This window comes from Oncorhynchus masou, chromosome 17, assembly GCF_036934945.1.
Source record: "Oncorhynchus masou masou isolate Uvic2021 chromosome 17, UVic_Omas_1.1, whole genome shotgun sequence".
Taxonomy (NCBI): domain Eukaryota; kingdom Metazoa; phylum Chordata; class Actinopteri; order Salmoniformes; family Salmonidae; genus Oncorhynchus; species Oncorhynchus masou.
In genome coordinates this window covers 25,468,262-25,540,350 of record NC_088228.1, presented here as the reverse complement: position 1 = coordinate 25,540,350, position 72,089 = coordinate 25,468,262, and the positions used below count along the sequence as shown (strand labels likewise).

General features: G+C 42.4%; 3 protein-coding genes across 4 annotated transcripts in view; 1 reads left to right on the top strand and 2 right to left on the bottom strand.

Moving 5' to 3' along the window:
- LOC135558766 (pre-B-cell leukemia transcription factor 1-like) overlaps positions 1-179 on the bottom strand; it is a 73,078-nt gene extending 72,899 nt beyond the window's left edge. Inside the window, exon 1 of one of the 2 annotated variants that reach the window (XM_064992869.1) lies at positions 1-179. This exon is cut by the window's left edge and continues 495 nt beyond it. The gene's annotated coding sequence lies outside the window, so the exon portion shown is untranslated. The other variant, XM_064992870.1, reaches the window with a different exon arrangement.
- Positions 180-34,409: 34,230 nt separating this feature from the next.
- On the bottom strand, positions 34,410-45,344 carry LOC135558244 (regulator of G-protein signaling protein-like). The gene is made up of 16 exons (XM_064991971.1): positions 44,220-45,344; positions 44,003-44,065; positions 43,709-43,922; positions 43,491-43,598; positions 43,113-43,403; positions 41,014-41,131; positions 40,416-40,500; positions 40,109-40,238; positions 36,676-36,832; positions 36,372-36,510; positions 35,996-36,120; positions 35,745-35,881; positions 35,523-35,594; positions 35,011-35,086; positions 34,818-34,874; positions 34,410-34,718 (listed from the first exon to the last, which is right to left on the bottom strand). Exons 1-16 carry the CDS (start codon positions 45,342-45,344, stop codon positions 34,640-34,642), a joined length of 2,976 nt encoding a protein of 991 aa, XP_064848043.1. The 3' UTR covers positions 34,410-34,639.
- A 5,722-nt stretch (positions 45,345-51,066) lies between these two features.
- On the top strand, positions 51,067-54,433 carry LOC135558765 (glutamine synthetase-like). Its single transcript, XM_064992868.1, has 7 exons — positions 51,067-51,174; positions 51,951-52,135; positions 52,262-52,423; positions 52,516-52,662; positions 52,776-52,903; positions 53,010-53,209; positions 53,407-54,433. The coding sequence occupies exons 1-7, from the start codon at positions 51,095-51,097 to the stop codon at positions 53,717-53,719; spliced, it is 1,215 nt and encodes a 404-aa protein (XP_064848940.1). The 5' UTR covers positions 51,067-51,094; the 3' UTR covers positions 53,720-54,433.
- Positions 54,434-72,089: the final 17,656 nt, after the last annotated feature.

Genomic DNA, 72,089 nt, shown 5'->3' with positions numbered 1-72,089 from the left:
TAAAGGGTTTCAAATCGTGTCAAACCTGACGTGCACAGAGCACGTTATATGCCTTTCCCAATTTCCTTAAAAGCTTGATGGACGGAACATGTAACAGTCACTCTCTCAGAGGGTTAGTGAAAGTAACACCAATTGTTATTGTTTCGCTTATGTCTGTAGCAACTGACACACAACCAGAGTATGGAATAAAAGCCTCCGCCCCCTGAGCCACGATTGGAGAAGAAGCGGGCGTAAGTCCCACCTCCGTCTCCTCAAGAAAAGTCAATCATCTTTTTCGGGACGCGGCAATAAACATAAAATGTGAGCGTTAACACTGGATCTGGACCTTCTTTAACAGCTCAGTGGTCTGGACGTGGTGACAATACAATGATGGATATAGACTGAATATGTAATAAATAATTGTGCTTGGCACCAAAGCTCTGTACCTGATGTCACAAGGAACAGGCACCCCATCTGAAATAAATGAATTGTCTTCTTTCAGTACAGATTCACCTGGCTATTGCTTATTAAAACAAGGCAACTCTAAATATGTCTCCCCCCACAAATTATACAGCGCCCCCCATGGGCCAACCAGTGCAATTTTGTAAACAACAGATCTCTATAGCACCACATATCATTCACCCAAGTTTGGCAAATTCGGGCAAGTGGAGTCTGAGATATCCCGTGGGTTAGCTAGACTCTTATCCATGAGCATGTGTACCAAATTTCATCACTCTGAGTCAAACAGATCGAGAGATATGAACATGTTCCCATTATAGCGCCACTGTTAGGTTGATATGAATGTTCTTGTATATGTTAAGTCTTGACAGTATTTGCAACATGTGTACCAAATGTTGTTACGATAGAAATATCTTTGACTGATTCATATGAATGTATGTGCCAGACCACACCCACTTGAATGTTTATTGGTCAATCACGGTCTAGCTGTTTTAGGTAGTAGTGTGTAAAATATTGCATTGAGAGACCTTTGTCTTTAACGTAGATTTGGCTATAACGTTGATCAGTTATCTACAGATATTCGCTACAAAACGATTTATTTAAGTCTATACAGATATAGACTGAGCTGTTATGATGTTATATCACCATGTTATAAAGACTACTGAAATAACTTGGTTATAATCTTGGAAACAGTATTTGTTTTAACACAGGTTGCTGGTGTTTTAGATGTCTTGGATACCTCACAGCAGCACAATTGATCTATGCTATCACCGTACTGGCCTCCTCTCGTGTTATGGCTGGAGTTAAATCGATCAGTCCGTTTTCTCATTAAGTCCTGAATAGAAGGTGAGGCAGTAATTGTCCCAGGGGGCAGGGGGAAGTGGTGTGTGTGTGTGTGTGTAACTGTGTGTGTGTGTGTGTGTGTGTAACTGTGTATGTGTGTGTGTGTGTGTGTGTGTGTGTGTGTGTGTGTGTGTGTGTGTGTGTGTGTGTGTGTGTGTGTGTGTGTGTGTGTGTGTGTGTGTGTGTGTGTGTGTGTGTGTGTGTGTGTGTGTGTGTGTGTGTATGCGTGTGGGTCTGGTCTCTATACTGCAGGACCACACACCCAGTTTAGACTCATGCTCTAACCTTGCACCCTGACACTATACTCAGGAGTTTGCCCTCTCTTTACACATATGCCCCTTTATGTGAACAAAACTGTGATGGATTTCAGCCATATGAACATAACGCACCTTTGGAATCTCTTCCTAAAGAGCCTTGAGGTGGAGTGATAGTGTTGTATAAATCTATTATGTAATATTGTGCGTAATAGCCTTTCAATTTAAATGGAATTTGATCCCATAATGGTGAACCATGTATGTCACTCAATCACTCACAGGTTCCACTCAAATTTATACAACGGGTGGGTCTAAACCTGAATGCTGATTGGTTAAAAGCGCATTCCAGCCGGTGTCTATTCCACAAATTACCACCGGCTAAATCTATGACAATAAAATGCCTTTTTACTCTTTTCCATCTGATTGCAGAATCCACTGTCTCATCAGCAGAGGCAGAGAAGTTATAAACTTGATCTTCACTATAAAAAGCATCTAGACATTATCTCACATTTCTTTTAGACTAACATTTAGTTTTCAACAGCAGAGATTCGTATAAACCTTGCTGTCTGTCTCTCCGACATTTGCAAGATTGTTTCAATATTCAAATTCGATCTCCAACTGTCCAATAGTAATGAACGTGTAGGGGTTGGGAGTCAGGACGAGAGAGAGGCAGGCAGAATGTCTCAGCTAGTCAAAATCAAATCAAATCAAATGTTATTAGTCACATGCTGTCACACCCTGACCTGAGATATCTCTGTTTTCTTTATATTTTGGTTAGGTCAGGGTGTGACCAGGGTGGGTACGCTAGTTTTGTATTGTCTAGGGTTTTTGTATTGTCTATGATTTTTGTATGTCTAGGGTTTTGTAGGTCTACGGGTTTTTGTAATTCTATGTTGCCTGATATGGTTTCCAATCAGAGACAGCTGTTTATCATTGTCTCTGATTGGGGATCATATTTAGGTAGCCATTTCCCTTTGGTGTTTGTGGGATCTTGATCTATGTTTCATTGCCTGTCTGCACTATTCGTAGAGCTTCACGTTTCGTTTTTTTGTTTTGTCTTGCTGAGTTTCGGTTTTATTAAAACATGTGGAACTCTACTCACGCTGCGCCTTGGTCCGATCTTTATAACGAACGTGACAGAAGATCCCACCACAAAAAGACCAAACAGCGTGTTCAGGAGGAGTGGACATCCTGGGCTCGGAAGAAAGATGAGTGGAGAACATCCTGGACCTGGGAGGAGGTAATGGCAGGGGACAAGTCCCTGCCTTGGAAGCAGGTGGAGATGGTATGATACGAGGGGACACGGCTAGCACGGAAGAGGCAGCTCCTTTTTGGGGGAGGCACATGGGGAGATTGGCAGAGTCAGGGGTTAGACCTGTGCCAACTCCCCATGCTTACCGTGGGGAGCGTGTGACTGGTCAGACACCTTGTTATGCAGTGATGCGCACGGTGTCTCCAGTTCGCATTCATAGCCCGGTGCACTCTATTCCAGCTCCTCGCATTTGCCGGGCTAGAATGGGCATCCAACCAGGACGGATGGTGCCGGCTCAGCGCTCCTGGTCTCCAGCACACATCCTTGGACCAGGATATCCTGCGCCGGCTCTGCGTACTGTGTCTCCAGTGCGTCTGCACAGCCCAGTGCGTCCTGTGCTAGCACCCCGCACTTGCCGGGCTCAAGTGAGCATCCAGCCAGGACGCTTTGCGCCAGCTCTACGCTCCAGATCTCCAGTACGCCTCCACAGTCCAGTACGTCCTGTGCCTCCTCCCCGCACTCGCCCTGAGGTGCATTTCTTCAGCCTGGCACCACCAGCGCCGGCACCAAGCATCAGGTCTCCAGTGCGCCTCCACAGTCCAGAGCTTCCGGCGACAGTTCCCAGTCCAGAGCTTCCGGCGACGGGCCACAGTCCGGAAACTCCAATGATGGGCCACAGTCTGGAACCTCCAACTACGGGCCATAGTCCGGAACCTCCAATGAGCGTCCACAGTCCGGAACCTCCAAAGACGGTCCACAGTCCAGAACCTCCAACGACGGGCCATAGTCCGGAACCTCCAATGACGGTCCACAGTCTGGAACCTCCAACGACGGTCCATAGTCCGGAACCTCCAACGACGGTCCATAGTCCGGAACCTCCAACGACGGTCCATAGTCTGGAACCTCCAACGACGGGCCATAGTCCGGAACCTCCAACGACGGTCCATAGTCCGGAACCTCCAACGACGGGCCATAGTCCGGAACCTCCAACGACGGTCCATAGTCCGGAATTTCCAATGACGGGCCATAGTCCGGAACCTCCAATGACGGTCCACAGTCCGGAACCTCCAACGACGGTCCATAGTCTGGAACCTCCAACGACGGGCCATAGTCTGGAACCTCCAACGACGGGCCATAGTCCGGAACCTCCAACGACGGTCCATAGTCCGGAATTTCCAAAGACGGCCCACAGTCCGGAACCTCCACCGACGGTCCACAGTCCGGAACCTCCAACGATGGGCCACAGTCCGGAACCTCCAACGAGGGTCCACAGTCCGGAACCTCCAGCGACGGTCCCCCACCCGGACCCTCCCATATAGGTTTAGGTTTGCAGCCGGGAGTCCTCACCTTTAGGGGAGGGAGGGGGGGAGGGGGTACTGTCACGCCCTGACCTGAGATATCTCTGTTTTCTTTTTTGGTTAGGTCAGGTTGTGACTAGGGTGGGTACGCTAGTTTTGTATTGTCAAGGGTTTTTGTATTGTCTAGGGTTTTGTAGGTCTAGGGGTTTTGTAATTCTATGTTGGCCTGATATGGTTCCCAATCAGAGACAGCTGTTTATCGTTGTCTCTGATTGGGGATCATATTTATGTAGCCATTTCCCTTTGGTGTTTGTGGGATCTTGTTCTATGTTTAGTTGCCTATCTGCACTATTCATATAGCTCCACATTTCATTTGTGCTTGTTTGTTTTGTTTTGCTGAGTTTCGGTTTTATTAAAAACATGTGGAACTTTACTCACGCTGCACCTTGGTCCGATCTTTATAACGAACGTGACACATGCGTTGAATACAACAGGTTCCTTACAGTGAAATGCTTACCTACAAGCTCCTAACCAACAATGGCGTTTAAAAAAATATGAGTAAGAATAAAAGTAACAAAGTCATGAAGAGCAGCAGTAAAATAATAATTGCGACAATAGCAGTCAAAATTATGAATCAGCTGGCATCATTTTGATGGATATTCACAAAGAAATGTCAATTGACAAAAAGCTAGTTTGCAGTCTTTCCAGCTTGAGTTTGAAGGTATTGTGTTCGCTGTGTTGTTGGCTAGCTCATCTGAACAACAGTGTCCTGAGGAGTGAGCACATTTTCTATGCCAGGCAAAATTGTGCCTCATTAGCTCATTGTTATGGATGTATCCAAATAAATGTCACTAGAAAACAGCTTAAACAAATGCATCTACTGTTGTTATCCTGTCTGTGCTGTTTGATGTGACTAAGTTAGCTGTAGTTGGCAAGCTAGAAAGCAAGGGATAAGAATGTTGCCAGCCAGTATGGCAATGGAACATTTAGAATAAACAACTGGGTTGCATCACGTAGATACAGAACAAAAAGACTGAACGACTAGGTCACGTCTCTGGCAACCGAACCAATAGAACAAACGACCAGCCGGCTTGGGTAGCAACCCTAGATTTGTTTTGGGGCTATATCTTGTGGATTAAATTAAAGGATTAAATAGTATGAATAAACTCATCAAAATAATGTTTTTTATGAAAATATGTCAATCATTATTTAAATATGTTGGTAAGTGATAATCCCCTCAAAGTCGGTGTTTGGAGGATATATTGGCACGGTTTGCCGGCCCTCTACAAACCTGTGCCAATATATCCTCCAAACCTTGGCTTTGAGGGCATTATCACTTAATCAGAATTCTCAATTGACCCAGACTTTTGGGCAACCAATCGAAGCGCTTCAATTGATAGCAGATGTCATTGAGGCCAACACCTCTGTCAAGCTCAGTTTGAAACACATGAAAGTCAGTGAGACCATGGGAAAAACTGAGTTTTCTTCAGAAAATACATTGTTTAAATGGCTAAATAATTGAACAGTGCACCAGGGGTACTTGCTACTGTGATTATTGAAATACAGAGTGTGGACTGTGGAGGCGTACTGTTGGAGTATTTTTCAAATCCGAAATTATACTTTTGTTATATTATTTGATAGCTCAGCTGGTTAGCTAGCTCCTAGTCTTATTGACCACCAAACGTTGCCAATGCTAGCTATCTAGCTAGCAACTTAATATAACTTGTTTTCTCAAAATGTATATTAGCTAGCAAAGTTATTAATGTTACTAATACAACTCCCATCTGCTGTCAACATCAGGATAGGATTTGAGGGCACTAGTTTGCTCCAAAAGTGGTTGTAGCTTTGACTGCATCCTGACAGTGAATTCAGAGCCATTCCGTGGTTAGCCACACTACAAACATAATTTTACCAGGTTACCATGAAGCAATTGTAATGAGAGTCCACCACAGCATACCTGATAGTTTCCTGATTAGGAAAGGGTTTTCTGTGTTTAATTTCATTGTGTATTAAAAACACCATTTGAGATAACTGTGAGGGGATTTTGGCAGTGGTTAGAAGGGGGAATTGGGCTTCCTGGGAAAATGTTGTCTGAGGTTGCAACAGTAATCTAGAGGGGTAGTGCTTATTGAAGGGTCTATTCTCAGTATTTACTAATGTACAACAGAAAATAATGCATTTCAGTTATGTGTATCACCTCCCTCCTGTCAGGTCTCCTTCATAAAAGAGGTCTCCTGACATCAATGGCACTTCCTGGATAAAGAAAGGTTAAAAATGTATGTTTTAAGTAAGTCAGTAGGATACATTTTCAAAAGATAATAACTTCAATGTTTTCAGAATAAATCAGACAGAATGACTGGAGCTATTGGCCAGTTGTAGAGTTCGTTAGCTACAATAAATATCTCTCTGAAAAGCATCTTATCCACATACAGTATACTGTAACAATGATCTTAAAACAGGAACTGAATAAACAAGACCTTGTTTGTGGCACTACCCTACTTACAAATTCAGGAAAACAGCAGTGGAGCCGTAATTATTTTTTTTTACTGACATTGCGCATTCCCCGCTATTAAAACCTAATGTGCTGCTGCAGCGTTCATAAGCTCACCAAAAATATTCAGCCGGATTTGATTAGAATTGCAAATGAAGCTCACTGAAAATAACATTCTTATAAATATTAGATATTTCCTTCCTACATAACTGGGGAGAGTTGTTTTTGTAATACAACTTTTTTTCTTTATATTCAAGCAGTTCTATATTCCCAACAGTAATAGGATCTAGTTTAATATACTATTAGTATACAAAATCATCTCCAGCCAAATAATGTGATTATGTTCGGAAAAAAAGACCATAAAGATTCTGATAGTTGGTTGGTATTGAATCATCCTGAACAAAATCCCTATGATTTTGAGCTACACAACCAAATGGATGCTGACTCTACATATACTCACCTAACATTACCACGGTCAAACAACTCACTGCACAGAACTGCAGGTCAGGACAGTACTAGACAAGTTATAAGCATGATTATGTAGAAAGCCATGACTGTAAAGTACATAACAATACATCTCTCCAGGAAGTAACATTGATGAAAAAATATGTTGTTTGCAGCTTCCAGCATTCCTCAGGCATGAATAAAGTGGGGCCCATAGAGGGAGAGAGAAAGAAAGAGACCTGGGCTCAGTTTGAAACGACCCACCGACCCAGCAATGAAGAACACAGCCACACCTTAATGTACACAAGACACAAATTCTAAGCTTTAATTCTAAGTTTTCAAATGGAATTACAAAAAGGTTAAATATACTACATGACCAAAAGTATTCTCATCGAACATCTCATTTCAAAATCATGTCCATTAATATGGAGTTGGTCCCCCCTTTGTTGCTAAAACATCCTCCACTCTTCTGCGAAGGCTTTCCACTAGATGTTGGAACATTGCTGCAGGGACTTGCTTCCATTCAGCCACAAGAGCAGTAGTGAGGTTGGGCACTGATGTTGGCCGATTAAGCTTCGCTCGCAGTCGGCGTTACAATTCATCCCTAAGGCGTTTGATGGAGATGAGGTCAGGGTTTCTTGCAGGCCAGTCAAGTTCTTCCACACCGACAAACCATTTCTGTATTGACCTTGCTTTGTGCATGGGGGCACTGTCATGCTGAAACAGTGAAGGGCCTTCCCCAAACTATTGCCACAAAGTTGAAAGCACAGAATTGTTTAGAATGACATTATTCTGTAGCATTGAGATTTCCCTTCACTGGAACTAAGGGGCCTAGCCTGAACCATGAAAAACAACCACAGACCATTATTTATCCTCCACCAAACTTTACAGTTGGCACTATGCATTGGGGCAGGTAGAGTTCTCCTGGCATACGCCAAACCCAGATTAGTCCGTCAGACTGCCAGATGGTGAAGCGTGATTCATCACACCAGAGAATGCGTTTCCACTGCTCCAGAGTCCAATGGCGGCGAGCTTTACACCACTCCAGCCGACGCTTGGCATTGCGCATGGTGATCTTAGGCTTGTATGTGGCTGCTTGGCCATGGAAACCCATTTCATGAAGCTCCCGACGAAAAGTTATTGTGGTGATGTTGCTTCCAGAGGCAGTTTGGAACTCAGTAATGAGTGTTGCAACCAAAAAAAGACGCGCTTCAGCACTCGGGGGTCCCGTTCTGTGAGCTTGTGTGGCCTACCATCTAGGAGCCTTTGTTGCTCCTAGATGTTTCCACTTCACAATAACAGCACTTACAGTTGACCGGGGCAGCTCTAGCATGGCAGAAATTTGATGAACTTACTTGTTTGAAAGGTGGCATCCTATGATGGTGCCACATTGAAAGTCAAAGAGCTTTTCAGTAAAGCAATTTTACTGCCAATGTCTATGGAGATTGCATTGCTATGTGCTCGATTTTTTACACCTGTCAGCAACCGGTGTGGTTGAAGGAGCTAAAACCATGAATTTGAAGGGGTGTTCACATACTTTTGTATATATAGTGTATCTAGGGGTAAACCTAACACAGGATATTTCAAAGCTGTATATACATAAACCAATTATTCTACATATTCATAAAGATATACAGAGATGGTCCATTCTCCCTTTAGATTTCAGCTCTGAAATAGAGAGTGTTAAAATGAATATCCTCCCCAGATTGCTTTACCTATTCCAGTCTCTACCAGTTGAGGTCCCCCTGAAACAATTCAATCTGTTGGACAAGTCAATATCATGGTTAATTTGGAATGGCAGGAAACCAAGGATTAGATATTCAACTCTACAGTTACCTAAAGACAAACGGGGGATGGCACTACCATCCATCGGAGTGGCGCAGTGGTCTAAGGCACTGCATCTCAGTGCAAGAGGCGTCACTACAGATCCTGGTTTGAATCCAGGCTGTATCACATCCGGTCGTGACTGGGAGTCCCATAGGGTGGTGCACAATTGGCCCAGCTTCGTCCGGGGTAGGCAGTCATTGTAAATAACAATTTGTTCTTAACCGACTTGCCTAGTTAATCAAAAATCTTAGGGAATATTACTTAGCTGCACAATTTAGGCCACTAGAGTGTTGGTGTGACTCACAATCCAGTGCTACATGGAAAGATATTGAGGCTGCAGTTCAAGGTCACCCAATCCAGTCTGTACTGTAGCTGGGGTTAAAGCCACATTTGGGACATTAACAGGAATACTTAACCCTATATCATTATTTACATTAGACCTCTGGTTTCAGATGGTGAAACAACACAAGAAGGAATAAGAAATAGGAATGTTGAAATGGTTTGTGTTTGATCCAACATTTTAACCAGATATCTATGATAAAGCATGTAGGGAATGGGCTAAGAGAGGCATGACAGCATTTTGTACCATTGTAGAGGAAGCAGCAGTCTTAAGTTTTCAGAATTTAAAGGATAAATATGGTATGAAAAACCAAGATTTCTTAAAGATACTTAGAGTTAAGGGACTATTTTGAGAAATAGTTCAAAATTACAGAACCTTCTTCAATACCAATGACTATCCATGCAAAACGAAATGCATATTAAAAGAAAATGTCCACGACAATCTCTTCACTCTGTCATAGCCTGATAGCCTCTAGACAAGACTTAACTCTTTATGTTAAAATGGGGAAAAGAAACTGAATATAGACATTTCAGAGGAAGACTGTGACAATGTATATGCAGTACTCAACATGGAACATGGAGAGAGTTTGGTTGGAAAAATATGACCAGTTTTTTTTTGTATGACTCCTAGAATGAAAAGTCAAAAGCTAGGCGTACAACAGCAGATCCTGGCGGCTGTGTGGCCATGTAGATGTCAAACGCACCAATTGTTTTTTGAAACGTCAGAAGATGCCACTGTTTTGGGATAATGTATGTTTGCTGTTAAAAGATGTCCTAGGATATGAAATCCCTAGAAATGGCCCTGTAATGTGCCTTGGTAATGTTCCAGAGAATGTGAGGGGCAGTGGCAGATACCTGATAAACGCTCTCCTTGATGCAAGAACAAAAGCCATTACCAGAAACTGGTATAAAGTAGATGTTCCAAAATTGGAAGAATGAAAAAGTATAATCCAATCAAACTTTAATATGGAAAGCTTGACATCAGCCTAAAGACTCCAAAAACCTGAATTTGAAAGTAACTGGAAGAAATGGATATCATTCACAAACCAGAAAGACTTGATGAACTAATATCTTGTTAACAAATCAACATCCCCACTCTATGTATTAGTGTGTACCTATTGAATGGCAACTTCTGTTCGCTTTAATTTATTCTTTTAATTTCATTGTTTCTTTTGTTGCTTTTTCCTGTTTTTGTTGCATTGTTTTGATAAAGACTAAACACACACGGCCATTGATAATAGGTTGCAGTGGGCAGGAATTACATTTTAATCAAGTTGACTCAGCCTTGCATAGGGTCGAAACTGCATTGACCCTCTCCTCCAGTACAAGAGAAGCAAAATACAGAATACCGGATATGGCAATGTTATATGGCTGCTAATGCCAGTCATGGGCCTTTACTTCCCATTTTAAAAGTAGAAAGGGATTATTATCATTTTGTGAAACAGTCCAGAGAAGCAGACACCAGTGATATATACACAGTAATTGTCAGCCAACCAGCCACCAGACTTCCATGCCTGTTTACATTAGCTATAGGCTCTTTAGCTGTAAGGCTGTAAGCACCCCAACCTCATAGAGCTCTGTGCTTTCATTTTGCCTGCTGGGGAGAGGGAGACTGATGAGCCCACTAGCTGCTCCTTGAATTTTCACAAATGAATTTGCATTCATAAAAAGACAACTCCTCTCCTTGTCACGAGATTGTTTTCCTTTTTTTTCATGTCTGCCTCCCTCCAAAAAATCCCTGGGTGGGAGTGCGCTGGGAAAATCTGACTGTCAGGGACGACAAGACAAATGAACGCCAGATTCAGACGTGTGTGGCTTCAACAATGACAGATGGAGAAGAGCTGTCCCTCTGTCAACAGGCATGCTTCATTTTTGAATGAATACATCTGAATCTTCCCCTTCATAACAAGTGGTACCTTATTTGACAGATTTACTTCATGTTTTTGTGAGTGGGTGTGTGTGATGGGTGGGTGACTAGCAGGGTGGACAAGGGGGGACAGCTTGTTCCAATTCTACCTGGGTGTATCTCAGCTGCTTACCATGTGTGTGTCTGTCTGTGTGTGTATCCTTCCCCTTTATCATGCCAATACTAATCTACACAAGGTCCACCTGTGATCGTTTAACCAGTGAGGACCAGAGCACAGTAAAAAAATGCTACCACAATAATGTGGTTGGTAACCCGTTGTACCCTGCCGTTGCACCCAGAAAGATCACATCAAATAAAGAATACTATAGGACGAGATACTGTAGGCAGGCCTCACATGACAGGTAGGCTGATTAAAACAGAAATAGTCAGATATATTTATTTAACCTATTTTTATCATGACATTGTCAATTACTATTATTCCATTAAAAAAATGAAGTCTCTTATGAATTGTAGGCGATAGCAATTTCTTGTTCTCCAAAGCAAGACTACAATGAAAAGAAAAAGCGCAGGTTGTATATGAGCAGCCAGCGGGATGCTCTTAACACAGCACAACTGTCCCCTGAAACATGTAGCGCTGGAGGACCATGATAAAACAGGGGAACATCTGGTGAGCCAAGCATGGTGCCAGGACAAGACAAAGCCATGTGTCTAGGCATGGATGAGCACGTACCACCTAGCTGCACACACACACACACACACACATACACACAAGTACGTACCATCTAGCTGCACACACGCACGCACACACACACACACATTCATTGTACAAAAGGGTGCACACAAAAGCACACACGCAAACAAAAACCAGCGGGACATGGTAAAAGAGTCCACTTTGGAGACATGACTAATCTGCAAGCTCAGAGGCTTATGTTAATAAGTGAATATGCAGTGATCTGCCTTGGAACAGGCAACCAGTTCTTTTAGGATTACTTTCCCTCCAAGCATTCTATCTGTTGGCAGTTAGCAAGCAACACGACACAAGCAGGCTGATTTCTATAGGCTGATGAGATACAGTAATGCTAAAGGAATATTAATCTGTAAAAAAAACTGTTTGGCCAAAAAGTCTGTTCTAATCATGGTACAGACAGACATGCAGTACGATGCAATAGGATGGACGTCAGTCATGAGAAGTTCCTTGAAGCTCTCTTTAGAAGGATATTCTAAGTTGACCATGTACACTTTACCCATCCCACAGACGGTATTTTGTTATTGAGGCTGTTTATGTAAGGTGTTGCTTTGTGCACTTAGATTGAAAATACTCAGACATAGAGGTCTTCATGGGTCCAGCCGAACCTGATTATCCAGTGCCGACCTAGGATCCGAGTGGGTGGGTTGGGTCCAAAATTCTGTAGTGTACCTTCGGATCCGGGTCAGATCTGATTTGATTGTCACGGGTCTCCGGTATGTGTTATTATAACTGTTTGGCCCCGAGAAAGAGAGACAATTGTCTCCTTTATGCTCAGGCTTTTCACGAGATAGGCACGTCTGTGTAGCTTGTTGTTGTTGTTGGCCAATCATCAAAGCAGCGATAGGTTCTGGCTCTATGGGTGCAATGGCAAGCAAGTTATGAGCTCAATGGAGGATGGAATTAAAATGACGGGCCAAGAGCCAACAGGTAGGCTGCTACTTCATACTCTGAATAGAGTTTTTGTTGTAATTGTGTAGGATGGGGGAAAGTGTGGCTTATATAGCCTTAATTAGCATACCCAGACTAGCTATTCTTCTCAGTTTGAAGTCAAGGTACTATGTAATCAGATTGGATGATAAATAACCTAGCTTTAGCAGCTAAAAGTTAGTAACTAGTCCTTCCTAACTGGCAGGGATAAGACAGAAGTGTTGGGTGCTGCTGACTCCTAACCATAAGGCTCCCTCATAAAGCAGAAGCTAGATTACCAAGAACAGGGGTGGTGTTACGTAACGAGCCCCATAACTTCATCCCTTCTCCACCACTGCAGTATTTTCTCTTCACTAAGCAGGGAATCACAGAGACAGAATAGAGAAACAGAACAGAGAGAGAGAGAGAGAGAGAGAGAGAGAGAGAGAGAGAGAGATGAGATGTATTTGGTGAGGAAAGAGTTAAAGCCATAAAGACATACAGTGCCTCAGCCCTGACCTCTTGGCCTCCTAGGTATCCCCTTGCACAGAATTTTTATTCCCCACCAAACTGACAAAGTGTTTTTAATCTTTTCTTTCCCTCTCTACTGGAGGTTGGGGAAACAAAAATCAATAGCTGCTGGCAGGCGATTTAGCAGCAGGGTGAATTACAGGCCTGGGCCGCGCTGCAGCCATAGCATCGGTGCATCAGAAAGGCCTTGGAACCAGGAACCTTGGGAGAGGCGTTGGAGACACGGAGGTTGCAGGGTCACATCAGGTCCGTGGTCTGAGGAGCATGGTATTTACTGCCCAGCCTCGCCGAGACGAAAAATAACTACTGCACAACACACCCAGAGAGAGTGGAAGACAGGGAGGGAGAGAGAGGGGAAGAGGTGGCTCTTATTTCAGATATCTTTTCTCTGTGTCACAATCCATTGGTTTAGGCTTTTCTCTCTTATTCCAGAGGCTGAAAGTGAACAAGAAGGCATCTAGACGACAAAACATGTGGAGAGAACACTACTGTAAGCAACCATTATAGTGTATACAAACCATACATGTACTGAAAATTACATTGTCACAAAATATACATATGGTACGTCAAAACTAGTCTGGCGTGAGATTTGGTTCTGGATTCCAAGAACAGTCCAAACAAACACAAACAGGAACATCAGGACTAAGTTCAGCTGTTTAGATGCTTCGTTGTCACTATGAAACATCATCGGTGTGTGTACAGCCAGGTATGGTGTCAAACAAAATAAAAATATAATGTAGTTCTCCCAACAGGAAAATTATTCATTAGTGCTTGGTGATTTGGAACCTGGCAGTGCTTGGCTCTGCAATCAATATGCATGCGGTCACCTTTCAATATTTGATTTCTTGTATAATTAGCTTATGTGCACCAGCGGTTCTGTTGTGAGCAGGGCCTGGTTACGGAGAGTCCTTCTATTTCTGACATCACTGTTAGACTGTTAAATTAAAAAGAAAGATTCAAACAGTAGGCAATTCAAAAAGTTATGTTACAATACATGAAAGTGCAAAATCAATATGATAGTTTCAGCATCATAGTCAAATAATCTAGGATTGAAACGTTCCCCTTTAGTGATATCATGAAGCAAACAAGGCTGTTTCTCTCCCTCCACAAGCTAGACTCAAACTGAAATGATAACAGTGAATGACAGATTTGAGTAAATGTCTTAAAAACCAACTATGTGAATCACAGCTTTCTAAATTGTGCCTTTCTGTAAATAAGAGCTCACTGGTGATGGGGAGTCTGTTTCGGGAAAGCTGTTGTAAAAATGTGTCAAATCACTCAATTATCACAACTCTAGACAGCTGGCAGGCAAACAATTTGGAATGTGAGGATGATAATGAACAAAATTCTTAATTGCCAGACATACCTTTGTTGACTCTTCTGATGCACTTCTCACTCTCCTGAGTTGGTCAGAATCAATTAGTATGTTGAGGATATTTTCCCAGCCATCCGTAACCCTTTCCTCAAACTGAACCCACTGAAATCAATTTAAATGTCCATCACCCTTCCTTATGTTATCTTTCTTCCTTCTTGATGCACCTCTGTGCTAAGCTCAATTAAACCCAAAACACAACAAATGATCTGAAACTGCTCCAAAACCTCATGCAGAAGGGCACCTATCTGTCTCTTCTCTGGTTTGTGTTTGCATTTTAGAGTATTTTCTGGGGGAAAATGAGCTGTAGAAATTAATTCAGGATTAATTGGTGCCTTCATCTCATTAGGACAATCTAATTTAGGGGATGATGGAATTGTTTAGGCTCCTTTTGCATAATTGGATTGCGTTGAATGGCTTGTCATTAGCGTCTTTTTAGCGTCGTCTGAGGGCCCTCTCTCTCTTCCTGGCCCCAGACTCATAAAGAGCGATCATGTGTTACGCCACTGTTTTGCTAACCTCTGGAACACATCGCCGTGATGATGTAGCAATAGACGAGCATGTGGCAAACAGCGCAGCAGTGATTAACGCTTTTTTAACTTCATTAGCATAAAGCTAACAGCATGCCATTGAGGAGCTCTCATATGATATAAACACATTAGCATGTGGCTAACAACACAGCAATGATCGACCGTTAGGGGAAGCCATTAGCATGTAGTCAAAGCTGCATTCATGCACTCTGTTGTTTCGTGACGACAGACTGACAGTTTTGTACGACTTTCATTGGATGAGATGACACCTTGTCATTCTGCCAATCCTAAATTCAACAACAAGTCAAGTGCAGTATGCTTCTTTATGAAATTATGTATTGGAATTAGTTTAAAAACACAATACAACTACACATGTGGATACAATATGTTTAAAAACCATTTAGGAAAGCGTAAAAAAAGTTTTGACATTTATTTAAATTATGGTCCTCTTGTTAACAAAAAACATCATTCTTCAATGAACAAGAAATGAAAGATGGAAAACTAATGGTGTTGAGGCAGTTTGGAAAAGTCAGTATGGTGTTAGCGGAGGGCGCATCATTGATACAGTACAGCGAGGGAGAAAGACAGCCTGCCAGACAAGCCAGGAGCTCTTCATCAGGGCCCATCGCCTTGACCGACGTTCACAGATCCTCCATAGTATCCACACCTCCGTAGGTAGTGGATCCTCCATTACCGACAGTGTAGCACCCACCTGGGTGATGTTTAAGCTGCTGTAAAGCACCAGAAAATCATCCACTCATCAACAGTGGTCAGGAGCAGCAGTGGTCCGGAAAATAAAAAGAGGAAGTGACATGTAGAAGTCCATGTAACGCTCACATAACACCTATTTTAAAGTCCCTGCATTGTTTGCCTGTAAGTTTCAGAATTGATTTTAAAATCACTTTATTGATCTTTAAAGCACCACATGGCCTTGCACCCAAATACATGTCTGATATGCTTTGAAGATATGTGCTCTCAGCTGTTCCTCAGATGCTCTGGCACTGATATTTTGGTTGTTCTAAAGGTCAGAACCAAAACGTTTGCTGAGGCTGCTTTCAGCCACAATGGTACTGGCCATTGGAACAGCCTGCAGGAGGATCTGAGGGCCTCAGAAACTGTAGCCATTTTTAAGAAAAATCTTAAGACACACCTTTTTAGCCGTGCTTTTACTTAGGGTGCTTTTAATCATATTATCTATTTGGTGATTTTATTCCATTCTATATACAGTACCAGTCAAAGTTTGGACACACCTGCTCATTCAAGGGTTTTACTTTATTTTGACTATTTTCTACATTGTAGAATAATAGTGAAGAAATCAAAACGATGAAATAACACATATGGAATCTCATAGTAACCAAAAAAAGTGTAAAACAAATCAAAATACATTTGATATTTGAGATTCTTCAAAGTAGCCACCCTTTGCCTTGATGACAGCTTTTCACACTCTTGGAAATCTCTCAACCAGCTTCATGAGGTAGTCACCTGGAATACATTTCAAGTAACAGGTGTGCCTTGTTAAAAGTTAATTTGTGGAATTTCTTTCCTTCTTAATACGTTTGAGCAATGTAGGGGTGGTGTACAGAAGATAGCCCTATTTGGTAAAATATCAAGTCCATATTATGCAAGAACAGCTCAAATAAGCAAAGAGAAATGACAGCCCATCATTACTTTAAGACATGAAGATCAATATGGAACATTTCAAGAACTTTGAAAGTTCCTTCAATTGAAGTCGCAAAAACCATCAAGCGCTATGATGAAACTGGCTCTAATGAGGACCGCCATAAGAAAGGAAGACCCAGAGTTTCCCCTGCTGCAGAGGATAAATTCATTAGCGTTAACTGCACCTTAAATTGCAGCCCAAATAAATGCTCAGAGTTCAAGTAACAGACACATCTCAACATCAACTGTTCAGAGGAGACCACGTGAATCAGGCCTTCATGGTTGAATTGCTGCAAAGAAACCACTACTAAAGGACACCAATAAGAAGAATAGACTTGATTGGGGCAAAAAACACGAGCAATTGACATTAGAGCTGTGGAAATCTGTCCTTTGGTCGGATGAGTCCAAATTTGAGAATTTTGGTTCCAACCGCTGTGTCTTTCTGAGAGACGCAGAGTAGGTGAACATATGATATCCGCATGTGTGGTTCCCACTGTGAAGCATGAAGGAAGAGGTGTGATGGAGTGGGGGTGCTTAGTGGGACTATCATTTGATTTTCAACAGGACAATGACCCAACACACATCCAGGCCTTGTAAGGGCTATTTGACCAAGAAGGAGAGTGATGGAGTGCTGCATCAGACGACCTGGCCTCCACAATCACCAGACCTCAACCCAATTGACATGGTTTGGGATGAGTTGCACGGCAGAGTGAAGGAAAAGCAGCCAACAAGTGCTCAACATATGTGGGAACTCCTTCAAGACTGTTGGAAAAGCATTCCAGGGGAAGCTGGTTGAGAGAATGCCAAGAGTGTGCAAGGCAGTCATCAAGGCAATCTTAAATATAAAATACATGTTGATTTGTTTGACACTTTTTTGGTTACTACATGATTCCATATGTGTTGCTTCATAGTTTTGATGTCTTCACGACTATTCTACAACGTTGAAAATAGTAAAAATAAAGAAAAACCCTTGAATGAGTAGGTGTGTTCAAACCTTTGACTGGTACTGTATAATGTTATATTTATTAGTCTCTCATGTCCACAGTTTTTTAAATTATTGTTTTATTATTCTAATTAATCTAATTTAGAAAACGTATTGTTCTTATCTTTCTCTCCTTTTATTATTTTATTTGTTAAGCACTTTGAAATCATTTCAGTGTAACAAATGTGCTAAATAAAAAAAAGTTTGATTTGAAAAGTCCATCAGCCACATGATCTGGTTCCCACCAGTTCAAAAGCACTTATGTAACCATGGAGACAAGATCACAACTTTCCCCAGTGTACAGTAGAGGAATGTAGGTATAAACCCTACTACGACAAAAGGTTGACTTTCTACTTCTTCAAGCCCCTACAGACATTATCACTTAGCCAGACGCAGGAGCAAATCTTTTTGTGTGGCATTTGACAAAAAATCAGACAGGCATACTTCACATACAGAAATAACATTTCCTTCAATAAACAGACTGAGCAAACTTGCACAAACAAAGAAGAAATAAAATAACATAATAATAACTCAACTTTTTATTTTAAAGCAGGAGTAGGTCTATCTTTATTGTTCTGCACTACGATAACATCATCACTTTTCTCTAACACAAATTGTAAAGATATTATTCTACGAACCACTCTTCTCTGGTAAACAACGCACACTGAAATCTAATCTCTGATGGTAATACTCAGGCTGTGCCCAGTTAATTGAGTTGATGTAGGCTTTGTGTGTCCCTAGAGGACCTCTGCATACAGTGAAGAGAGGGAGGAGATCAGTTAAGTCATATACAGAACATATAGGCTACTGTATGGGTCACTTTTCTGAACACGTTTAAGCCTATAGACTACGTAAGAATCATGTTCAATGCAAAACCGGGAAACAGGCCCAAGATGTTATGGATACAGTACAGGACCAGGAGTTTTTCCTCAGCACGTGACCGAACCAGATTAAAACGTTATTAATAAAACTAGAGATAGTTCACGGCTTGTGTTAAGACGACAATATAATGCCAATATGGGCATGACATGATGACACCAAATTCCCAGGTATGAAGAATATAGGGCTCTTTGTAGAACGACCTTCTCTCCTTGCTCCTACATATTATATTTATAGTGCTTACTTATTGATCCAGTCAACAGGCCTTCTCTTGACGCAGTAAGTTCTGAATTTCTTACTGTTTCACATACATTTTCAATGCACTTGTTTTCTGTGCATTTCAAACCACCCTGCTCCACATCAAATGCCATTTCCATTATTTGCATACTTGCAGTATTAAAACATTAACTATTCATGACTTTTGGGAAGGGAGGAAGGGACAGGCTGTCCTTAAGGGTGAGTGTCAGCCAGCGTTCGCTGCAGAGAGAATGCTCCTGGGAGAAGAACATTAGGAACCATCAGGCTGACAGACAAATCATTCTCTCATGTAAACATAAATATGAGAGTATGTTTCCAACAGCCATCACGGTATCTGTTGCTAGGCTACGTTGCATTAAGCAGTGTAGCTGTCCCTGTTCATTTGGCTCCTGGGATTTCAGGCTGTACCATATAACCTGCTGACTCTTAATATGACTCCCCTGATTATATGGCTGCTGGTTATAAGTATGGTGGCACCTCTGCCTTTAACATAAAGGTACCTACAGGATAATGACCCCTAAATATGAATAATTGTTTCACAAGAAAATGGGTTTTTCAAGGTTATTTGACTCTAATGTCTTCACACCTGGTACTGAGGAGGACTGTATTTTCCTAGGTAGGATTGTGCACGCACACGCACGCACGCACACACACACACACACGCACACGCACACGCACACGCACACACACACACCCACAAAACAATATGATGCACAGAGCTCCATAAAGGTCATTCATTGCTGACAGAACAGTGATCCCAAAACGCCTCAACAAAAAAGTCAATTATCTATTCTCACAAAGGAAGAAAGAAACCCATCTCGAACAAAAAAAGAGCCCCAAATGATGTCCAAAACCAACACAATTGCAACAAGCAGTCTTCCCTAGATAATTATGTGAGGCATGGATGAGGAGAGAAAGATGGTGGAAGGTGGTGGTCACTGAGAAGAAAAGAGAGAGGTAAATTAGGAGAGGGAGAGAGGAGAGCCGCCAACAGCTGGTTTCAATAGATTGCGTGTGGGATGAATTAAAAAGTTGAACCTTTCCCGGTTCGTATTCAGATGTCTGCCGCTGGGTGATTAATCATGGCCGTCAGGATCTGTAATCCTTTTCAATGGGAAACAAATGCTGCGGCCAGCTAGTGACTATCTGTCTGTTCCCTCAGCACCCAGGGCCTATGGGCTTCAAGGCAAGCCAGTTACCTTTTTCACACTACTCAGCCGAACCAAGCAGAGTCTAACTGTATTGTGCCGGCCTGGTTACGCAACCACCATAGTTGCTGGAACTGTGCTGGAATGGAACTGTGCTGTGAAAGGAAAATAACCAAGCCAGCACAGTACAGTTTGGTCTGATAGTGTGAAAAGGGTATGTTTGCCTGCCTGGCCAGGACACAATACCTGAACCACAGAGAAGACAGAGCCAGGGGAGGAGGGGCTGTGGACAGATACCCTGTAATCTGCTCCAAACATGATGGGACATACACACAATACAAACATGCTGAATATCAACAAAACTGTTTAGCTCTGTGTCAGTGGTGCAGGCAGGTATTGCCGTGTGGCTGGACCTAAATAAAAGTGACTGGGCCAACATCTTTCAGCAGAAATACAGCAGAAATACCTCAACATATTTAAGTGAAAATTAGTTTCAATCACATTGGATCATGTAACATATAACACATGATAAATGTGACCAAGAAACAACACAAATTCCCCTTGGAAAACAAGCCCGTTATTAGGCCTTATCAGGTGCTAAATAGGCAGCGCAACTACACAAGTTACAACCACTTACAACAACACCGCTGACAAAACAGGCCGTCTGTCCGAGTCCGACAGTAAACAAACAATGAAATACACAACTTCATAGGCGGAGTGTGAGGTTCATGTTTGAGGGATTAGCTCAGCTTCATCTAGAATCTATATTTTTTATGAACACATTATGTAAAGTGTCGTAGAAATGTGTCGGAGACATGATCAGACTCTTTGATAGGCTACTACAAAAATGACAGGGTGGGCTTCGGCTACTCCACTGACACTGACAAACTGAGGTCAATAAAAGCGACCTCGTTTTGAACGTAACCATCTAATCTAGGCCTGCACAAAGGGGAGGCGCGTTGTACCTTATGACGTCCATCTTGACTGGAGGAGGAAATTACTGTCCTAAACTTTCCAGTGGCACTGACTCACCCAATAATGAAGACATTGAATACGTGCACTCACAGAGGATATGGCCGGCACTCTCCGATAGTGCCAAGAGATTAGTCCTGGTGTAGACTAGGCCTAGAAAAAAAAAATCAACAACACTACACTTCACGCTTAAATAATTATACTGCAATTGGATTTTGAAATATTGCAATAGGTCGGCTTTCCCAACTGTAGACTATCCGCTTGCGATTTGCCATATGATTGAGATATAGCCAATTAGATCCCATGATCTTCCTACTGCATTTTCTAAATGTCTAATTAGCCAGGAGACAATACAACAAACAATTTTTCATATATTTTAAACCAGCCTGATTGGGTAGGCCGTGACTTCGATTCTGCTCTGTGTTTTGGTTTTGTGTATCCTTCGTGTCATTTATCAATAGAGCTAATCAAGCCACACACAGGACTATAAAGAGTCAAATCAATAGGGCTAATCAAGCCACACATAGGACTGTAAAGAGTCAAATCAATAGGGATAATCAAGCCTCACACAGGACTACAAGGAGTCAAATCAATAGGGCTAATTAAGCCTCACACAGGACTATAAAGAGTCAAATCAAAAGGGCTAATCAAGCCACACACAGGACTATAAATAGTCAAATCAATAGGGCTAATCAAGCCACACACAGGACTGTAAAGAGTCAAATCAATAGGGCTAATAAAGCCTCACACAAGACTATAAAGAGTCAAATCAATAGGCTAATCAAGCCACACACAGAACTACAAGGAGTCAAATCAAAAGGGCTTATCAAGCCACACACAGGACTATAAAGAGTCAAATCAATAGGGCTAATCAAGCCACACACAGAACTATAAAGAGTCAAATCAATAGAGCTAATCAAGCCACACACGGGACTATAAAGAGTCAAATCAATAGGGCTAATCAAGCCACACACAGAACTACAAGGAGTCAAATCAATAGGGCTAATCAAGCCTCACACAGGACTATAAAGAGTCAAATCAATAGGGCTAATCAAGCCTCACACAGGTCTATAAAGAGTCAAATCAATAGGGGTAATCAAGCCTCACACAGGACTATAAAGAGACAAATCAAAAGGGGTAATCAAGCCACACACAGGACAATAAAGAGTCAAATCTAAATTATATCTGTAGGTGGTTTGTAGCTGTTTCTTATTTTAAAAATTCAAGCTCATGAATGAAGTCAACATGTGTGACCAGACTAGATGAAAGAAAGTGCCTTTTTCTTTCTTCTCCTTTCTCCATTTCCTCAGTTCTACTGGTGTCACTCTGCACCTCTGTGTACTTTGAGTCAGTGGACTTCATGTCACGTTTCAACATGGTGGTAAAGAGCTGATCTAGTTTTAGAAAGACGGTGAGAAAGTCAAGAGCCAGCAACATCGGGAGCCCGGGAGGAGAAAGTGTGTCATCAGCATAAAAATAGAAGCCTGCTAACGAATTCCTAATCATATCCCCCATTTCCTCAAGGGGCTGCGCTAAGGAGGTTAGAACACCGGGTCTTAGATGAGAATTTGTGGCACATTAGCCTCAGATATTATTTCTTGCTATTTTAAAGGGCTTTCAGTATTATTGATTGTTAAATCCATGCACCATCGTCCCCCTAAACTACAATACATGGCTTTTCTCAGCAAGAATTAGATTCACATTTCTTTGCAGGAAAATGGTAAAACCATATAATGGAGGAGAAGCATTATCCATGATTTCTGACGGAAAACGTGTAGAGCTACATGACAGGAATACTTTGATCTGGCACTGTCAATCAAACAATTGGAAATAATCTTAAATCATTACAATTACATTTATCTACATTCACAATACAGGCCTATAGTGTTTACCACTGACACAGATAAAAACAAATAGCTATTTCTTATGGGAAGTAAATTGCTTAATTAAAATGTTGACATTTTGTTGTCATTTGAAGGAAAGTGTCACAAATAATCCGATAGTATGATATACTTATTTTTAATGGTTTTCTTTTTATTCAATGAATAACTTAATTCAGTTGTATAGATTATTAGACACCTGCTCTTTGAACATCTCATTCCAAAATCATAGGCGTTAATATGGAGTTGGTCCCCCCTTTGCTGCTATAACAGCCTCCACTCTTCTGGTAAAGCGTTCAACTAGATGTTGGAACATTGCTGCGGGGACTTGCTTCCATTCAGCCACAAGAGCATTCGTGAGGTCGGCCACTGATGTTGGGCAATTAGGCCTGGCTCGCAGTAGGCGTTCCAATTTATCCCAAAGGTGTTCGATGCGGTTGTGGTCAGGGCTCTGTGCAAGCCAAACAAGTTCTTCCACACTGATCTCGGCAAACTATTTCCATATAGACCTTACTTTGTGCACGGGGGCATTGTCATGCTGAAACAGTAAAAGGCCTTCCCCAAACTGTTGCCACAAAGTTGGAATCACAGAATCGTCTAGAATGTCAATGTATGCTGCAGCGTTAAGATTCCCCTTCACTGGAACTAAGGGACCAAGCCTGAACCATGAAAAACAGCCCCAGAAACTTATTCCTCCTCCACCAAACTTTACAGTTGACACTTTGCATTGGGGCAGGTAGTGTTCTCCTGGCATCTGCCAAACCCAGATTCGTCCTTGTGCTGAAGTTGCTTCCTGTGGCAGTTTGGAACTTGGTAGTGAGTGTCGCTACGTGCTTCAGCACTCAGTGGTCCCGTTCTGGGAGCTTGTGTGGCCTACCACTTCGCAACTGAGCCGTTGTTGCTCCTAGACGTCTCCAGTTCACAATAAACAGCACTTACAGTTGACCGGGGCAGCTCGAGCATCCTTTGACGGTGCCATTTCGAAAGTCACTGAGTTCTTCTGTCAGGCCATTCTACTGCCAATATTTGGTCTTTGGAGATTGCATGGCTGTATGCTCGATTTTATACACCTTTCAGCAACGGGTGTGGCTGAAAAAGCTGAATCCACTAATTTGAAGGGATGTCCACATACTTATGTATATAGTGTATGTTTTCACACTGTTGTCATGCAGTGTAATCACCTACAAAATGTATTCCAAATACTTTCTATTCAGCACTAGGCAAAATGTCACTGTGCCCGCTGCCTGCTGAGTGAAAGGACCCTTTGATACAGTATGTGGGTAACGGTTGGGAGGGCAGTACTTTAGCTTGGGCACAGAACGTACTGTATGGCATGCTGGTAGACTGTGGGAAATGGGCAATGCAGATGCAGAGAGGTTCCCAAAGCTTTTGTGTTGCTGTGGCTTCTGTTTGACCATACGTCTCCAAAATGTTCCCAATTGGCTGTCCCACAGACAGGAATACATCGAACAGAGTCACAAAGCAAACAAGCACCGTAGGCAGGCACTGCTCTCTCCCCATCTGACCCCCACCCACCCTATATAGTGCCTTACTTTTAACCAGAGCCCTATGAATTAATGGCAAACAGTGTAATTAAAAGGCTTTAGAGGCTAAGATGGGGCCTCAAAGACAAAGCTGCGCTGGGGGTGATCAAACACGAAGGCAACACCTTAGCAGTGGACAAACTAACATCAACACAATGGCATGCACTGGTGGTTGCCTTGGAGATGGAGAAAAACTGAGCACAGCACCAGTAAGGACAAAAGAGGACAGGGTCAGAAACTGTGGGTTGCTGGCAACACAACAGGCTCTGTAAACCTGCCTGAGTTTACCATCTGAGCCCAGTACAAACATACTCTGCCTATACAAATGAAAATAATTGAAGACATTGGAATTCGTAGGGAGCAAATTACACCTAAAGTTATTCCCTCAAGGACATAACTACTGTCCTTCAATTACCATCAAGATAACTATGTCATCATTTAGGATGTTGAGATGTAATACACAAAAAGGCTATTTGATGCTTGATACTGATGTGTTTGATTTACAAACCTGCACTGAAGAACCCTTTAAGAAGCGCTGCTCTGTTGCCTAATTGTTTGGCACAACAGAGATCCTATAAATCGCTGTTCATTGTTCTATACAGTGCCTTGCAAAAGTATTCGGCCCCCTTGAACTTTGCGACCTTTTGCCACATTTCAGGCTTCAAACATAAAGATATAAAACTGTATTTTTTTGTGAAGAATCAACAACAAGTGGGACACAATCATGAAGTGGAACGACATTTATTGGATATTTCAAACTTTTTTAACAAATCAAAAACTGAAAAATTGGGCGTGCAAAATTATTCAGCCCCTTTACTTTCAGTGCAGCAAACTCTCTCCAGAAGTTCAGTGAGGATCTCTGAATGATCCAATGTTGACCTAAATAACTAATGATGATAAATACCATCCACCTGTGTGTAATCAAGTCTCCGTATAAATGCACCTGCACTGTGATAGTCTCAGAGGTCTGTTAAAAGCGCAGAGAGCATCATGAAGAACAAGGAACACACCAGGCAGGTCCGAGATACTGTTGTGAAGAAGTTTAAAGCCGGATTTGGATACAAAAAGATTTCCCAAGCTTTAAACATCCCAAGGAGCACTGTGCAAGCGATAATATTGAAATGGAAGGAGTATCAGACCACTGCAAGTCTACCAAGACCTGGCCGTCCCTCTAAACTTTCAGCTCATACAAGGAGAAGACTGATCAGAGATGCAGCCAAGAGGCCCATAATCACTCTGGATGAACTGCAGAGATCTACAGCTGAGGTGGGAGACTCTGTTCATAGGACAACAATCAGTCGTATATTGCACAAATCTGGCCTTTATGGAAGAGTGGCAAGAAGAAAGCCATTTCTTAAAGATATCCATAAAAAGTGTTGTTTAAAGTTTGCCACAAGCCACCTGGGAGACACACCAAACATGTGGAAGAAGGTGCTCTGGTCAGATGAAACCAAAATTGAACTTTTTGGCAACAATGCAAAACGTTATGTTTGGCGTAAAAGCAACACAGCTCATCACCCTGAACACACTATCCCCACTGTCAAACATGGTGGTGGCAGCATCATGGTTTGGGCCTGCTTTTCTTCAGCAAGGACAGGGAAGATGGTTAAAATTGATGGGAAGATGGATGGAGCCAAATACAGGACCATTCTGGAAGAAAACCTGATGGAGTCTGCAAAAGACCTGAGACTGGGACGGAGATTTGTCTTCCAACAAGACAATGATCCAAAACATAAAGCAAAATCTACAATGGAATGGTTCAAAAATAAACATATCCAGGTGTTAGAATGGCCAAGTCAAAGTCCAGACCTGAATCCAATCGAGAATCTGTGGAAAGAACTGAAAACTGCTGTTCACAAATGCTCTCCATCCAACCTCACTGAGCTCGAGCTGTTTTGCAAGGAGGAATGGGAAAAAATTTCAGTCTCTCGATGTGCAAAACTGATAGAGACATACCCCAAGCGACTTACAGCTGTAATCGCAGCAAAAGGTGGCGCTACAAAGTATTAACTTAAGGGGGCTGAATAATTTTGCACGCCCAATCTTTCAGTTTTTGATTTGTTAAAAAAGTTTGAAATATCCAATAAATGTCGTTCCACTTCATGATTGTGTCCCACTTGTTGTTGATTCTTCACAAAAAAATACAGTTTTATATCTTTATGTTTGAAGCCTGAAATGTGGCAAAAGGTCGCAAAGTTCAAGGGGGCCGAATACTTTCGCAAGGCACTGTATGTAATTCTAGGCATAACACTGACTGAATTGATGTCTCAACTGAGTCTTTACAGTACAACACATGCTGGATACAGACAGAGTAATGCATACCAGGTTCTTATCTCATAGAAAAGAAACATTGGGGCCTCCCGGGTGGCACAGTGGTCTAGGGCTGGCCTGGGTTCGCGCCCAGGCTCTGTCGCAGCCGGCCGCGAAGCACAATTGGCCTAGCGTTGTCCGGGTTAGGGAGGGTTTGACCTGTAGGGATATCCTTGTCTCGTCGCACACCAGCGACTACTGTGGCGGGCCGGGCACAGTGCACGCTAACCAGGTCGCCAGGTGCATGGTGTTTCCTCCGACACATTGGTGCAGCTGGCTTCCGGGTTGGATGTGCGCTGTGTTAAGAAGCAGTGCGGCTTGGTTGGGTTGTGTTTCGGAGGACGCATGACCTTCGTCTCTCCCGAGCCCGTATGGGAGTTATAGCGATGAGATGAGATAGTAACTACTAACAATTGGATACCACGAAATTTGGGAGAAAAGGGAGTAAAATTAAATAAAATAAAAATGAGAAAATAAAAAAATGTTTTTATCTCAATATCAAATCATTTTTGGGCAACATATAATACCGTTAGTGTTATTGTTTTCAATTATAATTTTCAAAAATAAACAGAAATAGTTTCTTATCAAAGATACATTTTTCAAGCAAGAATTTTGCTTGGACTGTCTGGGAGTGGTCTGAGTGGGGAGGGAAAACTGAAAATGAGCTGTTATTGGCAGAGAAGTTTGGAACTGTCTTTCAAATTGGTCTATTAACCAATTTACTGCCTGATGATGTCACCAGGGGGTCCAAAATTCCATCCCACCAAAACAGCCTGAAATGTAAAGCAGTCTTTTCAAACAACTCTTACACTAAAAGGGCATTATCAAAATTTTCACAACTTCTTTTTTAAAACGTATACTACCGTTCGAAACCTTTAGAACACCTACTCATTCAAGGGTTTTTATTTTTTTACTATTTTCTATCATGTAGAATAATAGTGAAGAAATCAAAACTATGAAATTACACATATGGAATCACGTAGTAACCAAAAAAGTGTTAAACAAATCCAAATATATTTTATATTTGAGATTCTTCTATGTGGCCACCCTTTCCCTTGATGACAGCTTTGCTGAGAATTCCAAAGAGTGTGCAAAGCTGTGGAGGCTAAGGGTGAATACTTTGAAGAATCTCCAATATGTTTGTTTAACACTTTTTTGGTTACTACATGATTCCGTATGTGTTATAGTTTTGATGTCTTCACTATTATTCTACAATGTAGAAAATAGTAAAAAATAAAGAAATACCCTTGAATGAGTAGGTGTTCAAATACTTTTGACCGGTAGTGTATATATCAAACACAGGAAATCACGTTTTCGACTGCACCTGGCCTTTAAATGATCCAGTGGATGTATTTGAGTTAGCAATGACCAAGAGGTTAGACCAAAACCATTATGTGAAGTTCACGTCTTGCAAATCGTAAAAATCCAAGATAATTGTAGTGTATCTACAAATGTATCTATTTCACATTTGTCTAACTGTCTAATTAGAGCAGAAATAGCAAGCGGGGACGTTGATAATTAGATACTGATCCATATGGATGTGTGACGTGAAGAAGGAGAATCTCTGGTGACGTCGTCTTGAACCGGCCGTTTCTCCCTCTCCGAGAAAGCTAACACGCTGTGAACTGATAGGCTAGCGGGTGTACCAGGACCTCAAGTTCTTCTCTACTACAAAATGTCCAACAGAGCGGGGGGATATGACCCTTTGAGGGCAAAAAAAAGAAGCATTCAATGTGCACTGATCATAACTAACATAGAGATAAGGCGCTTAACAGTACATTGTGTATCAGATGAGAGCAAAGCATAAGGTATTTCATTGTACATGATACTAAGCGTTATATCAATGTCAGGATCCTATTAAATTAATATGGCTTGTCACATGGCCTAATTAATTAAGCAGAGAGTTACAAGGGTTCAGAATATCACATTTCATAAATTCTCTAATTATCTTAATACTAGGGGAGAACACTTTATGTATTGCGTTTTTAGCAATAACAAAATGTCCAAGGGAAAAATGCATGGCAAGACTTGATTTGGAATTAGAATTTATCAAGGCTGTTTTTTTTTCACCTATTCTTTGTATACTTGCTGGTATAAATCATATTCAAATGTAATTGAAACTGTGGGGAATTAATTAAATTGAGTAAGCGAGCTGAGAGAGCAGAAATATTTTGGAATTTATCGAGGGTATGTGTTTGATGGGTTGGTAGCTGCATGGCCTTTTAATTTATTTTTCTCTCCCTTTCCTATTTGTGTTTTTGTTATTCAGTGGGTATACTGTAGTGCTACAATAGTCTTTCCAGACTCGTGTTGTTCTTTTATTCACTAGCTGTCTCTTTTTCACTCTTTATTCATGATGCAATACCAAAAACACAAAGGAGGTATTGGTTTTGTTCAGTCTTGGAGAGACATCTCTCTCTCTCCCCCTCTTTCCCTCTCCCTCTTCATCTCCTCTCTCTCCATCCCCCTCTTTCCCTCTCCCTCTTTCCCCTCTCTTTCTCCCTCTCACTCTCTCCTGCCTGCACAGCACTCCTCTCCACCTACCCAAGCTGCTGTGGCCTTGTCTGAATGCTGCAAATTCCCAGTCCACTGCAGCGTATCCACATGGAAACACCACAGATGCCAGCATTCACAAAGGTGCAGAAACAAGGAAAGTGATAGGATGAAGATGTCAGTTGTGGCAAATAGAACTCTGTCTCTCTGTCACTTCATTGGAACATCTCTGTCTGTGATTGTTGTTAGGCGCTACTCACACTGTCTAAAAAATGGCAAAAAAAACACATAGGGCTTATCCCAAAGAGTTCAGCTGTAGGCAAATACACAATCATAACATTTGAAAAGACGGATGTTGAAGACATGATGCATAGGAGGTCCTAAATCCAGCATATAAAGCATTACCTCACAGCATGTGATTTGTTTCTGTCCCCCCATTGAATGTTCACTGACCTACGGCCTTGAGATATCAAATCCTCTCCACATCCAATTGAATTCCTAGCAGAGAGGAGACGGGGAGTTTGGAAGTGACTAAAAGCGTTTTAGTAGTTGGAAGGTGATTAGGAGAAGGCTAGAGATGTTGATAGGCTAGCTGCTCTCTGGTTGTTTTCTCTTGGTCCTCTGGGGCCGGAGGGAAGGATCAGGGGGTGAGAAGTCAAAGGGAGGACAAGGTGACTGATTGGGCCCAGGCAGCAGGTCAGTACTGGGCAGCTGAATCAAACTCAAGTCAAGGATTTTCCCCCCAACTACTATCAGACATATAATCTGGCTCTGTCAACACTTCTGTCCAGCTGGATGCAGTACACTTATTATTTACACATGTGCACATGAAGAGGGACATACACAGTCACAGAAGTACACTCTCACACACTCTCACATATGGAGGCCATATTAGTAGTCGTGGAAAATGAACAATAAACCTAGGCAATCAACGGCTCATTTGAAAATGAAAGGGTACAAATCTGTATTAGTTGAAGTACAATGCCAGTTGTATAACCCTGACAATTCTAGCAAATGAAATAATTTGCACAGGGACAAAATTATAATTGAACACCACCTCTAACATTTGAAATATGACAGGCGATTAATTTTTTTTGCTTTTAATAAACTATGCTCCTCTAACATCAACTAAGCACGGTGATAATCAAAATGAAAACCCATGGGGAATACGAACTACCATCAATTAAAGTGGACTCCCACAAATAGACCAATTCCACTATGGACTTTACAAAAAAAATAATTATATTCCACATGATTATGTAAAATACATTAGCCAGACAATTAGGCGACTATAATTGCATCTAAATTACACATTGATTGAAGATAGAAATGAATCCACAAATCTAGAGAGGTTTGATTGGTCCCTTTCTAATAAACCTCAGATACACAATTCTTCCTTTTAATAATCCTTTAGCCATTTTATTCACTGGATTGTCATTACAAAATTCAATTACATGGAACACCTGAACTAACAATATCTCATAGCCAATTATGCAGTGTCTGGGAAACCGTAAGCAAACAAATTACCAACGTTAATGTGAGAGATTGACTTGATATTCTTGGCGTTGTATGCAGAGTTTGCACACAAAGGCAGCCCAGCCTCACACCTCCCCTGTTATTGCCTATTGTTGACTTGTGAATGAAACAGCTTGGCCTCGATTTGAGAATAAAATGGAAATCAGGTCTGTGAGGCTGTTCTGTAGAAATAGATGAGTAATTCTATAGAATAGTTTTTCCATTTCTATGGGCCGAACAAGGAAGAGACAGCCACAATTTCAGTTTAACCTTCTCTTTCTCCTCTTATACTCTCTCATCTTTCTTTACCATTTTAGCCTGACTTGAAAATATTTAACAATGAAAAGTAATCATAAGAGATCTTGGCAGTACTATAGCCCTGAGTATTGATTGGGCAGTGGCCCAACATCCCCTCACTAAAGAAAGATTAAAATAACAGACTCATCAAATACATTTATGGAGTCAGTGACCTCAGCCAATCCTGGAGTGGGGAGTCCATAAATCATAGTCCATCTCTGTTACACACAGTGAGTCTGTCTCAGGCTCAGTACAGGGAGTCCTGTAGAGGATGGGAGACACTACCGTTACAGTACATAAATCTACAGCAACCCCATGTGGCAATGTTACGGGGAATTAAGGATCCACTAGCTACATGATGGGTGTGGGACGACGAGATGTCATTACATATTAAGACCAAATTTAAATACTGGAATACAGGTTTTTCAAAGGTATTGTGAAGCATACATGGTACACAACACATTTGTGTCCCCATCGCCTGGAAATGTGTGTTTGCATGGGTCTGTCTGTGGATATGTACTTGAATGTGTGTGTGTGTGTGCATTTGCGTGTGTGTGAGAAACACACAGAGAGAGATGTATGTGTTCAGTCACAGCTCTGGCTGTCCCTCTTTTTCAAACCAAAGCACCACCTGTCAACATATTTTCATTACATTTTCCCATACTCCAAGACCTAGCCTATCCACCTGTGGTGGATGGAGCTCCGTCGCTCCCCCCATCAGATTGAGACACTCTCAATGCCGGGAAAGACGTTCCTATCTCTCTGATCCTGCTCTCTACGCCTGACTCCAGCCTGTGAGGCGAGGAAAGGAAAGGCGGAAGAGGCCAGGCAGAAAGGAAGGGAATCTTGGTTTGCTATCAACAGCTCAGGAGAGTAGCGTTGGCAGCAAGATTGATGACACCCTCCCCGCAAAGTAACAAAGGAACTCCTGCACATAAGAGCCTGCTTATGGGGTCTGATAGACTTGTCATCCTCTTAATAAACATAGCAGATATGTCAGCAGCAGCAGGAGGGACTGAACCAGACCCAGCAGACCCACCCAGCCACAGGCAGGACCACCGGCTGGCCTGGCACATCGGGCCCTGGGCAGCTCGTTCCATAAGGGGGCCCCTGGAAGAACTGGAGGGACGCGCCAGAAGATGATCAAAACATAAACAGACAGGATATGAAGTATAAATCAATATTTCACAGACACTAAAACCTATACCTGTCTGTTGTCAGAATGGTTTTGCCTGGCAATTGTTCAATGCAACCAAGCTAAGGCGGTAGTTCCAGTATGCTACTGTTGGTATCTCTGCTGAGATGGGGATGTTATTAATGTTGGAACTAGGGCCAAAGCATTTGGTGGAGAATATTTATTTCAGGGTTGGTGTGGTTGTAAGAGGTTTCGGTGATGTGCTTTATGAAAACAGCACAAACACTCACAAGAATAAACATTTCCAAAACCTTCCGTTGAGAAGTTTGATTGCTAACTTTTATTACAGTATGTCATCTCTTTAACCATGTCATGTTTGTGTGTCCAAGAGGACAACAGCTGTGTCCCTAGCCAAAGCAACTCCAAAACTCTAGCAGTCCCTTTCCAAAACACCCTAATCACAGTCATGCTTAGAGGACATTAGTCTCGCTACTCACTAAGACACTGGGAGATGCAGAATATGTCAGTATATCATTTGACTTTGGCCAGTGGCTGGGTTTTTATTGAAGGACTCATATCAGACAACATTAAAGGGAAATGGACACACCAGAGAGGATTTAAAATCTTAATCAAATAAATGTCTCGTTAACTGTGCATTTCTAATATTATAAATAATAAAAAGTAATCCAATCGACAAACATCACATCAGCCCTTCTGATTTTAGCTTCAGTGGTTACATTTTTTTTTTTTAAATAAACAAATATCACAAGCTTGAGATTCAAAAACAAACATTGTGATTAATGGTTTCTACTGCTTTGGAGATCACCAAAATGTACAGTGTATGCTAAAATCCAACAATAACGGCAGACAAAATGAGGGGCAATGCCTTTTGAACAAGAAATATTTTATCAAGTCTTGACAACCAACAAGGATATAAGGGACTAGAACAGAAAACACCCCAAACATTATGGGGAGAAAAAAACAAACATTTGATATAGTCTGCCATTTACAACATTTACTTATTTTTTCACAGGAAGAGACACGGTCTCTGTCACGATTCAATCTACAGCCCTCTCCCCAAACGCTGTATAATACCTAGCGAAAGCCAGCAGGGTGTGAAATGGTGTTTTGAAATAAATGAAACTGACTATGAAACAGTGCAGTTGGGAGATATTGCTATGTCAAGCTGACAGGCAAGGCCCGGGAATGAAGCAACAAAGTTATTATCCCAAAGAAGAGCAAAGCTGGATTAAATAAAACCCATGATGCCTATAGCACTGAGTCTCTTTCTCCGTCAGCGGCTCCATTATTGACATAGAAGAGGAGGGCAAAGCATCATGGGAAATCAATCTCAGTGTCTTCATTCAAAACTCACATCTTAAAACTCAGTTCCGAGTATGTACCATACAAATGATATGTTTTATATTGAGTGTACCACAATATAAAACAAAATGTTATGCTAAAAATCTTCTACTTTGTGATCTGAGTTACGGCACTGAATGAAGTACAATTTATAGTATTTAATGATGCCATATTAATTCATGTATGCAAGTCTTTGGTTATTGATGATCCAAATAAAGTGTTTAAGGAAGCAGAATCCCAAAAGACTCATTTAGCTTTACGGCTCTAGTGGTGACATGTCACAGGAGAAGACTTTGGGTCATTGGCATTGTGATATAATGCATATGACATTTAAAGCTAAGAGACACAGTGTAAGCCTTGTACATTTTTAAGGTGGACTCCTATCCTGGGGTTAGACAGGTCCTGAGGACGGCGAGACAATGATATGTGAGAGACACGGGACAACGGGGGGTTGAGGTGGTAGAGGTAGAGAGAGGGGGATGGAGGGTTGATAGAAGAGAGGGGATAGGTGTTTTGAGAGGGAGGAGAGGACCTAGTCTGTGCAGTTGGCGAGGTTGGGGGAAGGGTGAGTGTCATGGATGAAAGACCTGTATGGAAAGTGAACCTCTCTTAATGCTTTGTCCCTACTCATTGTAGCCTCAGACAAACCTCTGGATCTCCTGGGACAAAGAGGACTGAGCTCCGTAGGGCGATTATTGTCATGGATGAGACAACACACAGTCAGCCAAAAACGTTTGACTAAAGTTGATGTATTTTCTTCCTAATGGAATGGGAGGCATTACTACCAAAACCATTTTGAGACTTTTTCATAACATGTTACAAATCTATATGGCAAGTAATCTATGTCATCGCCATAATAGAGCTGATAGCAGTGTTCCGTATTGGTCAGTGGTTCCCCCTTCTGGTGAATGATCAGACATGTTTAAAAAAGGCTTTCCACATTCACATCTGTACTGTGGCTGTTTGTGCTGACTTGTCCTGACTATCCATTTGAAGGAAATACACTTGATGCAACTTTTACATAGAAAATATATGGTCTTTATTTTGTATTATCAAAAGATAAGACTAGTCCTCCTTGATTTTTGAGAGCAAGGATCCTGAAGATGAGTGGGTAAGGTCAGAAGGAGGCAGAGACGTTTGAGGACTACAACGACATAAAACAAAATGGATTTAGTTCTTAGTTCTTGCAATACTGTAATATATATGTACCACTAAGGTCTATGAGGTGCATTAATAGGCTTACCCGAGAAAGGGACCAATAGACCTTCTGCGTTGGTTGGACACCTCCAGTTGTGGAAATCTAAGATAATTTATTAGAGATGCACAGTAAGTACAGGTAAGTACTTCAGACAATAAAAACCCAGAGAGACAACTGAACTGTAAACAGCATGGGTCAACACTGCCTTATGACAGTTGGTTGGGAACTTAGAACTTACTCGGAGGAAGCAGGCGTAGAGACAGATCTCCGCCTAGCCATGGAGCCCTTGGCAGGGCTGAGAACACTGGCACACACTGCAGAATAAACATCACAGACAGGTCAGTGTATTGTATGACACTTAAGGCCGGCTCCAAGCATTAGCGGTCGCTTAGCGCCCCCGGCCGCTAGGGAGCGCACAACCCCAAAAATGTATAAATACATTTTAAAAAACACTATGTTTTTTGGAACTCAGTAGGGGTCTCAACTTAGTGCTGAGAGTTAGAATAGAAGAATACGCAAGTTTGAAATTTAGTTGTGTATGAGCAGTTTTTCTCTTATTTTGTCAGCCATTGACAGTCACTCAATTAGCCATGTCAGCTTTAAAAAACTGGATTGGTAAGTTAGTCTAGCCAGTCATGGAAAAATGAATAGAATTGCAGGAAATAAACCCTCAAAAGGCTAGAACCGCCCATCACAATGCAAAAAATAACCCACAGTATTGCACAATTATGGGCTGACGAAGTTTCTTACATTCTAGTCTGGTTTGAGGCAGGACCAGATTGAGACCATCATGCACAGTAAACCTAAGGGTGGTGTAATCGTCTGTGGACAGAGATAGAGGAACATCTCATTGAACTTTGATTTTGAAAAAACACACACCACTGCATACTTTCCACTGCTTTACATAAGCCTAGCTCTATAAGGGTTCATCATATGAAGAACCGTCTTGAAATAACATCCCTCAGGACTCACCCATCATGGACATGGTAGTTTGTACCTTCCGGTACCAGTCAGAGTTGAAGGGATGGAGGTAGTCATGAAGCTCGGTGGAGTCTTCTTTCTTAGAATTATCTCCGACTATCCCTTTTTTCACCTTTTGGCTACAGAATCTGCAAGGCAAGCAGGGTCATCATCGGATAGTTCAAGATCCTCTGGGCAAAAGGTTGGGAGAGTTTCAGAAGGTGCTGGGCACACTTGGGATGAGGTGTTGCCCACGCACTCACTTTTTCCAGCAGAAGATGAGGTTAGGGAAGACAGCCATGATGGCTTCATGGAAGAGCCCTCGGTCCACCTTGCCCATGGCAAAGGCCTGCTGGATGGAATCCCTGGCAGTTTCTGCTATGTTAACCTGTAAAATAAGACAATGAGGACACACTATCAGATACCAGTAGATCAGAATCATGAGATAGATGAGATAGATAAAGTATTTAAAATGACTAAATTATAAAAATATCCAACTGGAGTCTGTGTTCTCATGAGTTTTGAATTTAATACCAGCCACCTTGAAATGTAATGTAAAGAGCAAGCTTAATATTTCACACGTTATCACTCAGCTCTAATATACAGTCAGTCAGTGGATGAGTTACTTAGAAACCATACCCTCAGTTTGGGAGAGATCTCTGACTTGAGAAAGAGCTTGATGATCATCTCTGCTTTCTGGTGTAGCAGAGCATTGTCATTCTCCCCATACATGCCCGCAGACGCCATCATAGTGCCCGAGTCTGCCATGTTCCTGAAACTAATACAGCACCACAGCAAACACACAAATATAGTTCCTTCGGCAGTTATTGATGATGCATTTCAGGTGAGTAGGCAAACCAGAAATACTTCCCATCCAGTAACTAAATCACAAATGCTTTCAATATTCAGTTTAGGAAGTTATAATAGATGAATCAAAAGTCACCTCTCTGTCTCCAGGTAGAACGACAGATCGTTAACAAGGAACTCCACTGTTATCAGTTTGTGGTTGATGACTCGCCTCTTCAAGTGGGACGAGTCTACCTCCTCCGAGGACAGGTCAACGGATTCAATTTGCCGGCTCCCCATTGATGGCATGTACCCTGAGAAACGTAAAGTTATGAATGAATATAACTACTGTATCCTGAAAGATCCAGTACCATCATCTGAGAACCCAATGGGAGGCTGCTGTAAACTGGGTTCTTGAGAGCTAACTGTCAACTGCAGAGTAAATAGTGGCATCCAAGCTATAAAACCTCACCAATGTGTGGGGTAATGCCCATCTCACCTCCGCACAGATATCACTAACAGTCAATCCCTAAAATGACGCCCACTACACCGTATACCACTAGAAAACTCCTGCTTCTTGCTGCTATATGCCAGCGAGATAGCCTCCATACTCCTGTGGAAGAGATGACGCAAAAAAAGCTTTCCCACGGACTGGACAAACAAAAAAGCTGGTCACACTAGCGCAGGATCGTCACGCAGCCCAATAATCTGAGGGAGTACAAAATGAGTGAGGATGGCTAGTAGGTGGTCCGGAGGGGGGCGAGTAAATTAGAGAAGTTCGAATTTTTTAAACACCTGAAACAGCTTTTTCCTGCAATCTATAATCATTATGCTTCATCCTTGCTTTTCTAAAGTCTACCAACCTAGCCAGCAGGCATGCCAGCTAAGATAGCTTGTCTAACCATCTACTCTAACTTGATTGATAGCCTGAAATATCTTTTTGGTAGCTAGTTATGAGGTTGGGAGATTGGGAACCTACTGTATCTGGGCTAGCTAAAGCCAACTTCATAAAAATGTGGCTAGTAGTATTACAGAAATAAATAAATAAAAATGAACAGGACAAATCTGAGGGGGCACGTGCCCCTGTGGCCCTTATAGGCATGACGCCACTGCACTAGCAGTGTTTTTTATGTTTATTTTTTTTATTTAACCTTTATTTAACTAGGCATCAGGAACCCATGTGGGGTCACCTGATTTCAAAACGGAGTAGCACAAGAGAAACTCTGATTTTTTTAAGTACTCAGGCTGATCTGTTATAGACTGCCATAGCCCCAATAAAAAATTGTAACAATGGCCATTGATAACATAATTATTATTTTTACATGGTGGTGTCGCGGTCCAAATAAGTTTGGGAAAAAGGGAGAAGCTAGAAGGGGATAGCTAGCTGAGTACGTAAAGAGTCACGGATAATTCGTGGGAAAACACAATGCGCTTAGCCGAAGCTAAAGCCATGAGCAGGGAAGCATCTACACTTTCAGAGTGGAGAATGAACTTCCCTGAACAAAAAAGGTCCTGTGGAAACATACAAAAATGCCCACAATAGAACAACAATAGAATAGAGTTAAAATGCACACCATTTAAATGCACACAATCCTTCCATGGAGCATGTCTGGGCAGAGGAAGAATGCGCTCTAAGAAAAACGAATGGGGGCAAGAAAAGTGAATGGTTTTGTTCTCCAGAAAAGGCCACCAATGAAAGAAGTGATAACTGGGGTAGCAGTAGATATAAATGTTGACCAGCTGAGGGCAAAGATTCCCGGTGTATGTGATGCTCGTCGTTTGAAGCGACGCAGACAGGGTGGCGAGAGTGGGGAAAGAGAAGAGTCATTGCCTGTTCTTTTGAGTTTTGAAGTTGAGTGTTTGCCTGACAAAGTGAAGGATATAGGATATATAAGATATCCCGTAGCAGTGTATTTCCCGAATACATTACGGTGTTACAGGTGTAAAGCTTATGGGCATATGGCAGCAGTGTGTAGGAGGGAGGGTCCAATGTGTGAGAAATGTGCAGAAGGGCATGAGACAAAAGAAAGTGTAGTATTGGGAAAAGTAGTAGAATGTGTTAATTGTAGGGGTGCCCATGGAGCTGGGGATCAGAAATGTCCCGTGCGATAGAGGCAGGTTGAGGTTTCCAGGGTTAGAGTAGTGCAGAAGTTGTCATATGCTGAGGCAGCGAAGAAAGTAGTGGATGATGGGTTAAGGAGGAGGAGTGGTGAGAGTAATAGAGATTTACCAGTACAGAGGGATAGGCCAAAAAGTGAATTAAGTTTCAGTAAAATTGGATTTTTAGCATTTATAGCAATGGTTATTAATTGTACTGCAGGGATGGATCGGAAGTCTCAGAAAATGGAGGTTGTGGTGGCATCTGCAGAGGTCTGCAGAGGTATTTGGGTGCAAGTCTTGACAGCAGAAGAGTTACTGGATGTGTTAAGTGGTGATGTCCCATCCTTTGGCATGAGGTAGGAAAAAAAACAATTTAATTAGTGGAGTAGGGGGGGTGTTAATTGTATTGTATATCATTTTGAAATGAGTGAGTATAGTGTTAGATGGTAGGGTATTTATTTCGTAATGTTTTCTTTTTCAAGTAAAGTATAAGGGAGTTGTACTCCAGTCTAGTAGATGGCGATAAAGCAAAAAATGGGATGCCAACCGCCTTTAAACCTCATAGAAGACGCCTCATGCTGAATAATAGCAATACATTTGGAGGTAAAGCTCTGGCCACCCAGACCCCTAGTTTCCAACTCTCTCAACCTGGTCTCAGGGAATTTTATAATATTCTGTACCTAAATCCGAGAACTCCACTTAGTATGCTATGTTACATTTGGTATTGTTACTTAAGATAGATATTTACTTAAGGCAATAAACGAAACGAGGGTGGTTGGTTGGGGTGAGCATTTAACGTTAACGCAAATGTCTAACAACCCAAAGGTTGCGAGTTTGAATCTCATCACGGACAATTTTATCTGATGTGCTACTTTTCACCTACTTTTTATCTACTCTGCGTGCTAGCTAACCCTCCTCTAACCTTACCCCTTTTAGCTAACCCTCCCACTAACACTTAACCCTCACCCCTAGCCTAGCTGGAGTTAGCGAGCAAGCTAACATTAGCCATCTAGCTAGAATTTGTAACATATAATACGAATTGGGTGATGGACATCCACAAATTAATACATACCATACGAAACATATACTAAATGGGGTGTCTCTGATTTACGTACAGAATAATATGACATGCCCTGAGACAACAGATAACCCCCCACCCACCCACCCACGGATCTCCGCCCAACAGGCGAATGATATCCGAGAACCATGGATTCTTGGGCCATTGGGGAACAAGAACCAACAACCAGCCCTACAGGAGGAAATGCGTAGAGTTTGTGCATGGCCACTGATGCACTCGTTTATCCACTATGAGCCAATGTTAGGAGGGAGAGACACCCTCCTTGTCGTTAGAGTGCCAGAACACCATCACCATGCTTCTAACGTTACGTGGGCGATGGATGATAAAATGCTGTTGAAAGACACCCAGAGTCTAGCCCTAATTACATCACAAGTAAAGTACTGGAATGGTAGAGCTAAACAGGGGAACTTACGTAGAGAGAAGTCTTGCCAGTTGTGCCTGAGGTAGCCCTCAAACTTGCTTCTGGTCAGATTGTCCTTCATGGCATGTCGGAATTTACAGATGCTTTTGATGAACCCGGAAAAGACGCTCCACACATGTTTCTATAAGAAAAGGATGAACGAATTTTGTGATAACAGAATAGTTAACCTTATAGAAATATAGACGTGCCACAATAGGAATTCAGTAGTAGATTCTAAGTTTGAACATATGTCCCAGCTGACACAGGTTCATCTAACTCTCTGTCGGTATTCGGCAATGGAAAAGTGGTGACCACTCACTAGTTTGTTTGTAAGGACGATGGTTCTTGTGCTGGTGTCAGTAACATTGGTACAAGGAGGAAAGGTATCTTGATACTTTTTGAACCTGCAGAAGTATAAGGTCTCCAATAAATACAACAAGAACAACAAAATGATTCATATTTTTGTTGGTGGTACATTCTAGATTAATCCATATTTGGAGTAATAGTTTAGAAAAACACTGTTGTAGAGAACATCCTACTGTTTTGCTACAATGCTGCTGCACCATACATAATAAATTATACAACATTTTTACTTTGTACAAAAGAGCACACCACAATTTTGTCCAACAAAATAACATCTGTGTCCATTAAACCTTAATGCTTTGAAGCCATGCAGTAAAACATCTGTTGGAAAATATGCATGTTTTATGGACATGTTATGATCCAACTACACATAGTAAAAGGCAGGTGTCCTACACACTGCAGATAGTGTCTAAATATAGCAAACATTCCCAGACATACATGTGTTGAGTAGTATTAATAAGAAGAGGTATTTAATATGAACTCATCATATAATAAACTGCTGTAATAAATAAGTTGGGATCACTTATCACTTATCACTTATCAAGGTTCAGTACCAGGTTGCCTCCAGAGATTTGATAACCAGATCCTGAGCTGCAAAAATGATGTCCGGAGAAACATATCTCATCTTGGGGATCTGAGAGATGAGGTTGGCGCTGCACTGAAGATAATCCTCTACAATGACAGACAGACAGGGGATTTAAATTATGTTTTGTTAATAATATGCTGGGTTTAGTGTGTGGAAAGGCAGACGTGATTTACGGTCTCAAGCAGCCGCAAGGGCCACCAGAGGGTGTTATTAGAGGTCAAACGACGGCAGAAATAATAGCGCCCTCTGGCTGACCTTGGGACTGGGTCTCTGTAGGCAGGCAGCTGATGGCATTAAAAGGCTTTCTTCATTAGCTGTGATAGCAGTTGATAAAAGACTGCTATTTAGCCGTGAGCAGCAGATTTGTGATATATAGGCAGTAGGGCTTACTTTCTTCATTCTTGACTAGGAGTTCATGAAAGACAGCGGGGACTTCCAAGCCGAGAATTACGAAAGTACTGTCAAGTAAGGGTTAGTCGAAAATCTGCTTCTTAGGCTATGGCTAAATAGCAGCCTGTTATAAACGGCTATCATGGCTAAAGATGAAAGACGTTTTACTTTAGTCCCATCAGCTAGTAGGCAGACAGGAGGCAAAGGATAAGGTGCAAAAAGTGTGGGTTTTATTAACAAAATGGTAGAAGTGGTAGCAGAGGTAGACCTACATAATAATGTCCCCAGAAATATGCACAAGCACTTAGTCTACAAAAACAAACAATGTGGACAGTCATATGCTTTCCCCTTACAAAATCAATATAGGCTTACTAAATAAGGATTTGGTTGGTAGGAAACAGGCTATGGGCACTGTCAAGACAAAATGCAGCCTAACCACATACAGATATTCTCCCCTTCAGAGCATACAGATCACTGGTAAAGTCCGGTAGAAATACCTTGAGCCCAATCCCTGTGCAAAACCATTGCATCAACAAGCAGGGGTGCTTAAATTAACTGGTTGAAACCTAATTTACAAGCTGAAGACGATACAAATGTGCAGAAGTAGACTATCATAACACCACATCACATTCACAGGCCTTTTTCAATCTAACCTGTATACATTTTTAATATGAGAGATCTCATTAAACAAATAATACATTGACAAAATGACAGAGCCCTTGGGAAAAGGTGTTGCGTGTTTGAATCAAATGAGGGTGTACGCAGAGAGGATGTGTACGAGTGGAGCTCAGTGAAGCAGCAACAACCACAAAAATAAATGCACAAACTGAAAGAAAATAATTTCACTGGAGCTACAAAGATAACTGGAAAACTTGTTGGCAATGAAGAGTATTTAGCTGTTGTTGGCTACACTTGTTTAAAAACAGTAGGTTAACTGTTGTTGGCAATGAAGAGTATTGAGCAGTTGTAGGCTATGCTAACCTGGACTTAGGGGAAGGCGTAACATAGTAAACATAAATGCTGGACACTCGATTTAGTATATTTTACGAATTGCAATTTGTACAATATGTCACGAATTCGCTAAACTTGTATATACGTCACAAATTCCAATTTCCTAGTGGCTTACGCTAGCTAGGGTTACGGTTAGGTTAAATGGTTAAGCAAGGGTTAGCCAACATGCTAAGTTGTTGCAAAGTGGCTAAAAAGTAGTTGCAAAATTTCTAATGACCTAAAATGGTACAATTGTCTGTGATGAGATTCGAACACGCAACCTTGGTTTTTGCATTAAGTCACCTTCTGTCTTATGTAACCGTACCAAACATAACATAACCATACCATGTAACCATACCAAACGTAACATATCATACTAATTTGTGTGTCACGGATTTACATTTACTTTGTTACATCTAATCTAGTAGACCAGGATGGCTACACATGTTTAAAAAGAGTAGGCTAACTACTGCGGTATGCGCATATCATAACTAGGCTAACATACTGTACAGGAGAGTGTGGCTTTGAATTAAGTTGAGCGCAAGTGTTATGCCTATAGTGACATAACATTGCCTACTGTATATCTGAAACAAAGTCAATGTGATTATTCATGAACCTATAAGGCAGGGAAATAGTTTCCTTCTTAGAGGACAACTTATTCTATTATAATCTATTCAGTGTGGTTACTAGCGTCTGCTCGTCTGAGGAAGCGGGACACGATGCTGTTGATCTTGGTCTTCTGGAGGAGGCTGTCGACGTTCCGCAGTTTGTCCACCTCGTGGTAGAAGTTCAGAGCTCCGTGAGCATCATAGGCCCTCAGGTAACGCTTGAAGAAGTCCAGGTTGGTGGGACTTCTCATCACCTCCTCTAAAAACCTTGGTCTCATGGAGGGTTTTTCGGCAAAGCTGTGGTCCTTGTCCTTCATAAGGTGGAATGACTTCTTAGGACAGGATGTCACCACTGGCTTCTTTGTCTCTTCTGAAGGACACATTTTATTGTTATGTTTCATTGACTTATTAATCATTGAAGCTGATAGGAAAAGTTTGAATGTAATTTGTATCATACCTTGTACTGGCTTCCAGTCATAGTAGAGTCTGTGAGTTTTACTGATTGCCTCCACAGCCACCTTGGGGTACTTCTCAGCCAGGGTTTCAAACGGAAGGTCATACAGATCTGAGACGTGAGGAGAAAAAGACATGCCTCTATTTTACACCAAATGGCGAGAGGAGGACAACTCTTGTCCGTAGAGTTCAGTACTTATTCTACAACCAGTTAGTTCTTACTGGTCTTTCTGTAGTGCAGGTGAACAGAGCCTCCTGTCCTGATGTCCTCTAGGGGCAGCAGGGCCCAGGTCTCCTCAGTGAGAGGCTCAGCGCAGGCCTGACAGAGAGCCAGAGCCTCCCTCATCCTCCTCACCTGCTGCTCTGGCGCAGTGGGAGCACTGGAGGGCGCTGTAGCTCTACGACTCACTTTCCCCTTGACCTCATTCTGAGTGAACTGAGTGAGAAAACGATGGAGCGAGGAGTAAAACTACAGTTCCACTATCCTAATAATCAGATTAGAAATTAGTTGGTTACCAGATAGAAGAGAATGACTTTGTCTTCTTCATCCAGAAATGCATTGTAGGTGGGACCCAGAATCTGCTCAAATGGAGAGAGGGAAAACTTTGTACTGACACTGAATACATGACTTTGTAATCAAGGAGTGAGAAGAAGTATAAATAATAAACCGACTTTCCATGTTCTCACTTTGATGTCCACCACATACTGCAGTCAAAAAAGATTTAACACCCACCTGGCATAGTTCCTGCTTGGCCGTGTAGATCCAGGGCATCACATTGCCAGAGGGGAGGAGGTTTATGAGGTGGCAGACGGTGGATTTGGTCAGGTAGGTGGTGCACCACTCACCCTCAGGGCGACTAACACACTGCCACCCATCACTCAAGTACACAGCCATGATCTTTCTAGCCAGCACCTGTCTCAGAGCCTTGGAGGGGCCATCCTCCATCTTGAGCAGGAGGTTGAGGAAGCCATCCAGCTCCTGCCACAGTCCCAGGTGGTGCAGCATGACCCTCTGGCCACTGACCCTCAGGAAATTCTCATAGGGACCCCCAGCAAGAGCATCAGCGGACAGGGCCAGGGAGAGGTGCTCATCGTAGTGTGGTGTTCCCCAGACCGGTCTGGAAGGAGGATCGGGAGTAGAGGGGACAGGGGTGGTGGTGATGGAGGGAAGGTGGCAGATGGGGGTCTCCATACAGGCATGAGGGGGGATGATGGGGTCAGTGCTGCTGCTGTCCAGATTGGACAGGCTCTTGGAGGGGAGTATGGGCACGACAGGGAGGGGGGCAGTTCTGGGCCCAAGACCAGCAGAGCTCACCTTTCTGAGGAGTGGAGTACTGGTACTTCTCTTTGAGCTCCCACTTCCTCCTCTCTTGCTTCTGCCCTCCCTTTTGCCATTGCCCCCATGTGTCTTGTCCCCACTGACCACAATCTCCTCCCCATGCCTGCTCATGAGGTGCACAATATTGGTACACTCTCCCTGGTCTCCGTCCCCGGCCATGGGCAACCACTGCTGCATGGCCGGCCCATCGGGCATCCCTGCTGCCCCAACCCTAAGTCCTGTCCCAGGCCTCTGATGGGCCCTCCACAGCAGCCTCTTCCTGACTTTGGAGCAGTAGGTCCGGGTCACTGTAGGGCCCTCTGATGGTGGCGAACCCAGACTCCACCCCAGTGGGTCAAGCAGAGCTGGGATCTCTACCAGGGTGAGGTTAGAGGCAATGTCCTCGTACTCTTTGACGATGGAGGCACACTCTTTCAGTTTGGTGATGGAGAGCTTACAGGAGCAGAGGTACTGGGGCAGCCAGTAGGACTGAAGACGGCATAAGGCTTTGGACCTCATCTCATACAGAATCTGATCCATCCCACCAGGTTCACTCCCTGAGAAGATCTTCAACAAACCCTCTGAGGAGAACCATGGTGTCAAAAGAGGTAACATGGGGGTTAACAGTGTGTCATGGTGTTACACATTGTGACATGGCATGACATAATGGTGCTTACATAAACTATGTACAGTATAGTATCCATGTTTACTTTGTTGGTATACATTCCATAAGCCTACTATAATATTGCCATACATATGTAGCAGTGTGGTGTCAATCAATCATCAATCAATTTGTATGTATTCAGTCCATTTAGCAACAATATGTCACAAAGTGCTATATACAGCCGAAGTTGGAAGTTTACATACACTTAGTTTGGAGTCATTAAAACGCTTTTTTCAACCACTCCACAAATTTCTTGTTAACAAACTATAGTTTTGGCAAGTCGGTTAGGACATCTACTTTGTGCATGACACAAGTCATTTTCCAACAATTGTTTACAGACAGATTATTTCACTTAATTCACTGAATCACAATTCCAGTGGGTCAGAAGTTTACATACACAAAGTTGACTGTGCCTTTAAACAGCGTGGGAAATTCCAGAAAATTATGTCATGGCTTTAGAAGCTTCTGATAGGCTAATTGACATCATTTGAGTCAATTTGAATTGCAGGTGCACCTGTGGCTGTATTTCAAGGCCTACCTTCCAACTCAGTGTTTCTTTGCTTGACATCATGGGAAAATCAAATGAAATCAATCAGAAAAAAATTGTAGACCTCCACAAGTCTGGTTCATTCTTGGGAGCAATTTCCAAATGCCTGAAGGTACCACATTTATCTGTACAAACAATAGTATAAACACCAGGGGACCACACAGCTGTCATACCGCTCAGGAAGAAGACTCGTTCTGTCTCCTAGAGATGAAGTGTGAAAAGTGTGAAAAGTGCAAATCAATCCCAGAACAACAGCAAAGGACCTTGTGAAAATGCTGAAGGAAACAGGTACAAAAGTATTTATATCCACAGTTAAACGAGTCCTATATCGACATAACCTGAAAGGCCGCTCAGCAAGGCAGAAGCCACTGCTCCAAAACCGTCAGAAAAAAAGCCAGACTACGGTTTGCAACTGCACATGGGGACAAAGATCGTACATTTATGAGAAATGTCCTCTGACCTGATGAAACAAAAATAGAACTGTTTGGCCATAATGACCATCTTTATGTTTGGAGGAAAAAGGGGGAGGCTTGCAAGCCGAAGAACACCATCCCAACCATGATGCACGGGGGATGGCAGAATCATGTTGCGGGGGTGCTTTGCTGCAGGAGGGACTGGCGCACTTCACAAAATTGATGGCATCATGAGGTAGGAAAATTGTGGATATATTGAAGCAACATCTCAAGACCTCAGTCAGTGGAGTGAGTTAAAGCTTGGTCGCAAATGGGTCTTCCAAATGGACAATGACCCCAAGCATACTTCCAAAGTTCTGGCAAATTGGCTTAAGGAAAACAAAGTCAAGGTATTGGAGTGGCCATCAGAAAGCCCTGACCTCAATCATATAGAACATTTGTGGGCAGAACTGAAAGATTGTGTGTGAGCAAGGAGGCCTACAAACCTTACTCAGTTACACCAGCTCTGTCAGGAGGAATGGGCCAAAATTCACCCAACTTATTGGTGGAAGCTTGTGGAAGGCTACCCAAAACGTTTGACCCAAGTGAAACAATTTAAAGGCAATGCTACCAAATACTAATGGAGTGCATGTAAACTTCTGACCCACTGGGAATGTGATGAAAGAAATAAAACCTGAAATAAATAATTATATTATTCTGACATTTCACATTCTTAAAATAAAGTGTTGATCCTAACTGACTTAAGACAGGGAATTTTTACAAGGATTAAATGTCTGGAATTGTGAAAAACTGCGTTTAAATGTATTTGACTAAGGTGCATATCAACTTCTGACTTTAACTGTACATAAACTGTAGGCTAACCCCTATGTGTCCCAAATGGCACCCTAATCCCTATAGTGTTCTACTTTTGGCAAGTGCTCATAGGGCTCTGGTCAAAAGTCATATACAGTAAAGGGAATAGGGTGATATTGTGAACAAAGGTCCTCCTGTGTTACCAGAGGGGACGCGACAGGTGGTCATGATGCTGGAGCCCTCAGTGAGGTGGACAGCTTTGATGACAGTAAGCAGGGCCTGGTAGCGGTTTCTCTGGCTCCCATCCTGCTGCCAGTGTATCTGCAGGAGACGCTCCACTTTCACAAAGAACGTCACCAACTCCTCTCCTTCAGGTACACAAGACGCACGCACACACACACACATTGAGGACGGAGGAGTAACATTCGTTGAGGGCGGAGACTAATCGATTGTAGGGGGGATTTTGGGACCAACCCAGATAACCAAGCTCGACGACAACCCAGATGTCATATCCTCACACATATTTGCTTACAATAATAGGAGTAACCTGATTAATTGGTCAAAACTTAAAATGGTACACTCTAAAGTATACAAGTTGTTTTTCAGCTTTATCTGTGCCTCAGATCACACAGGAAACAGAATTCTCAGAGGGTTAACTCATGACAATCCAATCTTAAACTGTCTGAACATCTCTCGCTCTGTACCCAAAGTAGCAAATGTCTCACTGTTCTCATTGTTCAATTGAAAGTTGTAACAGTTTCACATCAGTCAACATATGTACTGATGCATATACATAACTCAGAATGACTATATAATCTTGAGACTCAGAAGAAGAATTTTAATTTGCGCCATTTGCCTTTTAGCCATGCTTTACCATCATACTATTGGTCTTACCTGTACCCTGAAAGCTCTGTATTAAAATGTTTACTTTTACCGGATCCTGGAACTCAAGTTTCCTCTTTAACCTTTCAAAGTCAACTTGCTACTGCAAAATGCAGTCTACAACTCACACAAAACCAAATGCCACACTTTGTGGTTGAAACAAACAAGGACCACTGATTACATAACTTACATTTCAGTAACTTTCTATCTCCGGAGTATTATGAAATTAAAATTCTCATTTTCAAAGCCATAAAATATATTTAAGTAGTTTCTTAAATCTAAATAATCTCAGAGACAATAAAAAGTCATACCACGAGTGCCTTTGACAAATGAACAGAAGCGCCTCATCCCTCTCACACTGCCCAGGCATCTCTTCAGCAGCCACTGGTCTGCAAATGTCCACTTCAGCACCTCTGAGAAGGGAATAGCACAATGGACAGATGAGAAGAAGACTAGAATAGAACAGAATTACATAGCATCCTGGCCCTCCCTTCTCCCTCCCTCTCATATACACACTGGTCACAACACATGCTCTCATCAATACCTTTGGTCTATGCCTATATATTATCTCAATGCTTCAAATGGTTTGCTAATACTTAATACAGCCTGGCCTACTATTACGGGGTGTACCATTGTCTAATGCTTTATTGACCGCTGTATAGTCTTTCCTTGGATGGAAACGAATATTAAAGAGTATTTACCTCCATCATCCCTGTATTGATTATGCCTAACATTCTCTTAACCAGAAAAAAGCACACTCTTGCACAACAATCCGTTCAACCGATCTACTTCAAACACTGAAATTGCTGTTTGATGTATTTAAGTCTTGACCTTTAGCTTGGCATGACGAAAACTGCAGGAACTCTGTACACAAGGAATAGTAGTTATACAGCTCTGTCTGTTTGAAGTAAACGAACCGATGCACGCTCAGCCATACAAGGAATCCGCCTCTTCTCACATCCTACAATGGCAATGAATGACAAGCAAGTCAGTAGCAATTTGACTTATTAACTTGAATGTGGTAATCATGTTGAAGATTTGATTGTTTTGTGTACCAAAATTAGTGTGAATAATTCATTAACTTTTCTAATATGGCTTGGTTACCTGGATGCGTGGAATTTCAGGACAAAGGTACCACTTGTTCTCGGATAGAACACATAACGGAGTCTGACCAAACACCTAGGCCAAGATAAATATTACAGAAATGAGTGTATCCAAGATATAAAGGATCTACAAAAGTGTTGATTAACAAGAAATCCGTACATACTGGCAAATTCAGAAATGTATTGAAGAAATCCACAAAAACGTCATCCTTGAAAAAGTCTGCAAGCGCTTTATCACATTGTCCTCCTAGAAATAGACCATAGACAAAAGTCTGTTTTCTTAATTAATAAGATGTTCATAAATTATGAAATTCAAATGTTGTTTCTGCTCCAAATGAGCATGCATAGAGTAAAACCATACATCAGTCACAGCCACCTACCTGTCCTTGGTGTCATTTGAGTTGTGTACCCTCGCATCTTAAACTTCCAAAAGACATCCCTTTTGTCTGATCAATGGCGTTCTGGTAAAATGATGTAGTTGTCTATATATAGATGACAACAGGCTTATAGGGACACCATGACACATTTTTTTTAAAGTCTTGCATTCTTGAAGTGATGTCATAGATGTCAAAAGTTCCAAATGTATCATTGTTGGGTAAAATTGGAATGTCTTGTCTTGGCACTAACTCACACTTTGTACTCACCTTCCACTCTCTCTCTCTTCTCATGGAAAACCAATACCTCAATGCCAAAGAATATTATGTAGCTTGTCCTGCTACTCTACAGTGAACAGGATATGATATATCATATATGATATACTGTATACCACAGGAGGCAGGTGGCACCTTAATTAGGGAGGAGGGGCTCGTGGTAATGGTTGGAGCGGAATTAGTGGAAGGATATTAACAAAATCAAACACTTGGTTTCCATGTGTTTGATGCCATTCCATTCGCTCTGTTCCAGCCATTATTATGAGCTGTTCTCCCTTCAGCAGCCTCCTGTGATATATACCATTATATATTGTACCCTTTCTCTAATCCCCATCATTATTATTATTTATTATAATCATTATAATTGTTTTTACTGTTATTGTTGTCATTATCTCACGTCACTTTAGCAACGGCGGCTTTGTCATTCATGCTAATAAAGCTTATCTCAATCTAAATCGGAATCTGATATGGGCTACTCCCAAACAATACTGTACATAAATGAACATCCTGTAGTATGTCATTGTGCGGAACTCTGATTTGATCAATTTTCCAGAAACGATAAATGTGTACCTACAAATATTAATGTGAATGATTTCTATAACATACCAAGGTTCTTCATCAAGTGTATTATTTTCTAAGAGGAATAACTAGTTCAACAATATGTAATTGGTATTCAATTGTATGAAAATATAGGCCTTGACTTCTAGTTTATGAGTACATCAATAGACAATATAAAAAAAAATTAACACGGGGCGGCGTTTGGAATATAGCTACCGCCAGCCAGGGTATCTTTTCTGATGAGAGGCTTTTTGAATGGGTTTTATTTTCCCTGAGATGGAATTTCGTGCTATGTTTTTTAAATTGTACCCATTGAATCTCGATTGCCTTTAAATATACATATATTTACAGACATTTTAGTTATTACTGTAACCTAAAGTTAAAGCTTTCTGGTCTTTGTAATGGTGTAGGAAGGACAGTCAGTCTACTTCTAGATACATTGGGTATTAGATACGATGGGTTCCGTACTTGATCCATTGTAGCAGTCTCACAAAATGTCACGCAATGCTTTTTAACTATACAAGAGGGCGTTGCGTCTCGAACCCCGTCCAATGATCGAGACTCGTGTGCTTCAATCACCTTGGATTACACACATGTTTTTTTTTCTCTGACCAATCATAGACGCCGAGCTACAGCTCTCACGTTATAAATTAAACTGAAACATGAGTTAGAGCCGAGAGAATGAGAGAACAACTATCGGGAAAATTTCAACATTACATTGGACCTGACAGTCCTTTCGTTTTTAATATCTGTTTTTACAGGTAATTAACTCCCTCTTTCCTTATGATAAACTGTCTACCCTTATTTGACCCTTTCTATTGTAGCCTAGTTATTTCCGCGTTCCAGATAAGTAGAAGGCACATTTTTGTTTTGTTTCCAATTGGGACACGTTGTCCTTTCATTGGAAATGGTTGTCTTAAGTCAGATTTAGTGAAGTTTGTGGTGTCTTTGCTGATTTATTGACTTCCTCTCCATAATGTAGTGTTCAGTTAATTGTGCTGTAAATTGATGTAGGAAGTGTCTGATGCAATAGCGTCGCCATGACTCCAGTGTGTGTGTGTGTGTGTGTGTGTGTGTGTGTGTGTGTGTGTGTGGGGGGGTGGGGGTAATTCTGGGAATGACGCAAAGGTAGGGGCGTTGGTGTCGTTTATGGTCGTAAAGGAGGATGATGATAAAATGTTATTGGGAAATGGGTTTATTAGTGTAACATGGATTCTGTTGGTCTGTAGCCTACCAATCCGGGAATGGTCATCTGATTAACACGCTGTGATCAATATGGCCGACTTTTTTTTTGTTTTGTCAGATTTGCTCTACTTGAAGTGGTGAAAACCATCTGTTTTGACTCTTGCCATGGATTTCAATGAAAGAAAATGCTTAAGATTTGTCTTCACATTTATTCTTTGATTAGTTCTGGAACAATGAGCAATCCGGTCTCTGAGTTAGCTGTTATGCAACACATCTTCCAATTGTGGTCAACGAGGTTGCGGCTTTGACGTGTAAACTCATCATACCTGTTGACGTTTTTGTATCTCCCTAGGTGTTTTATAACAAATAATATGGCTACGTCCTCCAGCGCAGAACTGAGTAAGGCTGTCAAACAGCAGTACATGGACCTCCCTCAGGGAGACAAAGTCCAAATCATGTATGTCTGGATCGATGGAACCGGAGAGGGACTCCGCTGTAAGACCAGAACACTGGATTCGGAGCCCAAGTGCATCGAAGGTAAACAATGGTTGTTGGTTGACATTTGACACAAAGTTCCAGGGGATTTATGAGTTTTGTAGCCTCGCCTGCCTAGTTTACGCAAGTCACTCAACAACTAACTCCTTCTTTGCCTTAATTCTGTAGAACTGCCTGAATGGAACTTTGATGGCTCGAGCACCTACCAGTCTGAGGGATCAAACAGTGATATGTATTTGATTCCTTCTGCAATGTTCAGAGATCCTTTCCGCAAAGACCCCAACAAACTGGTCCTGTGTGAAGTGCTGAAGTACAACCGCAAACCTGCAGGTAACTTCTAAATCTTGGTGTGCATCTGTCTAGCTAAGCTTTTTAAATCTATTTTTACTTCAGTGTATAATATAGGTAAATTCTTTGCACAGAAACCAACCTTCGTTTGACGTGTAATAAAGTTATGGACATGGTTGAGAACCAGGTCCCTTGGTTTGGCATGGAGCAAGAGTACACCATTTTGGGCACTGATGGACACCCATTTGGCTGGCCCAACAACGGCTTCCCTGGCCCACAAGGTAAAGACTGTTCTTAGTGGTCTTTGACTGACTATGTAAACTTCTTCACCGGATGCGTTACTTTGAATGTGACGGTAACTATTCTTGAACCAACCCTGTCCTTATGTGTACAGGTCCCTATTACTGTGGAGTGGGATCTGACAAGGCCTACGGTAGAGATATTGTGGAAGCCCACTACAGAGCCTGCCTGTATGCTGGGGTCATGATCTGTGGAACCAATGCTGAAGTCATGCCTGCACAGGTAAGCACAATTTTACTTGTGTGTATGCATTTATTTTTTTGCTCGTCTAATGGCTGATCCTATGCAATGAGACTTATGTACGTGAACACTGTTTTCGTCTTTCTAGTGGGAGTTCCAGGTTGGCCCTTGTGAAGGCATCAGCATGGGTGATCACCTTTGGGCAGCTAGGTTCATTCTCCACCGGGTGTGTGAGGACTTTGGTGTGGTGGCCTCATTTGACCCCAAGCCCATCCCTGGAAACTGGAACGGCGCTGGATGCCACACCAATTTCAGCACAAAAGAGATGAGGGAAGAGGGTGGGTTGAAGTGAGTACTGGATCATATGAAGATGCGTTCATACTAGGTTTAATCAGTAGTCGTAATTATTAAATTGTACCCATCTGTATGCTTTTGGATGTGGAGTAAACCCAGACTTATTAGAATGCTCTTAAGGCAAAGCAGATGGTGTTGACCACCTGTGAGCTTTTCTGTGATGAACTAATCTCGCCTTCTCACTGCTCCAGGGCCATTGAGGAGTCCATTGAAAGGCTGGGGAAGAGGCATGGCTACCACATCCGTGCCTATGACCCTAAAGGGGGACTTGACAATGCCCGTCGCCTTACCGGCCACCATGAAACCTCCAACATCCACGAGTTCTCTGCCGGTGTGGCCAACCGCGGTGCCAGCATCCGCATCCCTCGCACTGTGGGCCAGGAGAAGAAGGGCTACTTCGAGGACCGCCGCCCATCTGCCAACTGTGACCCGTACGCCGTGACTGAGGCTATAATCCGCACCTGTTTGCTTAGCGAGGAAGGAGATGAACCTGTGAACTACTAGATCTAACTAGAGCCACACCTCTGGACTGAATCCCCTTCGCCACCACCCTTCTCCATTCTCATTTTCTAAATGGCTGAAAAGTCAAACTAGTTCTGTATTTGTTATTTTTCACTGAAATTATTCTAACCTTCTAAATGGCTTAAAGTTGGCTGGTCAACTTAACACGGAATTAAATCTGTTTAACATAAAAACAAACATTTAATGAAAGCTGGTGGCTGACAGGGCATTGTCTTCCCCTTTCGAGTCTTCTTGTGGGGAGTATAACAGTTTTTAAATCCCCATTTGCTCTCGCGTTTCCTGCAGTCTGTCAAACTGAAATAAACTAAAGCACATGTGGACACTGACGACTATGGCTGGGCGGCATGTGTAATTGTCTTAATAAAACCTATGGCTAGTTTGTGTACTTTATGCATGTTGACCTGGATTTTTTTTTAAACTCTGTACCACTTTATTTCAATGTTACTATGTAGGGAGTTTTTAAATGTCAACTTTCAGATTTTACACTACTGGATCAGATTTTACACTACTGGATCATGTTGTATGGTACATTCTTCAGACGTGTGGCTCCAAATCCTGTCTTATCCATTTGTGGAGTTCCTGTGAGACTCATGAAGGAGTTTTATCCTTTCTCAACTGCTTTCTTGTTCTGGCACATGATTTGGTAAAACCTGAATATGCTGAACTTTGTTTTTATTTAAACTTTACTTTTTACCACGACTGACTGTTTCTTGTCTCAACCGGTTTACTAAAGGCCAACATGGCTGCATTTAAGCAGGCAGTCAAATTCTGAAAACATCTTCCAACTCATTTTGACTAGTGATATTTAATCTGCCTGTCTAAACATTGCTGACTTGGCATGTAGAACTAGTGTAATAATTTAGCAGAATCAAGGCATTCCTGAAGTGAAACCAAGCTGATGGAACTTCATCGCATTGTACATAATTCCCATTGAGTGCCAACCTGCAAAACTGGCAGTCCCCTAGTCAAAGGGTTTGTGTGGTGGATGGTCTCTGGATTGTATTGCAATTCACACATTTAAACAAGCAATGCAGGGTGTTCTCTGGCATTGATGCCTAGGAACATGATCACAGTAATTGAATCTGGACTAGACTTAAAATATTTCTCACCAGCACAGGCACAAGGGAGACATACATTTTCAAGATTCATCTGTGATAAGCGTAAACTAAATGCAGGCTGTACCTTTTATAAACCTTAATTAACATGGTGTGAATAGTGTTGTGTATTGGGATACAGCTGGGCATGTTGCTCTTTCATGCAAGGGTGTTGGAATGTTTTCCAGCTACATGTACTGTAGGAGGAGATATTTACAACTGAAATGACTGAGTTGGAAAACATCTAGCCTCTCCCACCAGGGCTTATACACTGCTCAAAAAAATAAAGGGAACACTAAAATAACACATCCCAGATCTGAATGAATGAAATATTCTTATTAAATACTTTTTTCTTTACATACTTGAATGTGCTGACAACAAAATCACATCAATGGAAATCACATTTATCAACCCATGGAGATCTGGATTTGGAGTCACACTCAAATTTAAGTGGAAAACCACACTACAGGCTGATCCAACTTTGATGTAATGTCCTTAAAACAAGTCAAAATGAGGCTCAGTAGTGTGTGTGGCCTCCACGTGCATGTATGACTTCCCTACAACGCCTGGGCATGCTCCTGATGAGGTGGCGGATGGTCTCCTGAGGGATCTCCTCCCAGACCTGGACTAAAGCATCCGCCAACTCCTGGACAGTCTGTGGTGCAATTTGGCGTTGGTGGATGGGGCGAGACATGATGTCCCAGATGTGCTCAATTGGATTCAGGTCTGGGGAACGGGCGAGCCAGTCCATAGCATCAATGCCTTCCTCTTGCAGGAACTGCTGACACACTCCAGCCACATGAGGTCAAGCATTGTCTTGCATTAGGAGGAACCCAGGGCCAACCGCACCAGCATAATGTCTCACAAGGGGTCTGAGGATCTCATCTCGGTACCTAATGGCAGTCAGGCTACCTCTGGCGAGCACATGGAGGGCTGTGCGGCTCCCCAAAGAAATGCCACCCCACACCATGACTGACCCACCGCCAAACCGGTCATGCTGGAGGATGTTGCAGGCAGCAGAACGTTCTCCACGGCAGTGTGAACCTGCTTTCATCTGTGAAGAGCACAGGGCGCCAGTGGCGAATTTGCCAATCTTGGTGTTCTCTGGCAAATGCCAAACGTTCTGCACGGTGTTGGGCTGTAAGCACAACCCCCACCTGTGGACGCCGGGCCCTCATATCACCCTCATGGAGTCTGTTTCTGACCGTTTGAGCAGACACATGCACATTTGTGGCCTGCTGGAGGTCATTTTGCAGGGCTCTGCCAGTGCTCCTCCTGCTCCTCCTTGCACAAAGGCGGAGGTAGCGGTCCTGCTGCTGGGTTGTTGCTCTCCTACGGCCTCCTCCACGTCTCCTGATGTACTGGCCTGTCTCCTGGTAGCGCCTCCATGCTCTGGACACCACGCTGACAGACACAGCAAACCTTCTTGCCACAGCTCGCATTGATGTGCCATCCTGGATGAGCTGCACTACCTGAGCCACTTGCGTGGGTTGTAGACTCCGTCTCATGCTACCACTAGAGTGAAAGCACCGCCAGCATTCAAAAGTGACCAAAACATCAGCCAGGAAGCATAGGAACTGAGAAGTGGTCTGTGGTCACCACCTGCAGAACCACTCCTTTATTGGGGGTGTCTTGCTAATTTCCTATAATTTCCACCTGTTGTCTATTCCATTTGCACAACAGCATGTGAAATTGATTGTCAATCAGTGTTGGTTCCTAAGTGGACAGTTTGATTTCACAGAAGTGTGATTGACTTGGAGTTACATTGTGTTGTTTAAGTGTTGCCTTTATTTTTTTGAGCAGTGTAGTTCCATGGCTGGAAACAAGACTAGAAAACATCCCATGTAACCTCTGACCCTTCTACACGTGTTCCTGCTCAACACCCAAAGTGCGGTACTTATAGCCTGACAAGTTAAACACCAAGTGACAGGCAGCTCCCTACCATCGTTGGCACTGATTTCTTTGGCACATTTCATTGTTGAATGAGTACGCGATTCTTGGGATTCACAGCAAATCATTTCTGAGAGGCGTTTACTTGGTGCTAGGGCTGGAATAGGTTGTACGTGGTATCTTCACAAGACTGGTTCTCTGAGAGGCGGTAAGGGTATTTCTTGCATGCCTGGGGTCATGTGAAGAGAATAACGCTAGATATATTGTATTAAGAGTTCCTCATGTAAACCACCCTTGTCTTCCGTCATGGTTGGTAGCAGACCTGGAGGTTAAACTTTAGTATGTTAAATTTCCCCTCTGAAGCCCAGGCCATGCAAGGCTATATTCAACTCACGCACAGTAACTGATGCACATTTGATTTGATCTGACAACTATTTTATATGACTGCGCCACTGATTTTCTTAACATGTCATCCACTTTAAAGTTTGTTAATCGATTTAAGCACCTTCTGGGACTTCACACAACTCTCACATGGATGCTGAGGGAAATGCCACATGATCCTAGTGATCTGAGCTTGCAGCAGCAGCCTGAAGTCTATCCTGTGTTTCTGTCGATTCATCACTGTCCCCTCCCTTGGCTAAACTAGACCCAAACCAAGAAATTTTGATATTTATGGGACATTAACAAGTCTTTTAGCCAGGGAAGATGTCAGTCACAGTATTTAACATGTAGAGTCGTCAGGTGTTAGAAAGGTTATTTCTTTACTCTGTAAGGGAACAAGGGGGTATTTTTTCCCATAAGGGGTATACTACAAATCAGGGTCAATGTGTTGGCCAGCTTACATGCCTAAATATTATGAAATAACATGAAATGGGTATGGTCTAGTTGACTCAACAACCCAAAACACATACTTAAATTTTAGCTTTCTTAACGAATCAGAAAATCAATAGTTATTTCTGGTTCTTTGTTCAAAGCTAGCTGGCTAATTCATTGATTGTTCTTTGTAGTGTACCCCTCTGGAAGTACAGGAACATCCACACTTCACAGGACATGCGTAAATAACAGCGCCTCTTCAACCAGAGGAGGCTGAAGAAATTTGGCTTGTCACCTTAAACCCTCACAAACTTTTACAGATGCATAATTGAGAGCATCCTGTCAGGCTGTATCACAGCCTGGTACGGCAACTGCACCGCGCACAACTGCAGGGCTCTCCAGAGGGTGTTGCGTTTTTCACAACGCATCACTGGGGGCAAACTACCTGCCTTCCAGGACACCTACAGCACCTGAAGTCACAGGAAGGCCAAAAAGATAATCAAGGACAACAACCACCTGAGCCACTGCCTGTTCACCCTGCTACCATCCAGAAGGCTGGGACTGAGAGACTGAAAAACCGCTTCTATCTCAAGGCCATCAGACTGTTAAACAGCCATCACTAGCACAGAGAGGCTTCTACCTACATACAGACTTGAAATCATTGGCCACTTAAATAAATGGAACAGTAGTCACTTTAATAATGTCCCTTTAATAATGTTTACATATCTTGCATTACTCATCTCATATACTGTATTCTATACTATCTATTGCATCTTAGCCTATGCCGCTCTGACATTGCTCATCCATATATTTATACTTATATATTCCTATTCTATTCATTACATAGAATGCTTACTTACAGGCGGCTCTAACGAATAGTGCAAAGGTATTAGGTGAACAGTAGTTAAGTAAAGAAATAAAACAGTAAAAAGACAGACTATATACAGTAGCGAGGCTATAAAAGTAGCGAGGCTATATACAGTGTTGAGGGTATAAAAGTAGCGAGGCTACATACAGACACCGGTTAGTCAGGCTGATTGAGGTAGTATGTACATGTAGATATGGTTAAAGTGACTATGCATATATGATGAACAGAGAGCAGCAGTAGCGTAAAAGAGGGGTTGGCGGGTGGTGGGTGGCGGGAGGCGGGACACAATGCAGATAGCCCGGTTAGCCAATGTGCGTGAGCACTGGATGGCCGGACCAATTGAGGTAGTATGTACATGAATGTGTAGTTAAAATGACTATACATATATGATAAACAGAGAGTAGCAGCAGCGTAAAAGAGGGGTTGGGGGTGGCACACAATGCAAATAGTCCCGGTAGCCATTTGATTACCTGTTCAGGAGTCTTATGGCTTGGGGGTAAAAACTGTTAAGAAGCCTTTTTGTCCTAGACTTGGCACTCCGGTACCGCTTGCCATGCGGTAGTAGAGAGAACAGTCTATGACTGGAGTGGCTGGGGTCTTTGACAATTTTTAGGGCCTTCCTCTGACACTGCCTGGTGTAGAGGTCCTGGGTGGCAGGCAGCTTAGCACCAGTGATTTACTGGGCCGTACACACTACTCTCTGTAGTGCCTTGCGGTCAGAGGCCGAGCAATTGCCGTACAAGGCAGTGATGCACTCGATTTTGCAGCTGTAGAACCTTTTGGGGATCTCAGGACCCATGCCAAATCTTTTTCGTTTCCTGAGGGGGAATAGGCTTTGTCGTGCCCTCTTCACTGTCTTGGTGTGTTTGGACCATGATAGTTTGTTGGTGATGTGGACACCAAGAAACTTGAAGCTCTCAACCTGCTCCACTACAGCCCCATCGATGAGAATGGGGGCGTGCTCGGTTCTCCATTTCCTGTAGTCCACAATCATCTCCTTAGTCTTAGTTACATTGAGGGATAGGTTGTTATTCTGGCACCACCCGGCCAGGTCTCTGACCTCCCTATAGGCCGTCTCATCGTTGTCGTTGATCAGGCCTACCACTGTTGTGTCGTCTGCAAACTTAATGATGGTGTTGGAGTCATGCCTGGCCATGCAGTCGTGGGTGAACAGGGAGTACAGGAGGAGACTGAGCACGCACCCCTGGGGAGCTCCAGTGTTGAGGATCAGCGTGACAGATATGTTGCTAACTACCCTCACCACCTGGGGGTGGCCCGTCAGGAAGTCCAGGATCCAGTTGCAAAGGGAGGTGTTTAGTCTCAGGATCCTTTGCTTAGTGATGAGCTTTGAGGGTACTTTGGTGTTGAACGATGCGCTGTAGTCAATGAATAGTATTCTAGACATTACTTGTTGGATATTGCTGCACTGTCGGAACTAGAAGCACAAGCATTTCGCTACACTCACAATAACATCTGCTAACCATGTGTATGTGACCAATAAAATTGTATTTATTTATTTACTCAGCCTGTCCTCCCTCTGCTGCCTATCTGCTGGGGAAGGGAGGGCTGGGAAGTTTTGTTGCAGGACCTTTTACCTACATACCATCTGTTCCTACAACAGAAAAGTTACAATGCTTACTGATTGGCTCAGTGAGAAGCAAGTCAGCCAATCATAAAGTAGAAAGCAGGTTATATCCTCACTATGGAGAAAATATGCCTGGCAAATTTCTTAGACATGTACAGAAAAGTTGACTGGAAAATTTCTTAGACATGTACTTGAACTTTGTCATGTTTTTCTTGCCATTTTTCCCCCAAATTCTAAAAATAAGTCCCTGCACCAAAACAGGTTGTTTTGTATGTTTTTATATCAAAGTGTTACTGTTGCCTTTAGTAGACTGTCAAGTAATAAGTACCATTAGAAAGGCAATGTTTTGAAGTCTTCCTTCACTTTATGAATCTTTAAAATATCATAAAAAATGTATGGGGTATGTGAGCCATTTTTTTAATACATTTTACTTAGCAAACGCTCTTATCAAGAGCTGCAATTAGGGTTAAGTGCCTTGCTCAAGGGCACATCAACAGATTTTTCACCTAGTCGGTTTGGGGATTCAAACCAGCAACCTTTACGGTTACTGGTCAAACGCTCTTAACCCCAAGGCAACCATGCATGTACATTGCAAGTATCAAGTATTACAGTTATCCGCCACCCCACTATTAGGTCTGGACCCCTAAGCATGAGAAGTGAATTTCTGTAGATGCAAGCATCAAGGCATTATCGAGGTATAGAGGCATTCAATGCAATACAGTAAAGGCTACATTTGTATCAACATTCCTTTCCTTAGTGGAACTCCTATTCAACATTGTATGGTGAAATTGCATTGTGGGAGGAACAATGTGCGTGTATTGCTTGTAACACATCTTTCCATCCTTAACTCATGCATGCGTGTCTAAGGGTTTTCCAGTTTGCACTGGTTATGCTCTTACAGAAAGGGGGTGTGTAGGCAGGGAAGGGGGTGGAGGATGCATTACGCATTTAAACCACATAGGATCTACATACACACTTTCTGTTTACAGTGTCACCAAGCAAGCTTTTGTTTGGACAGCCGCCATGTCACCGCCATTCAAATGTCCATCCCCCCACACTCCCTTCTTGGAAACTCAATTAGGGGATCCCAGCTTGCATATAAAATACCAGTAGGCTCTTCCCTGAGAAGCTGGAGCCATGCAGAGAGGGAGTCGCTTGGACAAAGGATGGGGAGGGACGCTGCTGTTCTGTTGCTATGACGACCACCGGAATGTACAGGCTTGGTGGAGATGGTTCTTGTATAGACTGGGAATAGGAGAGGAGGAGAGGAGTGAGAGAAAAAACATCCTGGTTATGTAACATGGAGAGAAAAAAACAGAATTAGGTCTTACAAATGGGACCTTGTACAATACCCGCAAGCATAGCCCGGTTCCAAGATTTTGGTCAGTCAACCATGGAATTACATATAAATTCTGTCAATACAGATTTCCGTCGGACTTTGCCCTTTATCACCATAGTGTTAATGATGTTTAAGAGAACAATACAAGGCATATAGTCTTATTAGGCCATTTAGTGTGACACACAGCATATCGTTGCAATCGATCAGCTGTGTTGAAGCTCTGCCACCCATCTCTCTGCATTGCTTTGCAAAAACACTCCTCTCTCTAGCCTTTGTGTAACATACATTATGCCAGTTCAATCCAGTGCTTCACTGTTTCCACTCAAATGCACAGCTAGTCAGACAAACCAAGTTAGATATAGATGGAGTGGTGTGATGTAAAAATTGCAAAAGACAGACAGAAGAGAGAATGGATGGAATTCATTCTGCAGAGGACCATGTGGCAGAAGTAGACTAAGTGCCGACTAGGGGCTGTCTTGGCAAAGAATGCCTATAATCCTATTAAAGATAAAACAGTGTGAGTTTAGGGGTGTTTGAAGTAGAGGGGGATTTGCCACATTCCCCAGTCTGTCAGAACCTCTATGTATGACTGTACACTATCTCATAGCGGTCCATTTGCCTGTGTCATGGAGGAGCTGAATTACTGCTTCTTGCCCTGTGAGAGGAGAACATATTGTATCTCTATTGTGTCCATGGATGCTTACTCACTCGTATACATTACTCATGCACATGTGAACATGTAGGTAAGATGAACATGTAGGTAAGATGAGTAAGACGGCATTGACAAAGATGTTTGCTTTGCTTCAGGTCCTTAGAAAACTATGCAGAATTTTGTTTTTTTATGTATTATTTCTTACATTGTTAGCCCAGGAAATCTGAAGTGTTATTACATACAGCCGGGAATAACTATTGGATATAAGAACAACGTCAACTTACCAACATTACGACCAGGAATACGTCATTCCCGAAGCTGATCCTTTGTTCGGACCTCCACCCTGGACATGGGATCTTATTCTAGAGGCCGACCCAAAACAACGCGTTGATGCAGGAGAGGCAGGTGGAGTGGCCTATTGGTCAGACTCAGAAGGCGAGCACATCATCCACCACTTCCAAGCATATTACTAGCCAATGTCCAATCCCTAGACAATAAGGTGGACGATATTAGGACATGAGTTGCCTTCCAGAGAGACATCAGAGATTGTAACATTCTCTGTATCATGGAAACAAGGCACACTCCGGATATGTTGTCAGAGGCGGTACAGCCACCTGGTTTCTTCATGCTTCGCGCCGACAGAAACAAACACCTCCCTGGTAAGAAGAAGGGCGGGGTGTATGCCTTATGATTAACAACTCGTGGTGTAATCATAACAACATACAGGAACTCAAGTCCTTTTGTTCACCTGACCTAGAAGTACTTACAATCAAATGCCGACCGCATTATCTTCCTAGAGAATTATCTTTGATTATAGTCACAGCCGTGTATATCCCCCCCCCCCAAGCAGATACTGCAATGGCCCTGAAAGAACTTCACTGGACTCTATATAAACTGGAAACCATACATCGTGAGGCTGCATTTATTGTTGCTGGGGATTTTAACAAAGCTAATCTGAGAACAATTCTTCCTAAATTCTATCAGTATATTGAATGTGCGACACGATTTAGTAGCACTCTGGATCACTGCTACTCTAACTTCCGCGATGCAACCAAAGCCCTCCCCTGTCCTGCATTCGGCAAATCTGATAATGACTTAATTTTATTGCTTCCCTGCTACAGGCAAAAACTTAAACAGGAAACGCCTGTGCTCAGGTCCATCCAACGCTGGTCTGACCAATTGGATTCCACGCTTCAAGATTGCTTTGATCACGTGGACTGGGATATGTTTCGCATAGCCTCGGTGAGCTAGTTTATTAGCAAGTGTATTGGAGATGTGGTACCCACTGAGACTATTAAAACGTTTCCTAACCAGAAACCGTGGATTGATGGCAGCGTTCACGCTAAACTGAAAGTGCACACCACCTCTTTTAAACATGGCAAGGCGACTGGAAACATAACCGAATACAAACAGTGAAGCGATTCCCTCCGCAAGGCAATCAAACAAGCAAAACATCAGTATACAGTCAAAGTAGAGTCGCAATTCAAACACATGATGTATGTGGCAGGGTCTACAGTCAATCACGGATTACAAAAAGATAAACAGCCCCACCGTGGACACCAACGTCTTGCTCCCAGACAAATTAAACAACTTCTTTGCTCGCTTTGAGGACAATACAGTGCCACTGACACGGCCCGCTACCAAAGCCCGCTACCTAGCCTATTTAAACGTTTTAATCCTCACATGGCCGCCGGAACAGATGGCATCCCTAGCCGCATCCTCAGAGCATGCACAGACCAGCTGGCTGGTGTGTTTACGGACATATTCGACCAATCCATATCCCAGTCTACTGTCCCCACATGCTTCAAGAGGGCCACCATTATTCCTGTTCCCAAGAAAGCTAAGGTAACTGATCTAAATGACTTTCGCCCCGTTGCACTCACCTCTGTCATCATGAAGTGCTTTGAGAGGCTAGTCAAGGATCATATCACCTCCACTCTACCTGATAACCTAGACCCATCCAATAGGTCCATTGACGATGCAATCGCCCTCACACTGCACAATCTCATCTGGACAAGAGGAATACCTATGTAAGAATGCTGTTCATTGACTACAGCTCAACATTTAACACCATAGTACCCTCCAAACACGTCGTTAAGCTCGAGACCCTGGGTCTCGACCCCGTCCTGTGCAACTGGGTCATGGACTTTGACGGGCCGCCCCCAGGTGGTGAGGGTAGGAAACAACATTTACACTCCGCTGATCCTCAATACTGGGGCCCCACAAGGGTGCGTTCTCAGCCCTCTCCTATACTCCCTGTACTCCCTGTTCTCCCATGACTGCGTGGCCATGCACGCTTCCAACTTAATCATCAAGTTTGCAGATGACACCACAGTGGTAGGATTGATAACCAACAACGACGAGACGGCCTACAGGAAGGAGGTGAGGGCCCTCAGAGTGTGGTGTCAGGAAAATAACCTCTCACTCAATGTCAATAAAACAAAGGAGATGCTTGTGGACTTCAGGAAACAGCAGAGGGAGCACCCCCCATCCACATCGATGCGACAGTAGTGGAGAAGTTGGAAAGTTTTAAGTTCCTCGGCGTACACATCACAGACAAATTGAAATGGTCCACCCACACAGACAGTGTGATGAATAAGGCGCAACAGCACCTTTTCAACCTTGGGAGGCTGAAGAAATTTGGCTTGTCATCTAATCTAAATCATTCACAAACTTTTACAGATGCACAATCGAGAGCATCCTGTCGGGCTGTATCGCCGCCTGGTACGGCAACTGCACCGCCCTTAACCACAAGGCTCTCCAGAGGGTAGTGTGGTCTGCACAACACATCTACAGCACCCAATGTCACAGGAAGGCCAAAAAGATCATCAAGGACAACAACCACCTGAGCCACTGCCTGTTCACCCCGCTATCATCCAGAAGGCAAGGTCAGTACAGGTGCATCAAAGCTTGGGCCGAGAGACTGAAAAACAGCTTCTATCTCAAGGCCATCAGACTGTTAAACAGCCATCACTAACAGAGAGGCTTCTGCCAACATACAGACTCAAATATCTGGCCACTTTAATAAATGGACTTAATAAAGGTATCTCTCGTCACTTTAAATAATGTCACTTTAAAAATGTGTACATATCCTCCACTACTCATCTCATATGTATATACTGTATTCTATTTCTATACCATCTACTGCATCTTGCCTATGCCGCTCGGCCATCGCTCATCCATATATTTATACGTACATATTCTTATTCATCCCTTTACATTTGTGTGTATTACGTAGTAGTTGTGAATTTTTTTGGATTACTTGTTAGATATTACTGCATTGTCGGAACTAGAAGCACAAGCATTTCGCTACACTCTCATTGACATCTGCTAACCATGTGTTTGTGACCAATAAATTTGATTTGAGGTACATATAAGCATGCACACGTGTACAAATCAGAATCACATGGACAGATACATGCATGTGCACGTAGGTGGAAACATACTAAGGCAGACCCCCGCACATCTCTGATTCAGAGGGGATGGGTTAAATGCGGAATACACATTTCAGTTGAATGCATACAGTTCAACAACTGACTAGGTATCCCTCTTTCCCTTTCATACAACACACACACACACACACACACGGTACTCTGCACGCTAGAAGCCTTCTGATTGGCGGAGCAGTGTGGTGTGATTGGACTGATGCTAGATCCTCCTAGGCCATTCTAACTCACCTGCAACGCAATTGGCCAAACTGTTTTGTATGACAGAGTGACAGTTTTCACGATGCTATACTGCTGCAGACTACTGAGAGAGTTTCTTTGTCCCTGAATAACTGAGGGTGCAGTGTAATTTGCACAACACTTCAGTTTATTACTCCACAAATAGTGAAAGTTAATTTCTTTGAGAGAGTTTGAAATGGACTTGTGGCGACATGTCTTACTGGGGGCACGTACCATTGAATTAATTGTAAACCTTTAGAAATCTTGCCGCATTAGATTGGGTGTCAATGGGGACAGAAACCGGCTGACTATGAGCACACCATTAGGTTGCTAGTGATATCAGAGCATACTGTTGATTTATGACAGATGGAAGCTAGCCAATCAATCAAACAGCCTTTCCACTGGGCACACACTGGTTGAATCAATGTTGTTTCAATGTAATTTGTCAACGTATTGTTACGTGGAATTGAAAAAAGTAGTCAACCAGTACTGTATTCATCTCATTTCAACCAACATTGTAAACATTGAAATTAGGCTACAACTTCAATTTATATACATTGACTTAACCTGACTAACATGTTGTTACATCAATCTAATCTCAACATAAATCAACAGAACTATGTACTTTAAAATTGTGTAGAAAATTCTACAAAGAAACGTTACAAAAATTATAGTGTATATTCAATAAGGGTTAGTGGGGTAAGTTGAGCCAAAGCGGTAAATTGAGCCACCCTTGTTTCTAGAAAACCCTATACAAAATGTATAATTTGACTAAATATTTAGAAGAGATCATCATTTCTGTCACACCCTGACCATAGTGTATTTGTATGTTTCTATGTTTTGGTTGGTCAGGGTGTGATCTGAGTGGGCATTCTATGTTGGATGTCTTGTTTGTCTATTTCTATGTCTGGCCTGATATGGTTCTCAATCAGAGGCAGGTGTTAGTCATTGTCTCTGATTGGGAACCATATTTAGGTAGCCTGGGTTTCACTGTGTGTTTGTGGGTGATTGTTCCTGTCTCTGTGTTTGTTGCACCAGATAGGGCTGTTTCGGTTTTACACGTTTGTTGTTTTGTATTGTTCGTGTTTTCATCTTCATTAAAGATGTATCTAACTAACCACGCTGCATTTTGGTCCGATCCTTGTTCCACCTCTTCGTCAGAGGAGGAGTTAGAAGAAACCCGTTACAATTTCATGACGTCTGTGAAGGAAGAAACCACATGGAAAATGTGCTAAGCAAGTTAGGTCCAAAAAAACCTGATTTCCAGTCAAATTAATTTATTAATCCTAACCATAATCCTGGAAACAGGAGACAAAGGGCAGTCAGACATGGTTTTAACTCTAGACACAGAAAAGGTATAAAAAATACAGAGGGTACGGGGCAAAAGAGGACGAACAGCAGAGGGGCTAATGATCTTGGAGCGGGGTTAAAGGTCTTGGCTTCTGGGGTGTAACTGCTGCACTATAGCGGCGTGCTAGTGCCTCAGGCTTGACATTCTTAGATACCGGTCAGTGCTGCGGAAGCGAAGTGACCCGAGCCTTACTGATGCCCCTCCCAGAGGTCCAGGACCTCTGCATGGCTGGCGGAGAGGTCTAGGGCAAGGTCCGGGCAAGCCCCCAGGAAGACGTCCCGGGTCAGGCAGAGCTGACTTCAGGCAATGAGTGTGGCAGAACGGACTCCAGCCCACGATGGCACAATTAGCCCAGTCAATGGAAGGATTGTCTCGCTGGAGCCAAGAGAATCCCAATACCACGGGAACCTGTAGAGACTCAACCAGCAGGAATTGGATCATCTCGCTGTGGTTCCCCAACACTCGTGGTTCCCCAACATGCATATTCTAGCATTTGGTCCTGAGAAATAGGCCGTTTACTTTGGGAACGTTATTTTTCCAAACATAAAAATAGTGCCCCCTAGCTTCAAGAGGTTAAAAATAACATGGTAAATTGCTGGAGGAAGGTTGATTTGTTGCTAAATGACATTGTGATATAATTGCTGGATAACAAAAACTGTGTCATTACATAGAATATACAATAACGCTGAGTTTATTTTATTTTAGAAATTGCTGGGGGAGCCCGGTATCAAAAGGGGGATGGGTAAGTTCTGGACTAGGATAGGACGGGGCCTAGGGGGCCTTGGATAGAACACTTTGTGGCCTATTGGATAATAAACTATTTAAAAAAAAATATATTTTTTCTAGCTAACAAGTTGGTAAAGAAGTTGAAGATAGAACAAATGAGAAACTGTTTGTTAACCAAACCTGTATGTCCAAGATGTTATGCACTACAGGTGAATTACAGGAGAAGGTGATTCACTCAATCCAGTCCCTGAGGAGAATAGACGGGAAGCAGCCTCGTTGGGAGGGGCCATACCAAGTACCCCTGGTGACAGCCTTCGCGGTGAGAATAGCTGAAAGAGCTACCTGCGTTCATAATCACACACTGCAAAGGGGTAAGACACACTGACGCTGTTGAACAATCACAGTGTTCGAGAGGAGAACCGAAACCAACAGGGTTCGGGGGTCATCTCTCTAATGAAGATTCCCTGACCCAGTCTTTTCCCCAGTGTGAGCGTTCATAGAAGTGAAAGTGTGAGCTGGCCTCTGGCTCTGGATATGTTCTCTGGGGGGGGGGAGCTTTACAGGAGTGTTGATTGGTCTGAGCTGTCTTATTGTGGGAGCAATATTCTTAAATACACCAGGACCCATCCGAGAATTCAGAAGTTGGTAACTTGATCCATAGTTAGACGATGAGGATTTTGTATTAACCAAGCACAAGAGATCACTTGATCTGGATAAACAGGGAGTGTAGTGAAGGTAAAGGTTTCGGTTGACACCCTAGTGCCATTCCGGGTAGAAGAAGTTAAGGCAGATGATAGCTCTATCGTCAGCCAGAATACAAGCAGAGCCCCTGACAAAACAGATACTGACCGTGGAGTCGTCCAGTGCCAAGGGCCGGTGAGGATAGTGCAGACGAAAGATCTTAAGGAAGTGATTGAGGTGGAAACGGCTTATAGGGATTCTAACCTATGGTTAGAATGGATTCAGTATAAAGCCAGATCAGTAGCGAAAGAAGAATGTTAGGCTTACGCCACAGCAAAACCTCAGTTGACAACCATTCCCTTTCCATTTGATGGAATTGATTCACCCAGGGGAATGGCCTGTACGGTAAAGCTGTTCATGAGGGCAGGGAAGCCAGACAGTGACAGTTGCATTGGTCTGCATTATCTATATCCCCATGTACCCATTACATCCAGACTTCCCCCTTTCACTGTTACAGAAGGACATTATTATTGTATGGCTCGCTACATCACACACGGATGGGACGTAGGGGAAGTAAGAACATGCAATAAGACAGAGAATGTTACAACCGACAAGACAATGCGGGACTTGACTGGCAGATGAAAAGGCCTGGAGTGGATGTCTGGTGATTTGTGGGGGTGTGAGACTGTGACCTAACCTGCCTACTAATTGGACTGGTAGTTGTGCACTAGTGCAGTTAGACATGCTATTTACCCTTACCCAGAGCCAGGTAGAAGAGAGAGAGAGAAGGAGTGCACCGTTAGGATCTTTTTGACAATAGAGTTTGCATTGATAGCATTGGAGTTCCAAGGGGGTTACCTGATGTGTTCTGGATTGGAATAAAGCATCTTATGGTGATAACAGCTGCAACTAGGTTGATGGGATGTCAGGATAGAATAGCCTTGGATATGTTACTGGCTGAAAAGGATGGGGGGGGTGTGAGGTTTCTTCCCAGAATGACACAGCTCCAGAAGGATCGGTGAACAAGGCCCTGGCAGAGAACAATGGGGTAGATAATAATGCTCTAACAAATTGGTTTGATAGTGTGTTTGGGAAATGAATAAATGTCATGATCACTGTGTTATGGGCAACCTTCACCTGTGTGACTGTGTTAGTTTTGTGCGGATGATTCCGGTGTGAAAGGTTCTCATTTCCAGGAGAAATCGATGAGACAACAGATGGTGAGATATGGGCCGATTTTGAGCTCTGACCAGTGGAATGATGAATACATTACTCCAGATAGATGTACCCGGCTCCTTCAATCATGAGGAGCCTGTGTTACATGAGACCATTTCCAATGTTTACAGTGCCTTGCGAAAGTATTCGGCCCCCTTGAACTTTGCGACCTTTTGCCACATTTCAGGCTTCAAACATAAAGATATAAAACTGTATTTTTTGTGAAGAATCAACAACAATTGGGACACAATCATGAAGTGGAACGACATTTATTGGATATTTCAAACTTTTTTAACAAATCAAAAACTGAAAAATTGGGCGTGCAAAATTATTCAGCCCCCTTAAGTTAATACTTTGTAGCGCCACCTTTTGCTGCGATTACAGCTGTAAGTCGCTTGGGGTATGTCTCTATCAGTTTTGCACATCGAGAGACTGAATTTTTTTCCCATTCCTCCTTGCAAAACAGCTCGAGCTCAGTGAGGTTGGATGGAGAGCATTTGTGAACAGCAGTTTTCAGTTCTTTCCACAGATTCTCAATTGGATTCAGGTCTGGACTTTGACTTGGCCATTCTAACACCTGGATATGTTTATTTTTGAACCATTCCATTGTAGATTTTGCTTTATGTTTTGGATCATTGTCTTGTTGGAAGACAAATCTCTGTCCCAGTCTCAGGTCTTTTGCAGACTCCATCAGGTTTTCTTCCAGAATGGTCCTGTATTTGGCTCCATCCATCTTCCCATCAATTTTAACCATCTTCCCTGTCGCAAAGTTCAAGGGGGCCGAATACTTTCGCAAGGCACTGTAGGTTCTATCTTGTTTTGATGTTTAGACTGTTTCTTTGATGAAGATAACAAAAACCCCGATAAGAAAAGTTATGATTCTAATATAGGCCTAGAACAGTCAATGTAAATACATATACTGGTCTTTGCTAGGTTGAATTTGGATAACTAGAAATAGTTTTAATAAAAATAGATGTGTCCTTTTAATATTTTAATTAAAATTGATGTGTGCTTTTTAACATTCTAATAAAAATAGAGGTGTGATTGGATGTATAATATTTAGTCATAAGGTGGATATGTTATGGATTTTTATGAATAATGACTAAATTATGTATATATTTAGCTTAGAATTAAAACTAAACAGAATACTACTCTGTTACAGTATGAATGTAGGAATCTTATTATAATCATAATACTGAATATAAGGTGTGTAGTTTTAGTCAAGAATTAGAACAAGGACTTTCTGTTCCTTGTTAGAAACAAATGGAGCCATCATCAGACCGGCTGGAATACACTTGTTCCTTACAGGACATTCTGTCCATACCCATGGAGGAAAGAGACCTTGAGCTTGTAGTAGATTATTTAACAGGTGGCAATATTGCCATATTATCTGAGAGGAGGAGGGACATTTATGATGAAATGTGAGGTATATAAACCAATGTACATTGTATATAATAATAATTATTGAATAGAAAACACTCTAAAGTTTCTAAAACCGTTTGAATTATGTCTGTATGTATAGCAGAACTCACAGGGCAGCCAATCTCCCAAACTAGTTTTCTCATTCAGAAAGTTGGGCCAACTTTGACGTCATCGCCCCCACCCTTCCCAACCAGCTATGGATCTGGGAATAGTTTCTATGTCTTCCGCGAGATGTCTTCTATCAGTAGAGCGTTTAATTGTGCAAATCCCGCAAGCTTTGACCCTTTGGCAGGCAAAATACTGGGTGTCGCGAGAAAATAGATGCACGTTCTGGCGCGAATTGTACACAGTCATTCCTCCGTTCCAGATTGTCTGAGAGGAATTGCTTTTGTCCGGTTGAATGCCAATCGTTTTGTACGTTAATAACATCCTAAAGCTTGATTCTGCACTTAGTTTGACCAGTTTAGTCGACATATAATATGTAATTTTGAAGTTTTGATGCGCAACTGTGCGGGACCAGAAGTAATTTTGGATGCATTTCAGCTGGAACTTGTCGCATATGCTAATACAAAGACACACGACTTGAAACCAAACAATGTTTTGGCTAAGTATGACTCCTTCCACTACATTCTGATCGAAGACCATCAAAGGTAAGGAATATTTATGTTGTAATTTTGTGTTTCTGTTGACTCCAACATAGCCGAGAAATATTGCTTATGTCTGAGCGCCGTCTCAGATTATTGAATAGTAAATGATTTCTGTAACGTTAAAAAGAAATGTAACACAGCGGTTGCATTAAGAAGCAGTGTATCTTTCTAACTATATGTAGAACATGTATATTTAGTCAAAGTTTATGATGTGTATTGCTGTTATCTTGCAGAGTTATCTATAATTTCTCCTGACATTTTTTTGAATTTTCTGAACATGGCGTCAATGTAAACGGAGATTTGTGGATATAAATTGCATATTATTGAAAAAAACATAAATGTACTGTGTAACATGTCCTATTACTGTCATCTGATGAAGATTTTCAAAAGGTTAGTGAATTATT

Excerpts from the sequence above, each read along its gene's own strand:
- LOC135558765 (XM_064992868.1), top strand. The coding sequence starts at position 51,095 with ATGAGAGAACAACTATCGGGAAAATTTCAACATTACATTGGACCTGAC. Across the intron at positions 52,424-52,515 it reads GTACAACCGCAAACCTGCAG|AAACCAACCTTCGTTTGACG; the intron begins GTAACTTCTAAA and ends TTCTTTGCACAG. Across the intron at positions 53,210-53,406 it reads AGGGAAGAGGGTGGGTTGAA|GGCCATTGAGGAGTCCATTG; the intron begins GTGAGTACTGGA and ends TCACTGCTCCAG.
- LOC135558244 (XM_064991971.1), bottom strand. The coding sequence starts at position 45,344 with ATGGATCAGATTCTGTATGAGATGAGGTCCAAAGCCTTATGCCGTCTT. Across the intron at positions 36,833-40,108 it reads CTGGCAAGACTTCTCTCTAC|GGTACATGCCATCAATGGGG; the intron begins GTAAGTTCCCCT and ends TACGTTTCTCAG. Across the intron at positions 35,595-35,744 it reads AACTACCATGTCCATGATGG|ACGATTACACCACCCTTAGG; the intron begins GTGAGTCCTGAG and ends CTCTGTCCACAG.